At 42.7% G+C, this 72,089-nt stretch overlaps 1 protein-coding gene across 1 annotated transcript; it reads left to right on the forward strand.

Moving 5' to 3' along the window:
* Positions 1-2,253: 2,253 nt before the first annotated feature.
* On the forward strand, positions 2,254-52,361 carry PPP1R14C (protein phosphatase 1 regulatory inhibitor subunit 14C). Its single transcript, XM_080998428.1, has 4 exons — positions 2,254-2,707; positions 48,019-48,102; positions 48,528-48,560; positions 51,097-52,361. The coding sequence occupies exons 1-4, from the start codon at positions 2,444-2,446 to the stop codon at positions 51,169-51,171; spliced, it is 456 nt and encodes a 151-aa protein (XP_080854554.1). The 5' UTR covers positions 2,254-2,443; the 3' UTR covers positions 51,172-52,361.
* The last annotated feature ends 19,728 nt before the right edge of the window (positions 52,362-72,089 follow it).

The following is a 72,089-nucleotide window of genomic DNA, read 5'->3' on the forward strand; positions in this document are numbered from 1 at the left end:
TTGGTGGTGTCACCTTTCATTGAAGGCTCTTTCTCCTTTAATAATGCATTATTCACAGGTGTAGTATCATCGTTTACTGTCACTGGGTGCTAAACTCAGAGCAACTGCTGGACGAAGAAATCACATTTACCCACTCATATTGCAAAGGTTACTACAAATGTATTTGGCAAAAATCTGTCGAGAACACAATAGAGTTCTCAATACTGCATTTACCGGGGTAAGGGAGACGAGAGATATGGATGAAAAGGTAATGCAGAGTTTGGTTTGAGGCCCAATTTTATTCCCCAAGTATGTCTCTGGAATGTGTGATAAGAGCACTTTTGAGCATGTGCAGAGTGCTTTCCCCTGGGACTAGTGGGAACCAAGAATTTCCCAAAAACTTGTTTCCAGGTCCAGCCCTGGGATGTATGGAATGGGATATTAATGTCTTTGCACTGTTGTGCTAAAGGAGTGCAGACTGATCGATATTATTAACACCATTTCCAGACATCACCACCACTATTAAGATTGCTATTTATCATTAGTAAAATATTCCCTGTGGCAATTTTCCTGGTATCATGTAGTCGTTTCGTAATTATATTCTACTAAGACATATTAGATTGATCCCTGACTTGAACAGGTCCTCCATTTAGGTTTTGCTGCTAGCTGTTACTTATTGGTGGCAGTTCCTGGAATCTGCTTCAGAAATGGCCATCAAGCCCTAGAATCAATCTCTGTTCCATATAGATTTATTTATGCATTTAAGGCCCTCCCCTTCAAAAGGCTAAAGCTGTGTGAGAATAAAAAGTGTCATAAAAATCCTCATTAAAACAGGATAAAAATGTACCAAGCTACAATTACATTTAAAATATAACATCCCCCTACCTGTAACCTAACCTTAACCAAAAAATCCAGCTCAAACAGATAGGTCTTACTGGAGATGTTCAGGCTTTGGGCCAGCCAGCATGTTACATTACTGTTGTGTTTTATGGCATGTTAGACATGCCTCTTTCTTAACAAAATCTCCTAGAGTGGGATCCTGGTGCTAGGAAGGCTTCTTAAAATACACTCCTGCCTAATAGAAGCTTTATGGGGTGATTAACTGTAGGGAAAAGGAGGGCATGGAGGGGAGTGCATTTAAATGTCACAATCGAGATTGAGTTCCTGGAGCTGATTTTCGTAAAGGAGATGGCAAACTCATTCTTCAGCACCTTGCACAAAACACACTACAAACATTATTTGTAGCCACTGAGAATTAGTTAGAGGGCCACACACACTGCATATTTTGTCACCACTTTTGTCCAGTGGTGTATATCCTGTGCTCCCAGCAATAGTGGCTGTGTACACACCATACATTTAAAGTACACCCCCTCAACCGCAATCCTGGGAACTGTAGTGAGAGGTCACAGAGCTACAATTTCCAGAAAACTACAATTTTCTGGTTTCTTTTTGGCTTTATTGCGTGTGCAGGACTAGCCAATTGCCCGATGCCATGCGGTAAGGTCCAAGGTCTCACTATTCCAGTACAAGCCCAGTGTAACTTCAGTGGTTCCCTATGGTGACCAGTGGTGGCTATCCACAAAAGAGCCTTCCTAGATTAGCAATGCAGAGCATTCTGGTATCCTTAAGCGCTACATCTGATGGAAGTTCCATCAGATGCAGCTTGTGCCATCACTGCTTTTGTTCTCCCAGTATAATTCTCCCTTCCATGTAATTCGTACAGTCCCATCCTACCCCTGTTCACTTGAAAACCCCTCTGGGTGTCAGTATTTTAAAGGAACAGGGTCTCTTTGAGAAGGACCCACCTGCATGAACAACTAAACAACTATCTGACTTTTAGAAGACATTTGAAGGCAGCCCTGTTCAGGGAAGATTTTAATGTTTGATGTTTTTATCTTGTTTTTAATATACCCAGAGTGGCTGGAGAAACTCAGCCAGATGGGCGGGGTATAAATAATAAATGATGGTGATGATGATGATGATGATGAACAGGTGGGAGGAAATTCAGCAGGTGAACCTTGGGCAAAGCTTCACCTGATGAATTCCAGCCTAGCCACCATGCAGTCACAAAGTGTGTCTCAAAGTGGTAGCCCTAATGAAGCTTGCTTACTTAAAGGCACAAGAGCACTGGCAGTGGGGAACGTTGGTAACCCCAAGAAGCGCTTGAGGGGGGCGGGAATCTGCCTGACGTCAGGCGGGCGGCGAGTTGCGCCTTTAAGGCGCTCTCCCCGCCCCGTTTCCAGGCCGCCGGACGCCCCGCCCCTCCTTCCAAGGCTGAACCGGCGGCGAGAGCAGCGCGATGAGAGGCTGCGAGCTGCAGGTGCAGGCAGGGCTGGCAGCGCGCTCTCGCACGGCGGCGTGGCGGGCATAGAGCACCTCGGCGGGCAGCCGTAGCAGAGCCCCCCGCCAGCCCGAGACCCCCGGAGGATCGGGTCTCCCCGCGCAGCAGGGGCTGAAGCAGACCATGTCGGTGGCGACCGGGGGCAGCGAGCCGGGGCCCGCCGCCACCGGAGGAGGCGGAGGGAACCGCGTTTTCTTCCAGAGCGGCGGCGGCTCGTCCCGGGAAGAGTCGGTGGCCCCGTCGGCGGCGGTGGTGCAAGTTCAGCAGCAGCAGCGGCGCCACCAGCAGGGCAAAGTGACGGTCAAATACGATCGCAAGGAGCTGCGGAAAAGGCTCGTGCTGGAGGAGTGGATCGTGGAGCAGCTCGGGCAACTCTACGGCTGCGAGGTACTCCTGGCTGGGGAACTGATCCCGGGAGGGAGGGAGCCTTCGGGGTGATCGGGGCCCGGATCCGAAAGGCAGGAGGGAAGGGCGCCCCGTCGAGGCCCCCAGACACACCCCACAGCCCTCCGCGGCTCCCGGCTGGCCGGAGAGCGCCCAGCAAGTAGGAGCCACAAGTACTTTAAATCCGCTCTCCCCGCCTCGGGAAGCGGCATCCTGGCGAGCAGGGAGGCTGAGCAACTCGCTGCCTCTCCAGCGCCTTCTACAAAACCGCTTTCCTGATTTGATCGCATTTTTTTTTAATTAACCTGCATGCCATTTTTAATCCTCTCATTTGCATATTGGGGATTCCTTTTCATCACGGTCGTTTTATAAATTGCACCGGAGTGTGAAGATCTCCCTGGCTGAGGAAAACGCCGGGAATGTGTGTGTGTGAATCTGAATGAAGCCACCTCTAAATGACATTCCCGTGTTCTGTCTCCCCTTCAGCTTCGCCCTCTTAAGGGTGTGTGTGTGCGTGTGTGTGTGTGTGTGTGTGAGAGAGAGAGAGAGAGAGAGAGAGAGAGAAGCTATGCAAGATTCCCACTTCCCACAACCAAATAAAAGGGCACGTTGTTGCCCCTTAAAACAAATCCGTGTCTATTTTGCCATAGGTGTGCTGAGTGGGGGGTTCTGGGTGTTCCTGCATGCGGCGCTTCTCCTCGGGATCATGTGATGCTCATTACCCTCCGCGCTTCTGCCTACAGCGGCTTAGCTCAAATCCTCGGCCGGCAACGCGGAGGAGCGCGCTCACTTCTATGAATGGTTTATTTGCCTCTTCCTTGGCTCAAAACCCCACCAGCCTGCTATACCACGTACTGTTGATAATGATATTCATTAGTGTACGCGGAGCTGTCGGTTTGCTAACCTCTCAGTGTGATCTCAGATCGCAGGTTTAAAGTGCAAAGAGATGGAAACTGTTTTAATATCTGAGGCCAGCCTTAATTTGTTAGGCTAAGTGGGCTCTCCGCTTTCGGATAATGCGTAAAATGGGGAGGACATCGCAACCAGTGAGTGCTTCTGTCAGCCTTGCATACTAACTAGAGGTCGTATGTTACTAGATGTTTCTGTAAGGAGAGGAGCATGGGAGGTGGGGTGGAGTGATTAGATATATTTTTAAATCGTGAGTGTTGCCTACCTTAATCTTGTCTGTAGTCAACTTAGTGCCAGAGAGAAAAAAATAGATCAGTGCCTTTGGCGGTTCATTGCAACGGAGTTGGCAGTCCTTTTCTCCTACAGAGACTGTTTCATGTTGGAGTTCAGTGGAATGTGTCCAGGCTTGTGCTTGGACATGTTAAATAAGAACGCTGCTTATTCCTTTACTTACATGTTGGGAATTTTCCTGGTGAAAGAACAGTGAGTGACAGTTCAGTATGTATAATGGGGAAAGCAAGAATCAGCTTTCCTCGGGGATGATGAGTTGTCCCTAAGGACAGGTTAGCAAATAGTGTCTTGCACAATTTATATTTGATTGGAAGAATGAATGCTTGATTTCTAGCAGGATTGAATTGCTTTTGGACTTACGTTCTTTTGACTTTGCTATGATAGTTAGCTTCTGTTCAAATAGCAAATTGGGGAAAGAGTGGTTGTGTTATTTCCGACTATAAATTTCTTAAAGAATTAAATGAGTACTGTAACTATATTACCTTCAGGACATATCTGAAGGCAGCCCTGTATAGGGAAGCTTTTTAAGGTTTAATGTTTTACAATGTCTTTATATATGCTGGAAGCCACCCAGAATGGCTGGGGCAACACAGTCAGATGGGGGGGGAGTACAAATAATAAATTATTAGTATTATTACTATAAATAACAGCTGGGAAGGGGGTTATGATTTAGATCAAAACCTTGGTTGTTTGGGAAATGGAGACTTGCAACTCTGCACTATTTTCCCAATGAAAATTATCCCCCACTCTCAAGCTGCTATTTCCCCAATACCTTGTCAAGGGGGGACACAGGTATCATACCTGTAATATTGTCCTATGAAACAAAGAAGCTTGTGGTTGATTGCAATTGGGATTAATGGTTCCAAGGTGGGGCAAAAAAAGCCAAAACTCCTTTCCTCATCCCACCCTGACCCCCATGGTCCAGATTCAATTCTCTTTTCCTCTCCCAAATTTGTGTGCTGTTCAGTTGTTGTTGCTTTCAGCAATTTCAGAAATTGACTATTTACAGACCTCCCATATCTAGTTCTAGTGATGACCTTGGAAGTCTAGTTGTCATTGAGGTGGCAAACCTGAATCTCTGCTGAAGTATTTCAAACTCAGGGTGAGAGCTCATTGAATGTAACTCCATACAAAAATCCTGTGGAATTAGAAAACTTAAGTTAGGGCAAAGGGTGATAGCCTAGTCAACTCACTGACATGCTAGTGTTTTGTAGCAGCTTATCTCCCTGCTGCAATGCTCCATGTGCACACACTTAAAGACCCCCCCTTTTTTGTCTCACTGAGGGCCAAAGTGGAGGTAGTCGTGATTGTTCACACATTCAGCATATTAATGGATAAAGGTCTACTTTTGTCACAAAAAGAAGTATGCTGGGAAAGAGACTTGAACTCTTTACACTTTGCCTCACAATAGTTTCAGGCACTTCCCTGCCTGTTTCACTCCAGTACATGAGGTGAACTTGGCTGGAGAGAGCAGTCATTGAATGGGAGAAGGGTAAGACATTGGGGGAGGTTCAGAATTGGACACCTCCCCTCCCTGCTTAATATGTGAATGAATTAAGCAGAAGAGCCTGGTTGGATCAGGCTGAAGGCCCATCTAGTCCAGCATCATGCTCTCACAGAAGCCTGCAGGCAGCACCTGAGGGCAATACAGTGGTACCTTGGGTTACAGACGCTTCAGGTTACAGATGCTTCAGGTTACAGACTCCGCTAACCCAGAAATAGTACCTCGGGTTAATGAGAACAGAAATCGTGCAGCAGTGTCAGCAGGAGGCCCCATTAGCTAAAGTGGTGCTTCAGGTTAAGAACAGTTTCAGGTTAAGAACAGACCTCCAGAACGAATTAAGTTCTTAACCCAAGGTACCACTTTATTGCTTTCTCTACTTGTGATCCCCCAGCAACTGGCATTCAGAGGCAAGCTGCCTCTAACAGCAGAGGTGGAACATAGTCATTGTGTCCATTGTAAACAATGATGGTCCTCCATTATGGCACTCCACATGTAGCTACTTCTATAGCATCTAGAAATAGGCCAGAAAAAGCATTTGGGATGAATTCTCCTCTGTTTTATGTTCTAATGGCTTCTTGGGCATCTAGCCTAACTGAAAGCTAGTAAAGAATTAAGAACCTGAGGGCAGGCTTCATTAGTTTCTTGCAGCACACATCAAAGGAAAATGTCTAAATATTAATGCAGTGTAGAATATACATCTTCCATTGTTTTAAGTGAAGTGTACTGTCGTAGCTGGAAGAAGCTTTGTCAGTAAATTGTGCCAATTTAGATCTTGTTCTGATGGTTTTGTCTTATTGGGTGGAGCTGCATAGTGCAACACTTGCACAGCTTGTCAGGGGCGTTATTCTATACAGCTTTAGTTGAGTTAGGTATGGTGTTCAGTGCTTTGGCAAGACTGGTCAAGGAATCACCTGAAGTCTGCAAGATGTGAATGTGAAATGTTGCCGTGTCCTTGCCTTCTAACTTGAGTGCTTCTGTTCAAAGTGCCAGCCAGCCTCAATGATATGGAAGGTTCAAGTGGGAGAATTCATGTCTTCCTGCCCCACCTTCCACTAAAGACTCTGTGGCTCTTGGGGGAGACATTGAGTGTTGCTCATTCCTCCTTTGATCGTTTTTGGAAAGTGTGTTTAGCTCCTTTAGGTGCATCAAGGCAAGTGGTAATTTTACTGACCGTTCGGGTTATAATAAGAAAAGTAAAATATAAATACAGTATATAATTAGTGCATAAGCATAATTAATTTCAGAGACAGGAAATGACTTTGGATTCATACATGTGTTAGGTATAATTATTGTAAAATAAATGGTTAATGAAGCTGCAAGTTCTTATGCCTACAGGAAAGCAAATCCTCAGACAGATTCTGATGATTAAATGTTCAAGCCAGAAACTTGTTCTGATTTCTTCTTCTTGCCATTCTCATGGGGGGGGGGGGAGATTGTAAAAACCTATTCTATTCCAGATAATATTTTCAGCAAGAAAGGTAGCATTAAAGTTGTGCACTTTTAACATGTTGGTGCTTAATAAGCAAGTTCTTTAATCTGAAAAGTTCACGTGTGTTATTGGCAATAACACACATTTGAATATTTGGAGCCTCTGAAAGGATGAGGCTAGAAAAGTATGCTAGAAAAACCTTGTTGATACTTGTAAGATCAGCTTGACTAGTCCTTTCATTATAAAGGCTGCACTTTGATTTCTTGGATCAAAAGTGAATACTATACATTTGCTAGAATCTGATCAGCCTCAGGCTTGCATTGCTGGAATTGGTTTGGCCCAGCTCAGCTCCATGCAGGCACTGGCACCCACAGATCATGAGATGGTACATGGGAGAATGTGTGAACGGGTGAGCATTCCGGTGTAAGAGTTCTTCACTTTGTCCCAGGTTAAAGGTAAAGGGACCCCTGACTGTTAGGTCCAGTTGTGGCTGACTCTGGGGTTGTGGCGCTCATCTCACTTTATGGGCCGAGGGAGCCGGCGTACAGGTCATGTGGCCAGCATGACTAAGCCACTTCTGGCGAACCAGAGCAGCGCATGGAAATGCCATTTACCTTCCCGCCAGAGCGGTACCTATTTATTGACTTGCACTTTGACGCACTTTTGAACTGCTAGGTTGGCAGGAGCAGGGACCGAGCAACGGGAGCTCACCCCGTCGCGGGGATTCGAACCGCCAACCTTCTGATCAGCAAGCCCTAGGCTCTGTGGTTTAACCCACAGCACCACCTGCGTCCCTTTGTCCCAGGTTAGGCAGAACTAAATGTTAAGCTTACAGATCATAGCCATGGTAGCTGCTTCATAACACTGCGAAGGCTTTATCCAGGCATTGGCAAACTCGGCCCTCCAGATGTTTTGGGACTACAACTCCCACCATCCCTAGCTAACAGGACCACAGGTCAGGGATGATGGGAGCTGTAGTCCCAAAACATCTGGAGGGCCGAGTTTGCCTATGCCTGGCTTTATCAGATGGAAAATCCATGATGGCCTGTTGTATGATCTGCCTTATCTACACACATCAAAATACTTGTGGTGTTATTTTGGTACTTGAATATCTTTATTGACCTTAAATGCTTTTGGACTTATTTTAGATATAGCTTCCCTGGTATGCCACTTCTCCTAGCTGACTTCAAGGGCAGATGTGGTGGTGGATGCAGATGACTAAGTTTTCATTAGTAACTAAGTCCAAAAAAGCCTCAATTGAACTACCTTTTTTGTGGAACTGGACACTTCCACAAAAAAGGGAAAGCATTATTCAGTGCTGGGAAATTGTATTCAAATCCCCAGTACCGCTAAGACTTTTTTGGGTACCAAGGATGCTAGGGTGATGTAGTAAACTGGCTGGACATTATGCAATGTCTACATTTGGGGGAAGGCTTGTGTGTGCATGAGAGGAGGATAAGGGCTCTTGTGCAAGGATCTAAGCCCACATGGTAGCGATTGTTGAAGACCCTGTGCTGCGCCTCTGCATATTAAGCTTCACTTGCATATGTTTTTGAGGGATCTCTTCACTTTCTTTCTAGCAACTTCAACAGCATAGAGATGCAGACCAGTGCTCAACAAGAAGCCAATTTCACACTGTTCTATAGCTTGTCATAACCCTTGCCTAAAGCAGTAGCCTTTGCTCTGATGCGGAGTTGCTGGCTGGATCAGTGGCAGATCTGTGGACTCAGAACAGCAACCTAGGCCCCAACACTGATGGCCAGCCCAATCATTAGTCCAGTGGCACTGGAGGACAACCCAGGTCCCAGCATCATGACCAAGCCTGAGCCCCACAGATCAGGAGCAGTGGAACATGAGACTTCCCACCCCCACAGGTCTCGGGAGTTTGTACTCTCTAAGCATGCATCTCCTGAGTAACCCCCCCCCCCCAAGATCCGGAGGGACCCACATCCCCAAATCACTTTGTCAATTCAGGGAGCACACCTGGATGGACTTCTCAGAAGGGCTCTAAACCAGAGGCAAAACATTCCTTCTGGTCTCAAGATGCAGACAACAGCTAGTATCTCATAGAAACCACTTGTGGCCACGTTAAAGCAGTTTCCTAGATCAATTGTTCCTGGTGGCCGCATCTGGCCCTATTTGAGAAACGGTGGCTTAGACAAGATAAATGCACTGCATTGCAAAGCAAGGCTGATGACTAATGTTGCGACTGGCTAACTTTGCCCTCCAGAATCTTAAGTGCAGGTCATTCCTCTTAATAGATTGTAGTGGGTCTGTGGATCACTCACGCAACACGGCTCCTAGAAGCTGCAGTTTTAATAAGGTTTAGTTTACGACAAAGTAGTTTGCAATAAAGCTTGCAAACAAAGTGATGTTTAAAGCTATAAATATTTTCTGACTTGACTCTTCAGAGAATGGATCATATCTGGAAAGTGTTGGGTAAAGACTTTAAAAGCATTCTTTATGGTGCCTGTTACTTTAAAAATCTTGAAACCTGATGTGAGTGAGATGATGATCTATATTTAGAACATAAATAAATCATTATTCAGGGAACCCTTGTCTTTTCTATTTTTAAAGTAATGGATATGGTAAAACAGAAGGAAGTGATTTCAGGATGGCTAGTTACTACAGTAAGAATGCAACTTAATTACTACAGGAAAAGGAAAATGTTCAGTTCAGTGTGTATATGCCCCCGTCTGATCAAAAGAATCTTGAAACTTGATGAGGTTCATTTTTAAGCCAAGTCCCAAACACAATAGTGTGTGTGTGTGTGTGTGTGTGTGTGTGTGTGAGAAACAGGGTCACATCAGAATACATATCAGCCTGTTTGTTCCAGGGACTCTAAATGGATTGGCTTGATAGAAAAAAGCAATCTATACTTCATACATTCATCATTGTCTAGCATATTGAGGTGGGATTAATATACAATAAGAGTGTTCATTTTATAGCTAATAAAAGTGGAATATTGAAGCCGCTACAGGAGAACTGTGTTGTTCAGCCTGCTAGCCAAAGCATCATGGTGAATTATATTTGGGGCACTACTTTGCTGCTCTTGGAACATTTGGCTCCTTGCTCTGGAGATGATGGTGTGGAAGAAGGGCTCATGGGTAAAGTCATTGTTGATAGTATGGAGCTAGAATGGACCAATGGTCTGACAGTTATGGCAGCCCCTGAAGGTGCACTTTTACCGCTGCTTTGGAAAGTGACACTGCTTGTCACATTTTCCCCTCTGGGCAGCCCACCTCTACCACGATGCCATCCTTTGTGGAACTGTCAAAATGCCACATGAAATATTTCAGGAGAAATATGCTTCTCTGTTTGATTACTCAATTGGGTTGAAATTATGCTTTAATTGCTTTATTTTAAGCTGCTTTTAGGGTGCATTCCTGAGGGCCAAAAAGTTGCACATACAATTTATTTGAAAATAAATAAAAACCTCTTATCCCTGAGGAAATGAACTTGCAGTGGCTGAGAAGATGGGCAGGACACCCACACTTCTATCCAAGATACGTATTATTTTTGTACAGAAGCTCCAATAAGAAGACCTCTGCTGGATCAGACCAGCATTCTGCATTCTCATAGACCAACAAATAATATTGCATGCAGACGTGTATGAAAATAGGAGCTGCGCTGCTCCGGAAAGTGTGCTCATCATCCTGTTAAGTACACAGTCTCCTCTTGAGGAGCAAACTCAGAAGGGCGTGTGACAACTTTTGTCAGTCGGAAGCAGAATTATTAATTGCAGTATTTATCTCGCCCTTTCTCCAAGGTAGTGTATATCACACTCGCCTTCATTTTGTCCTTGCCAAACTGTCCTGTGGGTAAGTTAGGCTGACAGAGCATGACTGTCCCAAGGTTACCTAGTGAGCTTCCTGGCTGACTGGGGATTGCTCAGCAGTCTAACCCCGACCCGCCTGTGCAGTGTACTGACCGACTGAGCAGCTAGGATATCACAAAGGATCCTCCTACGGTTGAACAGTCTTGTGGCTTATTCTAGAAAGGGGGGGAGTTGGACACCAGATGATAGTGCAAATAATTCTTTTTGATAAAGGGAAAAAGGCACAGGGGAGAAGGGCAAAACTGACAAGGACATCATCTTTTGGGGTAGAGACAGGTAAGTGTGTCTTTTGAAGCATGAAAGTTTGGAAGGCATATTCACAGGGGTTAAAAAACAAAAACCCACCTGTGTTGACCGCTATTCTTATGTGCAGCTGTGTATGCCCTACATTTCACACCATGATGTGGGATTTTGGTTTGACTGGGTGATCTTTGGGATTCTTTCCAACTCCAGAGCTCGAATTTGTTGGTAGTCTTGGTAAAATTGCCCATTTCTTTCCCTTTGTTCAGGAGATTAGCTGATGGCTGTCAATAGCAGGCTTTAGCAGTGACTAAGAAAATAGCCCCAGACTATTTGGAGAAGAGAACCATGTCTGTCTTCCTCCTTTGCCTGGGGATGTTGTTTTTAACTCTCTATATGAAGGCCTGGCAGTTTGGGAGAAAGGCAAATGGGAGCTGAGTTGGTTTTGGAAGCATTTTGAGGTGCTGGTTGTCCCTGATGCGGCGCTGAACATTGGAACGTGGTAGAGCGTTTTTATCCCATTTATTTGTATATAAGCACAAATATTACAAAACACTGCTGGCCTCATTCCACAGTAGACTCAAACTTGAGTAAGCACTACGCTCCTGAAGCTTCTCACCACCCAGAAATTGGGGAGCTTGTAATAACATGATTAGTTTGTTGGATAATTCATTATTTCACGTAGTGCTCTCGCAAATTGTATATCTGTGTTGATGACAATTAACTTGCAGAAATATTGTAAACCCAGTTTCCAGTCAAAGTTGAGCACATACTTGATGAGCTCCTGGGATATAAAAGTGCTTCACTTTGAATCTAACCTTGTTAGAACACAAGGTTGAAGGATAGTGTCTTGGGGCCCCTCCAGATATCCTGTTTATTGCACATTCATGATGATTGGTGCTTACAGTGCTACTGGAGTCATTACACGCAGTCCTGCTCTCAGTGCTATTTGCACATGCAAAGGTTTTGGGATGGTCACACTTCTTCGTTTCCAATAGGTGCATATTCGGTAACTTCCACTGAAATCCCATCTCTCTTTATCAGGGCTTTTTTAAAGCCGGAACTTGCTGGAACTCAGTTCTGGCACCTCTCGGGTGAGCACCAGTGCCATTATAAGAGAACAAGGGAGGCCTTCATAGTGAGTCTCAGCACCTCTTTTTCCAGGAAAATAGCACACCTCTTTATACCACAAAAACAATTTTTAGGGCTGCTTTTGTTGTACCATAGCCCCTCTGAACAGCAGCAATGTGGTGGAACTGTGGAAGTATTGCTGAGCAAGCTAAAGCAGGATAAATCCAGCACTAATTCTCTATTATTATGTCAAGAAGATGTTGCAGGATACACATGTAATAAAACAGGTGGGGGAGGCCCTTGATTTAAAGACATGATACTGAAGTGGGTAGGGAAATGTTTTGTTCAGGTGTTGGCAGTGGCGTAGTGTGGGGGGTGCAGGGGGGCCCGGGCGCAACATCTGGGGGGGCGCGCTCGCACTCGCAGCTCTCTGCCCCTACCGGGTTAGGGGGCGCAAATTACTTGCCTTGCCCCGGGTGCTGACAACCCACGCTACGCCACTGGGTGTTGGGAATGTTTGGCTCTCCAGGTGTTGCTGAAATACAACTCCCATCAGCTCCAGCAAGCATGACCAATTGCCTGGGATGATGGGAATGGGAGTTCAGCAATATCTGGAGGGTCAAAGGTTTCCCACACCTGGTTTTGTTGGGCATGTGCTTCACCCAGTGGCGGAGCAAACCAATTGGGTGGTGTGTGTCCGTGCCCTGCGCCCAGGGGCGGAGCCAGCTGCCTGTGGGGGTAGGGCCAGCCACTTGCAGGGCGGAGCAAGCCAGGGCAGGACACTCCGCAGGGCCTCCGAGGAGTCTGCCTGCCTCCTCCCACTCAGCTGCCCTACGGCTGAGGGGGAGGCAGTTGGCGGACTGTTTGGGGCAGCACGGAGCCTGTGGGTGCCCAAGCCATCATGTCAATCCCAGGAGAGACACATGGCTTGGGCACGTTGCAGGCCCCAAGGTGAGTGCTGCCCTGCATTTTGTCACTCCCCTCAGTGGTGACACCTGGGGAGGCCCGCCCCCACTGCACCCCCCTTCCACCGCCCCTGGCATCACCCACTACAACGTATTTTCAGAGTCTGTGCCAAAATTGGAGTAATTGGAGGGTCTCCTTGCACCCTCTTGCTAGTAAGAAAAGAATATTTTTTGGTGTACTGTTTCAATACATGAAAAGAGTTTAGTTGCAGAAACTAAAGTGATTCTGAATAGCATATTCTGAGTCAATAGCAGACAAATTGCCATTTGTGCAGATGTGTAGGCTTTTCTTACACCTACATTCAGAATCCAAAAAACTCACAAATTTGACTGGATACTGCAGATTCTGTCATTCAACATTTTGGAGGGCAAAGCTTTTTGTGACCATTCATGTAAGATAAAGAAGGAGGCAGCTGTCCAATTCAAAAGTATATGATAGAAAAGTGATTATTGTAAAAAGCATATGAATATTCTTTATCCATTATTTTTGTGTACTTTATGCAATAAGTATTGTACTGAGCTGTTCTCAGTTGGCAAGGCAGGGAAGGGGTTAACTAAGCCAACAAACTTAAAGCCCCCTCAGGAGTGGATACTCCTCCCAGTTTCAGGAATTATTTCCTGTCAGCTTCCTCAAAAGTAATGTAAGGACAAGGGAAGCAGTATGAAGGAATGACAGTAATTGTTTTATGGGCTAGTAAGGGTAAAAAAAATGTTGTCCATACCTGGTTACCACAGTATCTGAAATGAACAGTTTTTGTTGAGAAATTGTGCCCCAGATTAAATCCTGTTGACTTGTTTGGAACAAGCGACTACTCTGAGGATCAAGCTGGTTTTTGCAGAACTCCAGGGTTGAGGCTCAGTGGCAGGGCGAGTGCTTTGCATGTAGGTCCCCGATTCAATCCCCAGACTCTGAAAGACTAAAACCTGGATAGTCACTGGCAGTCAGTGCAGACAATACTGAGCTAGATGGATCAATCGTCTGCCTCTGTGTAAGGCAGCTTTCTGTCTTCCATCACTTTCTTAGCAGATCATCATGCTGGGTCCTGGGTGTTTTTTTTGGTGTGCTGCTAAACCAGGAATAGGCAAACTCCAGCCCTCCAGATGTTTGGGACTACAATTCCCATCATCCCTCACCACTGGTCCTGTTAGCTAGGGATGATGGGAGTTGTAGTCCCAAAACATCTGGAGGGCCGGAGTTTGCCTATGCCTGTGCTAAACTGATGAAAGTCTTCAAGATGACATCTTAATACATATGCTGTGGCAAGATCACGATTAGACAAGCCTTCATTTCCCTGTTCATACAGCATCTGAGGGTGGCTCCAACAGTAAAGCTATGGATATGTATGTAACATCTGGAATTGGTGTCTGCCATGTTAAAAAGCAAGTCAACAGCTCTTTAAGTGAAAACTGCCGAAATCACCTGCAACCAGTCCTTAAGTGGCACTTCATACTGAACAAATTCCTCAACACTGCTGTTATAGATTGTGGTGAAATCTGCTGAACTAGGTGTAGGTCTACTTCAAGTAGCAAGGTTCTCCAAGTTGACGGCATTCTTCAGACTTGGAAGTGGCTGTCAAAGCTACTTATTCCATGATTAATATTGGATTGAGTTTAAAGCATGTATTTCCTCCTCTGGCATTCGGAGCATGGCATGCAAGAATGAGGCTATGCAAACAGTATAAATGAGTGGCTGCAGTTGTTCCCTAGATCAGAGGAGTATTTCAGGCTTGATCAGTCTCTAATGAAATTATACTATATTGTATATTCTCCATGTTGGGAAAGCTCCTTCATAACACATCATCTTCTTCAGAATACTTTCCCCAGGCTGCAATCCACTCATTCCATTCTTCTCTTCTCTTCTCTTCTCTTCTCTTCTCTTCTCTTCTCTTCATGATGACCCTTCACCTGCCAATTGGGGTTACAGTCCAAGTTTGGGGAAATTAAACCTTGGTGGATTATCTTTATTTAAGCAAGGCCCATCTTGTACCGGGGTAGAAAATAAAAATATACTATGCATAGCTAGTCTCATCAGGCTCCATATATATATATATATATATATATATATATATATATATATAATTTCTGTTTTAAAAAATGTACACACGTAAATAATAAAACATAACATGACTGACAAAAAAATGGGTCACTAGGAGGGTAAAATACTAAACATATTATTTTACAGTGCATAATAATGAGGTGATGACAGTAAAGCAGTTCATTGAATTCTTCCATAAATCAACTTGGAAAACACAGAATGATATGCAACAGGCTACTTTCTGTATGTATAAGAGTAGATTAGAGGAAAACTTGGGGATTACATTCCTGTACTCTCCAGCGATGGGAATCCTCCTCACTGCACAATTGTCATCCTCATGGCATAATTTAGCCAGCAGAAGTCCTAAAGCGATTTATAGAAATTACATCATACTATATCATCAAATAATGATTAAAACAATTTAATGGAGAACAAATATTCTGCAGTTTGTATTGCAGTTTCATCTTCAGTATTTGGTATGTAATGAACCTGAACCACGAAAATATGATAATGCAAACATTAAGAAATCTAAACATGGAAATACACTTTTGGGGAACATGTACACTAAAGTTATTCTCTAACAAGATACAGGATACCAACTCTTATAAGAAAGAGATGAGTTACATATTGTTGCTCACCACCCCAATATTTGAGCAGTACAACATTCAAAAGGGATTCCGGGCAGTTACCCAGGGTTCTTTTTTCCTTCAGAATGCGATACAGCGGAGACCGTAGTGTCTTTAGGATGTATGGTTTATTTTCACATATATACAACCTGAACATACAACATCAACATCAACAGCCCGAGAGGATCTTGTTCTCCCAAAGGCCCAGCATTGGATTCAAGCAGAAATCATACATCCCTCTGACTTTCTTTGACTTCCCAGTCTGCAGCCCCCCCCCCCCCCGCTTCTAGTGCACATTACTCAACTCTCAGCTCTCAACTCTGCCTTTGTTCTTCTAGCTACCCATGAGTTGAATGAGGGGCCCCTTCCCGTTTGTCTTCTCATGCACAGCCCCTTCCTTTGTTCCCTTAATGGCCCATTACCTGGGCTATCACCTCACCAGGCATCTATACCATGAATGAGAAGGGGAGCCAGGCATTCTGCCTACTACTCCCCCGAACTCAAGACAATGTCTTGCTTGCTACTTCTTATAACAAACTAAGGTGTTTTGGCGTTACAAATGTTGTGTTAGCATATCTTGAGAGCAGATTTCATTGAAGCTAAAGAGGCTTTCAAATAAAGGCTTCATGTGATACTGTGAAATGAACATTTTCCTTTCAAGTGTTGTGTCTTCACAGGTTTAATAGTGAATCAACATAGGTTTTATGGCTAGATGTTAATGGCACCCAAGTGTGTGTAAACTCATTTTGTGACCTACTTTAAATCTGGCTTGTAGTGTTTTTCCATCTCCTGGAATTTCATTCATGTTAGCCAATGACTGATGTATTAATATTTATATTTGTCTGCACCTACTTCAGTGAATGCTTCTCACCTGACTTATCTGCTGTGCACTTCAGAATTGAGCTGGTTGCTATGGTTACCTACAGTCCTGGTTCAGAGGCTGCATAAACAGTATGTCGCAGGCCTTTTGCAGCATTTAGGGTGGGTTCTCATGTACTAAAATCCTCCCTGAATTTGCAAAATCTAAGTAATTACTGGCCAATGGCCAATACCTGGACATGGTTCTTGAGCAGGTGGTCACAGACCAGATCCAGGCGCTCTTGGAGGAAACTGATTTTCTAGATCCATTTCAGTTGGGGTTTAGGCCCAGTTTTAGCACAGAAAGTGCTTTGATTGCTCAGTATGATGACCTCTGTTGAGAGAGAGAGAGAGAGACGGGCGAAATGTGTCCCTCTTAATTCTCCTTGACCTCTCAGCAGCTTTCATACCATCAACCATGGTATCCATCTAGAGTTGCTGTCTGACTTAGGGGTGGGTAGAACTGCTTGGCAATGGTTGTGGCCCTACTTTGGATGGTCATTTCCAGAGGGTGATGATTGGGAAGTGCTGTTCAGCTCCATTGAGCCTTCAGTGTGGGGTTTCTCAGGGTTTGATTTTACCCCCCGTGCTGTTTAACATCTACATGAAACCACTGAGTGGGGTAATCCAGAGTTTTGGAGTACATGGTCAGCAATATGGTGATGACACACAGCTCTGCTTCTCCTTTACATTGGCAGGTGTGGCAGTGGATGTGCTAGACCTTTGTCTTGCCTCAATAATGGATGGGATGAGAGCCAACAAACTGAGGCTCAGTCTAGATAAGACTAAGGCACTATTCGTGGATGGTCAGACTGGGTGGATGGGAGGTGGCCTGCTCTTGATGGGGTTAAAACCATTGGAATGCTTTGTTACATATCTTTAGGCACCAGGCAAAACATTTCTCTTCTCCCAGGCTTTTGACTAATTAAACAATCTATGGCCTTTTAAACTGGAGAGGTATTGTTTTTGTTTGTTCCTGGGTTATGTATCTTGGTGTTTTTATCTTGTATAAAAATTAAATAAAAAAATGTACTGAGAAATGCCCAATCTACTTGCTTTTCTTTGTGGTATTTGATAATATACATTGTGTCTGTCATGTAGTGTTGGCAGCAGATCAACGCTGTGTGACAGTATGTAGTGTTTTGCAACGGTTATCCATGCCTAGCATATTTGGTGATACCACTGATAACAGCAAACAACTTTTAGAACTCATTAGCTACTAGATCAATTTCAAGTAAAGCGGTAAATGTTAGTTAGTGTATTGTTTTCAGTTTGTCCTATTGACTTCCATTCTGCTGTAAGAGAACTGCTTGCACTCCCTATTTTTGTTGCAAATATGGGTTTTGATGAAATATTAGTGGTCTAGTAGGAGGCGTTAAGGTCACCTTTGACTTTAAGAAAAAATCTGTTACACTTATACAATGTTCTTGTTTTTGTGTGATTGTATAAGGTGGGGTGTGGTAGCCCTTCCCATTGGCTATTTAGACAAAGGCATTTGTAAACATTGCAGTTATGGTTAGGCATTTGCAATCAGCCTTTGCTTTTGAATAACTGCTCTTAAAAATCCAGCTTTGGTTTTAGTAGGATGAGCGTCTTTGTAGGATCTGGACAAGTATAAACCTAGATCTATGTACTGCAGAAAAGTGAAGTGGGGAGCAAAGATGCTAAATGTCCTAGGTTGGCAACATAACAGCATTTTTACACACACATCCCTGCCACACAAACACACCATCTTCCTAAAACTCTAGCTAAAGTAGCACATACAGGTAGAACTGTATTCCATGTTCTCTTCATGCTTTCTTACCATTAGCATGGTGCTGAGTCTTCTCTGTGCTTGTTCCTCATTTGTGGGAATTCCCTCTCTAGTGAGATGCATTTGTCTCTCTCACTGTTAATTTTCAGAAGGAATTTTAAAAACATTCCTGCCTACCTGGGCATTTGAGACTTGAAAGATGCTGTTCCTGGCAGTCCTGAAAGAATTGGCTGAGAGAATGTGATTGTTTTTAATGATACTAATGTGTTTGCCACCCTGGGCTCCTTTTGGAGAAGGACTGGGAAATAAATTGAATTAAATAGTAATATGACATTTAAGGTATTTTACAATGCTCTCCTAACATGCCAAACGAGTCTCATCTGCAATCTGAAATGAAAATAAAATATGAAAAGGCACAAGCATCTCTGGTGGTGGAACATGGAATAGAACCGCTGTCTTATTTTACCTTACTGTTTTTTAAAAAAAGATTTTCATAGCACTCTTCATCATATCGAATTTCATGCTGGTGTAGAGTGCAAAACAAATTTTGAACAAAGTCCACATACTTTGATACCTCCATAGATCTCTGGGTCATAGTCAGGGAAGGATACATGCCTGGGGAAGGCTGTGCAAGGTAGTAATTTTTAACCTTTTCAGACTTAGGACCTACCTGTAACCCAAAACATGCATTTGGGAACCCACTTCTTCTTCCTTTCTTTTTTTAACCCTATATTTGTATGATGTTGGTCATGTTGCTGCTGTTGCTACCGACCTTAGATCAGTCCATGACTCAATCATGAGTCTCAACCCAATACTTGAAAAGCAGTGGTCCAGGGAATATTCAAGTCCATCAAAGTTCAGCTGTGCTTTTTAAAATTAAAATCAAAAAAATGCATGATTAGCAGTGGCATGCAGTGAATTTTTTCACAGGGGAACAGTGAGGGCCAGAGGCAGCAGCTGGCGAGGATGATTGTGGGGCGGGGGCAATGATGTCATGCACATGAGCAGCACACGTCCCTAAGCCAGGCAGAAGATTTGTGGGCTTTGGGAAAGAGGTGCCATACCTCTGACAGGATCCTGGAGCCCTCCTGCCTCCTTCCCAAAGGCAGGCAGGCTTTGGGAAGGTGGTAGGAGGGCTTTTGGACCCTTCAAGGTATCACACCTTCCTCCCAAAGCTGGGCAGAAGCTTCCTGGACTTTGGGAAGGAGGTGCCAGGGGAACAGTTAGGGGACTAGCTTAGCCCACTGACCGCAGGCCACTGATGACTAGCATTCTTTCAGGCAGAGAAATCAGGCATCCAGAAAAAGTGCTACCCAATTTCTCTTATGTAAACCTGATTCTAGTGATAGTCAACAAGCGTGAAAGCAGTGTGATCCTTGATGAGCACGCTTGTATTCATTAATTCATTCATTTTTATTACATTGTTTTAACATCTTAATTTTGCTTCATATACTTAGATTTTTGTTTTTGTTTCCCAGCCCCCTTCCCAAACTGGCTATAACATGCGCATTCACATGCACATGCACACACTCGATTGCATGTTTGGCAGTTGAGGATTGAAAAAGCGCCATGCTCTGAAACATCTTACAAAAGCATGTTTTAACTATACTTTATGCAAAGTGCTTGTGAACTGTGTCAGATGTTCCTCCTTTGGAGCCCACCCACCAGGCCCATAGCTTTCTAGGTTGCTTGAAACTCCTCTTTCTTTTTGTGCTAACAACACATACCTGAAACAAAAATAACCTGGTTAAAGCAGACATTTTTTGTACGTAACGATTTCCTGTGTTTCAGAAATAGGCACAGTTACTAGGGAAAGCTGCACGACTACTCAGCCAATTGCAGAGTAGGTCAGGCCAGTTTCTCAATACTGTAGAAAGTTACTTAGAAATTGATATAACTTAGTTTACCTCCAAGGACGCATGGACAAAGGCTAACATTTGTTAACAACTGACTTTGTTTTCATGCTTCTCAGTGAGAAAGCAAATATGTACAAAAATGGAAAACGAAAAGACGGGAGGGGGCTCCACATAACTCGAAAGGGTGGGCTGCCTCAAAGATGTTCCAGTGATGGCTCAGTGATGGTCAAAACTCTTGGGACACTTGGACAACCGAATTAATCCATTCAAAGGAAAGCCAAACTTTTCTTCTACAAGAGTAATTGCCAGAAGATCGTTTTGAGTCTAGGAACCTCTCAGAAATTGGATTAGTACTGCAATGTAAGCAGCTTGTCCCTGAAGGTAAATAACCTACCCATTGGTCCATGAGAAAAAGTAATTCATTTGTTTCTCAAACGATTAGCAAGGATCATTTCCTACTGTTGACCAAATGTTACTAGTCTGAGTAGATATTACTGAGCTAAATGGACTAATAATATGACTTGTTATAGAGCATGTTTACATGAAGCTGATGCTGGGTAGACTGCTGAGTTCAGAAACCAGGGCACTGCTATAGAGAAGGCTCTGTCCTGAGTTGCCACCCCATGGGTCATACACATTGGCACTGTTCATGGCTTTAGTACACCAGTATCGAAACCTTGAATGGTGTGGTAGCTTACAGGGAGTGCAGTGCTTTCAGGGCCAGTGATGTATGCTCCCACCTAGCTACCCCACTCAATAATCTGCAGCTACATTCTTCAGTGGCTGCAGCTTCTGGACTATCTTCAAGGGTAGCTCCATGTTGAGTGCATTGCAGTAGTCCAGTCATGAATTAGAACCTGCTTGAGCTACATTCTTTCATTTGCTCAAATTTGCTCCCTTTGTCAGTAGGAACACTGTAATGTTAAATAGGGTGATGTCTTGAGAGACTAATAACAGCAGTTTTCCTTTCTTCTACTGCCTATGTCAGGGGTCAACAAACTTTTTCAGCAGGGGGCTGGTCGACTGTCCCTCAGACCTTGTGGGGGGCCAGACTATATTTTGAAGGGGGGGGGGAGAACGATTCCCTATGCCCCACAAATAACCCAGAGATGCATTTTAAATAAAAGGGCACATTCTATTCATGTAAAAACATGCTGATTCCTGGACTGTCTGCGGGCCGGAATTAGAAGGCGATTGGGCCGGATCCAGCCCCCGGGCCTTAGTTTGCCTACCCAGGGCCTATGCCTACCAAAGGCTAGCCTCCAGAACAGGTGTGAGGAACTGTTGGCCTTCCAGGTGTTGGTGAACTACAACTCCCATCATCTCTGGCCACTGGCCATGCTTGTGGGGACTGATGGGAGTTGTAGCTCAGTAACATTTGGAGGGCCAAATGTTCCCCACATCCACTCTAGAAACTTAGACCTGGCTTTCTCTAACCTCATCTGCATTTCAGGGGGTTGGACTAGATGACCCTTGGGTCCCTTCCAACTCTGATTCTGTGATTCTAATTTAATTCAGCTAGGTTCTCATAGCTTCTGCTTTGCAACATAATGTTGCCAGTCCTTCCAGGGAAACAATACGTCTCTAACAGTCGACTTGTTCATTGAGCAATGTACATTTGGAAGATTTAACATTTAAATTGAATTTCCTACGGCACTGCAATACACCACATAGCTTGGTTAAATGTTGACTGGGCACTTAAATTAGTTGGAGTAGAACAGGCAGAAGGTTCCTTGGAGATCAGTTAGCCTCCCATTCATAAGTCTGATGAACATATTAGGAGCATTATGAAGGCTGAAGGTCATACCATTGATCTTATTATAAGCCTTGTCTGTTTTCCCTTTATCTTTTGCATGCATCACTAGCTGCTAATCACCTTGGGTCTGGAGAATGGGCAAGAGATTCTGAGAATTCAGGGTAAAAGATTCAGGGTATTATTCTTCTCAGCTGCATCCTTGAATTGCTAGTAATCAACACAAGTGGATGCAACCACCTTTCTTCCCCCCCCCCCCACCTTAAGTAAGATGGATCTTTCCATGCTGCAGTTTATGATCAAGTAAACACACAGCCCCCAAAGACCTGAGTGGATTGCTAATGGGAGGATTTTGAATTTTAGCATTGTGCTCAGGACTTTACAGAATGACAGCACAATCAGTGCCTCCTAGTGAAAATCCTCTTATCAGGCTGTCTCAACAGGATTACTCTGCGGTAACTATAAGCTTTGCTTTTGACTTAAATGTTAATAGGGTAATTGTAGTTCTATAATAGAAAAAATGGATTCAATCTCCTTTGTGGTGTAAACCTATTTCTACCTATGCTTCAAATGACAGGCTTAATTACAAGCTGTTAGGCCCTGTCCCTTTCTTCATAGACACATACTAGTAGAAGGCATGGGTCTGTGCATTGCGGCATGTGTGAATCAGGACAGTGTTGTGCTCCACACTTGTTTGTGGTAGGGCCAAATTAGCTTGTCCTGGCTTCTCCCTCTTCTTCACACCGCCCCCAGTGTGTGTGTGTGTGTGTGTGTGTGTGTGTGCGCAAACTACTGAAGAGTTTACACCAATGTTGGAACTGGCATCATTGCTGGCTGTTTTCGACTTTTGCCCTTTTAAAATGGAAGCCAACAATGTAAAAAACAGCTAAAACCTTAAGACAAAACATGATATTAATGTTCTTCTCTGCAATGTGCAAGAGAGAAATGTATAACATGCTTACATTTTGAATTTAGCTCCTAGCAGCATCTGCTGTTTACTTCCCAGGCAAAGTAATTAATAATGATCTGGCAAGATTTCATGCTGTTGAAAAGCTTGATTTCGTTCAAGAGCCAAACATATTATCTTCTGTGGGTCTTGATAAGCAAGAATTCTGAATCATGTCTAGAAACTTCTTTTTGAATAGTTAGTTAGAACTTAGTGCAATTTTAATAATTACACTTAAGGTTTCAATAGAACAGCTTGAAATGTAAAACTAGTCAAGCGGCTATGTAGCCCATGAAGCTGAATCAGCTTCCTGTTGCCTCTGAGCAGGTGATTTCCTAAATTACATAGAAGTGTTGACTTCTACAGAGCTCAGTTGGTTAGAGTGTGTTGCTGATAACGCCAAGGTTGCAGGTTGGATCCTTGTATGGGACAGCTGCATATCTGGGTTGGACTGGATGAGCCTCAAAGTACCAATGATTTTAATCCTTTGCAAAAAAAGAGAGTTGTCTCAAAGGTACATCCTCTCTGCTTGCAATGTGCTGACTAGCAGCTGAACCTTGCTTGAGCATCTGTTTGCTGCGAGGGGTTACTCAGCAGAAGCAATTACTGGAGGCAAGCTGTGAGTTCCTTATTTGAGGAAGTTCAGCCTACTCCTATACCAACTATCTGCTATTACCACATTTACATCTTTACAGTCAGCCACATGGTTTTAATTAAGGTCAGGGCACGGAGACCTGTCACTGTGAGTGATTTGGTTTTGCTAGTAGAGAGATGGAGCCCTGGATCTCTAGATAGTTTGCTAGTGAGAGTGGGTGGAGTCACTTAATAACTACTCTGCCAGGATTCTAGATGGTCCATGTGGTGCCTACTTAGAACATTAGCTGGGGCAGATTCTTAGCTCTGTTTTCATTTGGAAATATGCAGCCAAATTCAGTATAAAGCAAGTCAGCACCTGCATTTCTTCCAGCATTCCAGCCAGAGACTATAAGCTCCTGTTTTGATTGTTGCCTCTTCATTGGTACATGATTGACTGCACTTTGTAAACTGATTAGAATGGGATCTCTAAATGAGATAACACCCTGAGTTTAAAGGAATGTTTCCTCATAGGTGAAAATTGGTTCTCAGAAACTACGTTGTTTCTCTATAAGCACATAGCTGTTATGCATTTAGTATCTATGGTATGCTACAGCCATTTCTATATATTCAGGTCTACTCCTTTGCGTGTTGAAATGACTGCAGCTCCACAGATACCAGCAAGGAGTGTACAGGAAGAGGAGTCTGTCCCTAACACATTTTCAGACTGTGCAGAGTAGCCCTGAATGTGTGAAAATGGCTTGCGGATCTGGGTTACGAGACTTAAGAGGCAGGTTAAGGATAAGGTAGACAAGTTAGGCTTTTAGACTTCAGAAATTTAAAGATGCTATTTGTTGTTAACTTGAAGCGCCAGGTTAATTTCAGTTTAGTCTCGGATTTCGTAACTGGTAATATGCAGGCAGAAATATCCATGTATCAAGGTCACCAGGTTAATGCGCTAGATCAATGGGATAAAAAGGACTGACAAAACCTGGGACCAGGAGGAAGGGACGCTGGATGAAGATTGGATTGTTTTTATTTCTTTTTTTATCATTAGGATTGTTTTATAAAATTTATGAATGTTAGAAAAATGTTGAAATGAAATTACTTGGCTCTAGTAAAAATGTTTAAAGAATTAGGTAAGAATGTTATGGTTATGAGAAGTTGGTAAAAATAAGATTTAAGTTTTAAGCTTTAAGGTTTTCTATAAGATAAGATGAAAATAGATGAAGGTAATGTAATGACAGAATACTATGAATTATGGAAAGGATTTGCTGCGATAATTATTAATTAGGATATAAGAAAAGGGAGGAGGAGGAGGTCAAAGAAAGAAGGTAATGAAAGTGGAGAATTTGAGAATGATGGATTTATTTTTTCTTTTTCTTTTTCTGTTTTGTCTTTTTTTGTAATTTTAAATTTTTTTCCAATAAATATCATTTTTTTTTAAAAAAAAAGAAATATCCATGTATCCTTTGCCGCTCAAAGCCTTAAATTAGAGGAGGGGCTTTCTGTGCCATACAGGTGGGATCCTTTGTGAATGAGAAGAGGTTGTTGACTTGTGTTCACAAAAGTCTGGTCCCTGGGGCTTGGTGCCTTTGTGCCATTGTGAACGGGGACATTTTCTCTCCGCTGTGAATTATTGTATCCTGTGCCTCAGCCTGTTTGCATTGGCCCCAAAATGGTGGTGGGCTGCTCGAGGTGACCTGAGGTGAGATGGTAGGCAGCTAGTTGGCTGAGAGGAAGAGGCTCACTTTCCACTTGGGGCTTGCTTAATAAGGCCAGGTCAGCCTATTTGCTAATTGATTCCCGGGGGAGGGGGCATTCCTGACATCAGAACTGCAAGTGCAGCTTATTCTTTTGCCAACCCTTCTGTCATACGGTAACTACTTGCTGAAGCATAAGAAAATGAGACATGCTTAGCTCATTCTTCCATCTTGGATGGAGGCCAGCCAGCTCAGAGTCAACAGGTGCTGTCTGTAATCTGGACAGGCCCCACGCCTCTTTAAAATTGGAGCCTAACTGAGCTCCCCACAGCAGCACTGGGGCTTCTGGGTCATGCTCTCACTTGAGGTGGTAGGCTGGGCAGCCATATTGGTCTGCATAGTAGCCTGGCTCCTTGTCTCATTCTTCCTCCACAGAAAAAGCTAGATTGCCCTCCCTTCCGTCCTGAGGGCCCCCTCATTTGCTAGTTTGTTAACGCCACAGAAACTGGTCCCTCTATAGAAGGTGAGGCTCATGGCCTCTCGTTGCTCAATCATGAAGTACCGTATTTTTCGCTCTATAGGACGCACTTTTTCCCCTCCAAAAATGAAGGGGAAATGTGTGTGCATCCTATGGAGCAAATACAGGCTTTCGCTGAAGCTCCTGCCGGGTTCCCAAGGCTTGCGGATAGATGCCCGAAACCCAGGGAGCGCAGCGCCGCACACCCTGGGCTTCGGGCATCTATCCGCAAGCCTTGGGAGCCCAGCGGGAGCTCCCACCAGGCTCCCAAGGCTTGCAGACAGCAGCCTGCAGCCTGAAACCCAGGGAGCGCAACGCCACGCACCCCGGGCTTCGGGCATCTATCCACAAGCCTTGGGAGCCTGGTGGGAGCTCCCGCCGGGCTCCCAAGGCTTGCGGACAGCAGCCTGCAGCCTGAAACCCGGGGAGCGCAGCGCCATGCACCCCGGGCTTCTGGTATCTATGCGCAAGCCTTGGGAACCCGGCGCAAGCCTTGGGAACCCGGTGTATTGTGTTTCCAATGACTGATCTGATTTTTCAGATTCCAGATCAAGGGATGACCTGTGGCCCTCCAGTTGTTGTTGGACTTCAACTTCAGCCAGCATGGCCAATAGTTAGGGACGATGGAAGTCATAGTTTATCAACATCTGGAGGGCTACTGGTTCCCCACCGCTGCATTAGAGTGCTCTCTGCTTTTCAGGGCCAAGTTCATGGTCTCCCATGCCTTCAAGACATTGGAAAATCCTTTTCGCATATTCTGAGTATTTGCTACATGTTCTAGTGCACACCACTCATTAGCTTGTCTGATTCACTTTGATAGGCAACTGTTAGAGGCACAGGAGACTTAATACACAAATTTAAGCAAGTGAAGTTTTCCTTATAGCCTCACTGTGGAGAATTACTGTAAGACAATTGTTCAAGGCACAGGAGCCATGCCATAAAGAGAGAGGGCAACTCAAGGTCTCTTGTTATGTCTTTCTGTCTGAGAACAATACTACAAATTTGAAAGAAAGGGGCTTTCACTCAGGAAATGAACTGAGGCGATAGGAACTTAAGACTCAGAACTTGATATTTTTTAGATAATGATGTGGATTACTTTAAAATGTTATAAGCTAGCCCTGCTGTGCTTATGGGGTGGGGTCTTGCTGACTTTTTGCCCCAAAGTCCTGTCCTGAAGGCACCACTGTCATCAGTAAGACTCAGTGAACTCAAGCACTCAAGAGCCATTATTTCCTAGGGAATCACTCTGGTAGTAAGTGTTGGCTATTTGCAGTATGGTAGCGCTGCAGAGAGCTTGCTGGGGAGACCATGCATTAAAAAGGGACTCAAAAATAACTTAAACAAGGTTTTAATAAGAAAAACAAAAACTCCTTTTACACTAAATACATTAACAAACAAACATGGCCCAACCACCAACCCATCCCCCAGGGTAATGGGAGAGCTAGGTGCTGCTCCTTATATACTACACCCAATTGCCAACACAGCTTAATCAGTACAACTCGGCAGCACCTGCTATGTTTCACAGCTGTAAAGCTGGGTCTCGTTATCTTGCTTTGGCCCCTTAAAGACATACACATCGGGTGGAACAGTGATGAACCTTTACATTTAAAGAAACCATTCAACATTTCCCCTGCGGTTCATCATTGTGGAACAAAAACATAAAGCATACTTTTTACATGTTTTTCATGTGTAACCTTTGGAAGTGCTTTTGTAAAAATGTCCGCAATTTGATTGTCACCTGGAACATATTCAAATACAACCATTTCATCAGCAATTAGTTTCTTTACAAACTGCAAATGTAACCTTAAGACTCTAGTGCGCTGCGTATTGGTTTCTGAACATAGGATAGCGAGTCCACTCTGGGAATCAAGGTAAACTTTTACTGGTAGTGTTACTTGCATCTGTAGGTCTGCAAATACTTGCAGATACCATTCCACATCACGAGTGGCCTGAACGCATGCACATAATTCACTCTCTGTTGTGGAGAGACAAATAATGTTTTGTGTCTGGGACTTCCATTCAAATGGACAACCGTTATAACAAACCACCATACCAGACACACCCCTGCAATTATTTTGTTCCACTGCATGAGATGCATCACAGAAAATTTCAAAACCTTTGTCAATACATGTTGTAAACTGCAACCTATAATGTTTGGTATGTTTAAGGTACATTACCACTCTCTTAAGAGCAGAGAAACATTGTGTAGTGGGCTTTTCCACAAATTTTGCCAGAAAGTGAAAGGCATAAGTTATATCTGGTCTTGAGATTCTTTGAATGAAATTTAGCTTGCCTATAGCAGAACGATACAAAGTTTTGTTAGGAAATGGCTTATCTTCACCTGTAAAAGTGAAACCACACACCATGGGCGTTTCCTTCCCATTTGCATTTTCTAAACGTAGCATTCCAACAAGATCATCAATTTTTGCAGTTTGATGAACCAGAAAAGATCCATTTTTGCCTTTCTCAATTTGCATGGATAAGTAATTTTTAGCTATGCCTAATTCCACCACATCAAATTTCTTCTGTAACTGTGTTACTACCTGTTCATATTCCTGTTTAGTTTTTGTAGAAATTAACACGTCATCTACATACACACATATTTTTGCTACAGAGTTTGCCCTTTCCTTTATAAACACACAATTGTCTGCCTTTCCCTGTGAAAAACCAATATCCAGCAATTCTTTTGCTAAAGTTTGGTGCCAGTTCCTTCCACTTTGGTGCAGACCATAAAGGGATTTATTTAATTTGCATACCAAACCTTCAGCGGCGTCTATGCCTTCAGGGACACGCATAAAAATTTGTTCTTTTAAATCTGCAAACAAATATGCAGTTTTTATATCTAGGTGATAAACAGAATGTCCACGTTGTGATGCATCTTTTAACAAAAGCTTAACTGTTTCATATTTTACACTTGGTGAATAACACAAATCATAATCTTCGCCTGGAATTTGTTGAAAACCCCTAGCAACTAATCTAGCCTTGTACCTTACAACTTCATTTTTGTCATTCATTTTAACTCTATAAACCCATTTTGAATCAATAAGTCTCATATCTGGGGTTTGTGGTACAAGAGACCAAGTGTTATGCTCTTTTAAAGAAGCTATTTCAGAGTTCATAGCTTTATACCAATTTACAGCTTGGTGCTTAGGTAAATTCTGAACATCATTGTAGCTTTTTGGCTCAAAAACTGCCTTATTGGCATACACAGTATTAAAATGTTCATCTGCAAAACGTTGTGGCTTCTGTCTCTTCCTATCTGAACGTCTTAGTCCGGAAGGAGAGTCAGACTCCTCAGACTTAATGGGACTATGTAAACTACTAGTTTCAGGTTGTAAATCATCATTGTCAGACTGAAGAGATGCCTGTTGGCTAAGCTCACGGTCAGAAAACTCAAGAGAATCTAACCTCCCCTCGGGTGCCTGTGACTTTAAATCATCAAACAAATTATCAGATTCAACAGGCTTTTCGTCTTTTCCCATTAATTCAGAAGCACCATTTCCTGCTGCTGCGGCTTCTTCTTCTACCTCTTCTTCCTCAGTATTATCTATACCATTACTATCTTGGAAAACAGCAACACCATTCCAATTTACAGTTTGTATCATGCTTCTGGTAATATGAAATTTGCCAGTTGCTGGTATGTAAATTCTGTACGCCCCCTGCTGGTAGCCCATTAATTTTCCCTGGACACTACGTTCACCCAATTTCTTAGCGGGATTATGCATAATTACATCTGAACCCCAAATGCGTAGGTATTTCAAATTAGGGCGTTTTTTAAACAACTTCTCATAGGGGGTGACATCTAAACCAGAATGATAACTGCGATTTCTAACATAACAAAAGGCATTGAGCGCTTCAGCCCAAAAGTCTTTGGGCAGATTAGCATCGTGCAGATAAGTTTTAACCCCTGCCTGCAGGTCACGCTGCACAACTTCAACAAGCCCATTTTGCCAGGGACTTCGGGGGCAAGATAACTCATGAGTAGTCCCCTGCGCTTCCAGGAATTTCTCAAAATCCTCAGAAACAAATTCCCCGCCCCGGTCAGAAAAAAGGTTCTTAAATAGGTTTGTTAAAATGTGTTTTTACCCAGTTGCAAAAAACTTTGTACTTCTCAAATGCTTGGGACTTCTCAGCTATTGCATAAGTCCAACAATATCTACTATACTGGTCTATCAGGGTAAGCCAGTACTTAGAACCTCCTAAGGATGGTGGGAATGGCCCAACTAAATCACAATGTACACGCTCAAATGGCTCAGTTACTTTCCTATCTGAGCACCTACCCTTGCGTGCAACCTTAATCTTATTCTTGCAACAGGATAGACATTGCATAAAGAATTTACATGGTTTTAAGTTGAGGCCATTAACAATATTCTTGGTCTTAATTACATCAGCAAAATTCAGATGTCCCAGAATTCTGTGCGCCTCGTGGACACACCCAGAATGTGGCCTTACATTCCTCAACCCCTGGCTTGACTGTGCTGCTCTGCAATTTATAGGCGATTGGGAGTAGGTGCGAAAATACAGTCTATATAAACCATCAGATTCCCGGGCATACAATAGATGTTTGTTCCCCTCGAAAAACTCACACATTGACTTTAAGAAACGCACAGTTATGCCTTGACGAGCAAAACACCTTACTGACAATAAATTGTCCACTGATGGGCAGTAAATGCAGTTCGCTATAGTAATGTTTAAAGAGTCATGTTTAACAGTACCCCTGCCAAGCGACTGCAAGACTTGTGAATTGGCTAAATGTACATTACCAATTTCCTCTTCGAAAGAAATAAACAAGCTTCGATCGTTGCAAACGTGCTGAGATGCTCCTGAGTCCACAATAAAAGAATTCCACTTGGCACCTTTAATTCTTTTACGATCTCTTGTGCTAGCGTGAAAAGCTCGCGGCTCGTTTCTGTCTTTACGGTACGATGCCGGCTGCTGAGCTGACGACCGTGACTGACGAACAGAAACAGACTTGGGAGTACTTTGCTTTCTTTTGGATCTGCAGTCCTTTGCAAAATGTCCTTGCTTATTGCAGAACCAACAACACTTTGCAGCTTTAAATGCAGTTGTATCACCACAAGTTTGCATATGGCGTTCCTCATTCTTTCTGGAAATAGGAGTGCTTATGGCACAAGCCTCCCTTCTGTCCAACTCGCCCATTAATCTTGCCGTTACCCCTTCCACAGTTAATTGTGCTGGTGGAACGGCAGATATCTGGCTAGCTATACCATCAAAGTCCTCATTAAGGGAACAAAGGATGATGAAAACATACTGAATATCAGGTATCTCCATGTCCCTTCGAATTAATTCGCCGCGTATTGCCTCCAGACGTCTCAAGTGTGCTGCCAAATCACCACCAGGCTGCAGCTTCGTCTGGTACAACTGCTTGAAAAACGTCAATGCAGACGCTGACTCTTTTCTAACATGCACTGCTGCAAGACTGTCCCACATTTCTTTGGCAGTTTTCTTATTTCTTATATAGACTACTTGCTGGTAGCTGACTGCCAAATTAATTATCGCCCTGGCTTTCGCATCTCCTTTCGACCAAGCATTAGTCACAGGGTCAGGAGGGTCATCAGTTACATAGGTCCATACTTCTCTAGAGGTCAAAAGCGCCTCCACCCGAAAAGACCATAAACTATAGTTCTCATCTGTCAGCTGTGGGAAGACCAGAGCCTTCTCAGCTTCAGGAACCCGGTCAACCATTCTGGAACTCTTCCAGACCCACAGAACTACGCTAACAGGAGAAGGAGTTTTCAAACCTTTCTCAGAGTCCAAAAATATGCAGTCATCCACTCAGCAGCTGGGCCCATAACCAAAGATGTTGGCTTTTTGCAGTATGGTAGCGCTGCAGAGAGCTTGCTGGGGAGACCATGCATTAAAAAGGGACTCAAAAATAACTTAAACAAGGTTTTAATAAGAAAAACAAAAACTCCTTTTACACTAAATACATTAACAAACAAACATGGCCCAACCACCAACCCATCCCCCAGGGTAATGGGAGAGCTAGGTGCTGCTCCTTATATACTACACCCAATTGCCAACACAGCTTAATCAGTACAACTCGGCAGCACCTGCTATGTTTCACAGCTGTAAAGCTGGGTCTCGTTATGTTGCTCTGGCCCTTGCTTTGGCCCCTTAAAGACATACACATCGGGTGGAACAGTGATGAACCTTTACATTTAAAGAAACCATTCAACAGTAAGACTTCTTTCTGCCCCTTCTCACTTCACTTCCAATGTTTCATATGCATATTCTGGTTCCCATTGGCATGGGCAAATTCCTTAAGTGCATAGTCCACAGAAAAGAATTTGACCAGGGGGCTGAATCTGAAAAGCCTTTGTAATATGGTGGGCAACCTGCATTTGGGGAGCCGGAGCACAGCAACCCTAGAGGTGGGCATAACAACGTCATTCTGAATCCTGTTGAGAACTAACAATAGGCATCTTTGTATTGTTGTATATCTTCAGAAGCAGGTTAAATAGGCTTTCATAAAATAGGAAAGGAAATGACAGTCTTTAGACCCACACCTTAGAAATTCATGGCACTTGGCTTAAGGTTTCGTGACACTGGGTTTTCATTTAATACATGCAAGATCTAATTTAGATAAAAATGGTGTATGTTTGAGTCTTGTGTCTCAGCAATAGGATGGAATGTAATCATATTCTGCTGTGTGTTTTTCACTTAGGAGAAAATACCGTGTTTTGTAATCAAATGATGGTACTCCAACTAGTGTCCTTTGGCTCAATACTGAGATTAGTGCCAGTGATATCTGACACTATTAAATGTGCAGTTTTTCTGTGCATTTTGTTGTAATTAAAGGTAAAGTTGAAGATAAAGCTATATTGATTCATTTTCCATTCAAAGGTTGTTGTTTTTTTAACATTTGAGTTTTCGTTTTAAAACAAAAACAATTCCTCAACACAAAATTTATTCTTTGTAGCTTAGGCAGAAACCTAGCATTATGTTATGACAAACTATGTGTTTTGCACACCTAATGATCTGGGTGGTATTTTGCACAGAAGTGTTTTCCATGTACAAATTTTGTAACCAGCCACTTCAGTATCCAGAAGTGGTGACCTGGGACTACTACAAAGTTGTTTTCCGCCATGCTGCACCCAATTTCAAAACTGTTTGCTTATGCCATTTGTAAGATCATGCTGAGAATGTTTTGGCAGTGGGCTTATTAGAATAAAAGAGAGGTTTAAGGCAAGATGCAGCTGGGGAAAGCTTTTTTAAAAATCTCTTAATACTTTATTAAAATGAGTTGTGAAGAAGCAGGACTTTCAATCACTTTGGGTTGGATTGTTGTTTGTAAAACTTGGGTTGTAAAATGGTTGCTTTTTGCTTTAAAGGCACTTGAGCATAGGAAAGTCAAAAGTTCTTAGGAAGGTTAAAAGCACAATAGGTTGTTTTGCTTATAAAGGTTTTCACAGGAAGGTCTAGCGTTCATCCCAAGAACCTAGGGTGGAATCCATCATAGCACTTACGCAGTTGTGCTGTGAGAGCAAGGATTTCTGCTTGTGAAACAGAACGTTCTCCCCCTGCACATCCCCCAAATCTATTCTAGAAGTTCCCCCAACCTTCTGAAGCAGATTTGTGGAGGGTGTGGTACAAGCAGAAGAGGGGGAAGTCCCACTATGCAAGCGGAAATATTTGCACTTATAGGGCCCATTAGCCGAATGTTGCCCCTTTCAATTAAGGGGAAATGGAAACTTACCGTATTTTTCGCTTCATAAGACACACTTTTTTCCTCTTAAAATCTAAGGGGAAGTGTCTGTGTGTCTTATGGAGCGAATGTGTGGTCCCTGGGGCTGGGGGGGGGGAGGATCCGGGCTTCCCCTGCCAGCCCTGACCTGCTCTTTGGGGCTGGGGCTGGGGGAAACCCGGGCTTCCCCCCCCCCAGCCCCAACAAGCTCCTGAGCAGCTCTGGGGTAGCCTGTGAAGCCTCCGCTGGGCAGCGGGGAGCCTTCATCCCGCTGTCCTGGGGAGGCTTCGTGCGGCTATCCCTGGCTTTTGCGGGAGGTGGGGGAAGGGACAGAGTGAAGCCTTATGGTCAGGTGCGCCTTATGGAGCGAAAAATACGGTAACTAAGACTCCTCTCACCTCATGATTGACTAATGGGATGGGAGAGGAATTTATTTTTTAAATCTGCCCTTATGTGTAGCTACTCAAACTATTCAACTAAATTGTCCTGTTGGTTCCTTGTGCAACTATACTAGTACAGATACAAAAAGTGACTAGATATATTGCTTGGTTGTGATAGAAAAGCTCCAAACATCCCTCAACTTCTTGTGAAGCTTAACTAGTTCAGAGCAGAAAGGTCACTCTTCTGTCAATCGCATTCAAAAGCTCTTCATTTCAGTGGCTTTTCTCAGTATTCTGATCCATCTCCCTAGCTTTGTTGGGCACCATAGCGTAAATCCAGCCCTGCACCCCATGCTGCTTTTATTTACTCTCAAGTTGCCATTGATCTGTACAAAAGTCTGGTAGGCTCTACAAACAGCCTTCTTTTACACACGCAGGTTGTCATGTTGAATAATCTACCCTGTCACAACTTTATTAGAGCCCTTGTAGCTGTTGGCTCCGCAGGTGAGCAAGCTCTTCAGTGCGTTTCAGCTGTCCTTTGTTATGACTTTGATAGAAGTGGAGGACTGATATTGGTTTGACACTGTCAGGCAGAGAGGTTGAACGAATCATGGAAAAGAGTCAGAGCTCAATGTTAAGTTTAAAGAAATGGGAAGGAAAATGGAAGAGAGATAATACGGAAGCAAAAGGGGAATGGAAAGGGCCATACTTTCCCCTGCTCCTGACAACCTACCTATCTCATGGCACACATCTCCAAGAGCCATTATGGGCTGAAGCAGGCCAGTTCTTTGCCATTTCCCTAAAACAACAACAACCCTACTCTGTCAGTGGCACTGTTTTGCTTCCAAACTGGGGCCATCAAATTGAGCCATCAAAAGGAAAAATTGCTAAGAATGCTGAGCCCTATGTGGTACTTGAGCTTTTCATAATTTGTGTTCTATGTGTGTATTTGTGAACAAAACAACTATTATAAAGTTGTCATGAATCTGCAGAGGTAGCCAACATGGTGTTCTCCAAATAATCTTGAAGTCACAACTCCCGTTGCTTCCAGCCAGCATAGCCAATGGTCAGAGATGATGGGGGCTGCAGTTCAGAATATCTAGAGGGCATTGCGTTGGTGACCTCTATGTGGCTTAATATTTAAAGCAAGCCAAATCAGGTAGTGCTGTCCTTGAATGTCTCACTATTTGAGGAAATGAAGAATGAACCACAGAACAGAACCACAAAAGACCATATCTTCTCCAGATGTAAATTATTATTATTTTTGAAGTCTATTTTTAACTTGATAGTTTTAGCTTCAGGTTGAAAGTGTAAATGCTCCATTAGGCTTAGGGGAAATAGGCAGATTGAAAGATAGCTATTTCTTCTTCTACTTCTTCTTCTTCTTCTTAGTCTCAGACATTCAGAACTTAGTGTTAGTTGATAGACTTTAACATTAGAACCTTAAAAAACATTGCTACTGTCTTTTTGTGATTGATTCTGGACAACTATTTATGGAGCAGTAAAAGATTTGCTTCCTTTCATATTTCTGAGCTCAAATTTCAGATCTGGGTATGTGTCGTCTTAAGTGGCTGGTCTTGGCAGTTTAGTAGAGCTTACTGGCCATCTGTTCTGTCTAGTTCACCACATGGTGAACTTGAACTGAGCCAAAACATGACAGAACAGAATGTAGCAAAGCAACTTGCTCAGGTAATGTGTTTTATTCTGAATTAGATACTCATTTTTTATATATATATAACCCTCCCCTTCACACCAGTACTTCAGAAGTACTTGAGTGTTGCTGGAAACTTTGCAAGATGTAAAGGACAGTGCAGCGCACTGGGGGAACCAAAATTTCTATATATAGTCAGTGTGGACACCTCTAGTCTGCTTGCCGGCACTAACCCTCTTCTCAATGGGTGGGCACCAGAGCCAATTACAGCCTCTTGACTAGACTTCTCACTGCTGCTGCACCCTGCTGACTTATTAGGGTACTAAGAGCATTACCAGCTGTCCTTTAATTTGTACATTTTCTGTGTGCAAGAAACAACAAATACAAAACTGATGTCACCCATCCCTAAAGGAAGAGACCATATTTTCCCTCCAGGGTTCAGAATTCCTGAAACCCGGTACCTCCAGTCAGAAGGTATTGCCCCCTGAAGTTCCAGAATTGTTTTTGCTCAGTAAAAATTGAAGTGTATCTGTACAGTAAAATGCAGAATGCTTCAGGCTATTTAGAAATCTCAAATACTAGAAGCAGGCAGCAGTTAAGTGGGCAGTTCATGAGATTGGGGTCACTGAAGACTTCCTAACATATCTGTAGGAGGCAGGCTAAGGAGAAACCGCCCACCCACAGCTTCCTAGCAGCTCTGGGCCCTTGCTGGAGCTTGTGATTTTTAACTTCTCTCTGGTCCATCTTGTTCTGTGCATGTTTCAAAGTCTCTGTTGCAAAGTCTGACAATTCCAGGGGCTTTTGAGGTTGAGAACACTTTTTGATGTACTCAGATTGATTGATAAAAACTTAATCAAAGAACTTTCTCAGGGTGGTGCACATAATAAAACACAACTAAAATCCATGAAACTGTTAAACAAGTGTGCATAAAATAATTATCATTAAAACACAGATAAAAGCAGCAAAGCTTTCTAAAGGAATATAAGTAACTGAATGATGTCTGGGTAGTCTTGCTGAAATAAAGTCTCAGCAGGAGTCTAAAACAATGTAGTGATCTCTTGATATTTATAGTGGTGTAGGCAAGCTAGCCTTGGAGCTTCCCAGCCAAAGGCTGCTGCTCTCCCTGGAAACTAACATACAAAATGTTAATAAAGCTTACAGGCTCTGAATCCAGCCTGCCAGCCCACTCCAAGGGAAGCAGCATTCAGAATCACAAGGAGCAGTAGCTAGATGAATTCTGTAAGCTCATAGGCAGGTTAGAATAGGGACTGGTAGGGAAGTAAAAATGAATGATGGTAGCAACAGGGTGGCTTTGAAATCTGTTTAGATTTAGATTCTGGGCTTTATATAGCAGTAGCTAGGAAATTGGGTCACATGAACTGCAAACTCTGAGAAGCTGGAATAACAGAAGCTCGGGAGTCCCAAGTATAGGCAGCTTGGAGAAGTGGGCAACCATTGCATGGTGAGCAGGTGGACTTATTGTTTTGACTCTGCAGACTTGAAGATGATCAGTTAAGAAGCAAGCGAAGCATGGCTGTTAAGGCATGATTAGCACACACTGTGACGCACAGACAGCTATTGTGGCTTGGAGTAGATTTACATGTCCACATGTGTACAGTGGATACTCGGGTTGTGAACGTGATCCATGCAGGAAGCACGTTTGCAACCCGCAGTGCTGTGTCTGTGCACACGCGGGTTGTGATGTGGTGCTTCTGCGCATGCGCAAGGTGCAATTTAGCACTTCTGTGCATGTGCAAGCGCCGAAACCTGGAAGTTCCAGTACTTCCAGGTTTGGCGTGGTGTGCAACCCGAAATTACGCAACCTGAAGTGTCTGTAACCCAAGGTATGACTGTATTCATACCAGGGAGGCACTTCTGCAGGGGGAGGTTAATATGTAGTCAGAATTCAATGAGAGCAGCAAGTGTCATGAGCTCCCATTGGCCTCTGGAGTTGATACAGGTTTGTAATTAGTCCTTGCCTGCCTGTAGTTTTCATTACCATAGTTGGCTGTGCAGGTCCATTGGACTGATTTCCCTCTGTAGCCCAAACAAGCCCTTAAAAGTGGTTTGTATAATTAGGGCTGCTTATATAAATAGGAAATGCGCCAATGGGACAAATGGCAGTCACTCCATGTACTTTCTTATTCTCTCCACCCGCCCCCCCATGGTGCTGAAGCAGAACACTGGCAGTAGAATATCTGATTTCTGATGGAGATGTAGCTTCCCCCTGTGAAATGCTTGTTGATTGCATTGTGATGCAAGGAATTTGAAGTTGTGCCCCCCCCCATTCATTTTGAGATGGTGACACTGCTGCTATGATACAGCTGGTGTAATTCAATATGAAGCTGTCACCTTTGTGCCAGAGGCAGAACATCATGGCATGGGGCATGGCAGGCTTTCTGGTGTATGCAGTGCTGTAAGCAAATGAGTGACTTGAGACCTTCTTGTGTGTGTATATGTGTGCACATTTTCCTCTATCTGGACCTATTAGATGTTATCTGGAACTTTGCGTATTTGTCTCCATTTACAAGGGTTGCAAATGTATCCTGTTCCATGGAGTCTCCACCAAGCCACAGCATTCAATTATTTCCCCCAAACATACCCAAACAATCCAGAACTCAAGTTTTATCCTGCATAATACGTGCAATTGTGGAAGGGGATGTCCTCACTGATAGCTGACTACTGTAAAGGTGCAGGTTCTTTAATCTCAAGATTTTTAAGAGAAGGGAAAAAGTATGCCCTGAATTGCACACTCAACAAATGTATGGAAAACTACTTGGAAGACTTAGAAGATCAGAGTAATAGGATCTGGAAACAAGATTAAATGAGCAAACAAGCAGACAGTGGGACAATAGTCACCTTTTCAGCTAATTTTTCTTGAGATGGAGAGGGCAGGAGATGGAGTAGGCCCAGTGGTTTTCAGCTAGTGTGCTGTGGCACCCTGGGGTGCCTTGAATGATGCTCAGGGGTCCTCCAGGCAGTACTGGCCTCTGTCCCTCTTTCCCTCTCTCCCTCCTCTGATGCTCTCTCGCATCTCTGCCTCCCAAAGACTTGCACAGCTGTTTGTTTCAGCATCACTGGCTACACGCTCCCCAGGTGAATGATTCCTCTGGGACTGGTCAGGGGGAGCTGGTTGGCAGAAGCTGAGGTGGCCTTGGAATAAGCAAGCAAGCGGGCAAGGGAGCCCAGCTAACCAGTCCGCCAGCCCTTGCTGTTGGGAATGGACAGACTAGTGGGAGGCCGGGCAGGCAGGCAGGTACCGCAATAGCTTTTCTTGTGCTAGCTGTGTACAAGGCCTGCCTGGGAGCTGAGTGCCCAGTGTTGCCACACAGGCCCGGCAGTGCCTGCTGCTGCCACTGCTGCCTCCCAATGTAACGTGCTGGTCTCACATTCACCTTTGGCCAGTCTCCATTGGGCCACTAAGGCTGGGGGTATCCTCATCCCAGGCCCCTATGGGGCAATGTGAGGAGGCACCTCTTTTGGGGCCAGGAGGGGCAGCTCAGACACCAGGGGCAGCAGCACCGGCTGCCCAGAGGACTCCCAAGGAGAAGGGAAAGGAGAGGAGGCTGAGGGAACACTCCACAAGGGTGTTCAGAAAAGGGTGACAAGCTGCCAGCTCTGCAGGCAAGGGGTGACATAACTGGGCTCCTGAGTCCCACAGGGGAGCTGCAGAAAGAATGTAGTTGGTCAAGGGAGTCATGAACTCAAAAAGTTCAAAAACCTCTAGAGTAGGCAGTGAATGGCGGGAGCAGGAGGGAGAAGCTGCAGTGGCTGATCGGTCACCTGCCTGTCTTGATACACGTTTGCTCTCCCTTTATAGCATTTTAAGAGAATCCACTGTAGAAGTCTTGCCCAAGGGCTCCTGGACCTGGAACAAGCACAAATAGCACCAATGGTACACTTTGGGTTACCTACCTCTGTAATTTATGTTGAAGTGTGTACTTGACATCAGTTACTAACACATTTAACTACCATGTCCTACTCTATGTGAAATGGAGGGCTTCTGCCACAGGATATGGAATTTGACAAGTGTATAGTTAAAACACATTGGTTTATATCCAATACAGTGGTGCCTCGCAAGACGAAAAGAATCCGTTCTGTGAGTCTCTTCGTCTAGCGGTTTTTTCGTCTTGCGAAGCAAGCCCATTGACGGATTAGCGGATTAGCGCTATTAGCGCTATTAGCGGCTTTTAGTGGCTTTTAGCGGCTTTTAGCGGCTTATCAGTTTATCGGATAAGCAGATAAGCGGCTTAGCGGCTTAGAAAAAGGGGGGGAAAGGAAAAAAAACCCGCAGGAACTCGCAAGACATTTTCGTCTTGCGAAGCAAGCCCATAGGAGCTTCGTTTTGCGAAGCACCTCCAAAACGGAAAACTCTTTCGTCTAGCGAGTTTTCCGTCTTGCGAGGCATTCGTCTTGCGGGGCACCACTGTACTTTTAATGAGTAAATTCATTAAAATTAATAGACATGACTGATTTAGGCTTATATATGTCCATGGTGTAAACCACTGAGCCTAGGGCTTTCCAATCGGAAGGTCAGCGGTTCGAATCCCTGCAGTGGGGTGAGCTCCCGTTGCTCAGTTCCAGCTCCTGCTAACCTAGCAGTTCGAAAGCACATCACGTGCAAGTAGATAAATAGGTACCACTCCGGTGGGAAGGTAAACGGCGTTTCCGTGCACTGCTCTGGTTTCGCCAGAAGCGGCTTAGTCATTCTGGCCACATGACCTGGAAAAACTGTCTGCCGACAAACATCGGCTCCCTTGGCCAGTAAAGCGAGATGAGCGCCACAACCCCAGAGTCATTCGTGACTGGACTTAACTGTCAGGGGGCCTTTACCTTTACCTTTAAGCCTATTCTAAGTAGGACTAGCATTGGATGGAAGGGACTGTGTCACTCTGGCTTTAAATGATGATAATGATGATCTTTATCTTCCAAGACGATTTCCCACTATTTAGAGAATTGTGTGTTTTACGTGCTATGTATAAAGAAGTCTTTAAGCTTGAAAGAAAGACAGACTAGACTTGTACTGCATGAAGTACAATTTGCCAGCCTTCGCAATCCATGGATAAAAGCATTTCCACATAGGGAAACAGATCTTGCTTTAATGGGTTTGTAATGCAAATGTAAAACCTACAGTGGCCAGAATGTTCACCTGTTTGTGAAATCCAAGTTTGTTGGTTAGCAAAGATTAAATGTTCACACAGCAGTGGGCAAAGGTGACTGTTTGAAAATGCTCAAAGACTTCAATAATCTACTTGTGTTTTGGTATAAAGCTGCATTGATTGGGGGCAGGTGTTTTTTTTTGCATCGTTTTTCTTTTATCCTTCAACAGAAGGGGGAAATGCAAAGGTGCAGTGATATCAAAAGGCAACTGTTGCATGTTGGGTGAGGCAAGCACCCTTAATTTGCCTTCAGTGATGCAGAAAGGGATATAAATCTTTGTTTCACTTTGAGGAAATCCTTTGTGCAGGAGGGAGGCTTCCGTAAAAATTGCCCACAGCTGTTCTAGCTCCCTCCTTTCAGCAAATGCATGGGGTCATGGTTTTGCTAGTGTTCCATGGATACAGCTTTTCCCTTCCCTTCTGACTTGCCCTCAGTTGCCCCTTGATGGGGAGATGCCCTAACGCACCAAGGGTTTCTGAGGATAAAATGGGGGGGGGGGCTGTTGTATGCTTCCTCAAGATCCTCAAAGGAAAGATGAGATAGAAATACAATAAATAAACATCGGAGAGTAGCCATTAAGGGTTATTTCGGCAGAAATAGGGCCTTGTTGGTTGACAATACCTCTCCTTGGTTCCCCCTTCTAAAAATGGTCCATTTTAGAGCCAGTTACCTATCAATCTCCAGCCAGCCTCACTTAGATTCACTTTTACTGAGCTGTGTTTTCAAGCTATGTCCTCCACCATCCTAGATGGGTACCATATGAAGACAGACTCTCTATATGTGGGCAACCACAGGTGGAAGACATTTTGCACTATTTACTATATTTACTATATACTATGTATATACTACTATATATACATTGGACCCAAGAGGCAATTTCTCACCTTACTGTCCGTACAGGAAATATGTCGCTCCCTGGCAGAGAAGGTTCTGTGACTTCTTGGCGATGTAAACGCTTCAGTGATTCATAATGTCGCCTTTTTTGCTTTGGCGGCCAAAAAGAAACCAGAAAGAAGACCCTGGACAATATAGCAGTGAACTGTAAGGGAGACGCAGAGATCTAAATAGAGACCATTATTTGTGGCACGACTCCCCTTTTGCTTGTATTTATTTTTGATTCAGATTTGTCATGGCCAATGGCTAGTACAATCAAGTTATTTGGATTGGATTGGCTGACAATACAAGTTACTTAAAAGGGGACAAGGTTTTTACCCTTTGAAGGGTCCACCATTTCTTGCGCTATATGTAAGTCAGTAGCACCTACATGCCTGAAAGAAACTAGATCCCTTCCAGATCTATTGAGTTATAGCCCAGCATTGCTTCTTGTTGCTTTTGTGCCCCATTTGGAAATGTTGTCCAAGATCATGCTAGCCAAATCTCTCTCTCTCTCTCTCTCTCTCTCTCTCTCTCTCTCTCTCGGGGCGTGTCTAATACCAGCCTGTTTGGGGTTTTTTGAGCTTTTAACAAGCCATTAAAACAGCAGTCTAGCTGCTTGGGCAGATGGGATGCCCAGCTTGCATCATGTTGTTGGATGTTCACTGGTATGATTTACACCAATAAATCATCAAAGAACACACCTTAGCCTAGTTGAAGCTTGCATGTCAGATTTTGTCGGAGATAGAAAGCAGTTGATCAGAGTCACGCCCTGTTGATGAGGGGTTATTTCTGGGAAAGAAAAATATTTTTACAGGCACCGTTTCCCCAACTTATTAGGGGCACAAAGAACCCTGTGCTTCTAAAAATTAAAGCTACTGCAGAAGTCGTGGTGGTCTTTACTAAAGAAATAATTTAAATGAACATTTTCTAAATATTCCATACTTTCCCACTTACCAGATTTGAATGTCACAGTTCATGGGAAAGGATTAAACTTTGATCAAGAGAACAAAAGCTCTTAATAATTTCACCCCATCCTAAATGGTAATCTTTCACCAACTAATTTTTCATTCTTCAAAATCTTTATAAAGCACCCTTTTAAGTTTGGTACTAGAAAATGGTCTAAAAATAACCCTGGTTGTTAACAGTAAAATACTTAATAGTAAATCCAGACATTCATTCACACAGCGACCTAGCTGTGCTTGCTGGTGCCAGCTTGCCTGTGACAAAGTCTTTGAATGGAGCACACTAATTTGCAACTCCTGTCATAATTGCAGTCATTCGCTGCAGCAAAGTGAAGTAATTCACTTTTCAGCTGTGCTGATCCTCTGCAGTAGTGGTTCTTGTAGCAGGAAAATGTGCATCGTAGCTGAGGTGAAAGCTCTGATCTTTTTCTTCTAGCAGCCACAGGAGTAGCTTGGGACTGGCTGGGATGAGACAAAAGCCTGGATAGCTCAGTTGGTTAGAGTGTGGTCCTGATAGCGCCAAGGTTGCAGGTTTGAGCCCTGTATGGGATAGCGGCATTGCAGGGGGTTGGACTAGATGATCCTCAGGGTCCCTTCCAACTCCACAATTCTAGGATCCTGAGATCTTGTTAAGGGTAGCCAAATTCTGTGTGATTGCTATAAAACTTAAGGAACAAGCTGTGCTATCATAATGATTAAGGCCTTAAATGATAATTTTAGGTTATATGTTAGTGTCTAAGTTTTAATTTATATATTTTTAAACTGTTGCTATATCTGTATTGTCCCTGTTATACCTATTTGCAAATTCAAATGTATCCCTGTCGTGTTTTATGACTTCCTTGACATTGTATGTGGGCTGGAACTGGTCTGTGATTGAAATAATAAAATTCATTCTATGATTCTATGAAAAGCCATCTTTGGACAAAGGAAAACACTTAAGCTCCATCTCTGAGCAGACAGGCATATGTGCTCCTTAACAATCAATCCATTTTTCTGTCTACACAGAAAAATCAAGGTGTTTTTTTTCCATATCAAGTGGCCAAAAGCAAGGTGTGTTTTATATATTCAAAATGTGTGTGGAGAGTGCAAGTTCTCATCCATAAAGTGGGTGGGACGGTGGGGAGTACAGAAACAAGAGGTAATGTAAATTAGAAAAATAAGTTTTATTTAGGCATGAGCAGAGAATCTGTGGTCCTCCATAGGTTGTTTTACTACAGCTGTCCTTCATCCCCCAGATAGCATTGCTAGTGATAACCTGGAGGGCCACAGGCTGACCACCCTTAAGGCTTGGGTCCAAAGTCTTGGATGAAAAGAAGGCCACTTCTGCTGGACAACAGGGAAGTTACTAATTTCAGATTCACCATTGCTCACTGCATCCCCGTCTGTTGTGTCACTTTTAGTTCTGGAGTGTCACCTGACTCTTGAGGAATAGCTTTTTGAGGAGCAGCAATGGAAAGGAGTCCAGGAAAGCCCAGTTGTGTGAATGGAACTCTATCCAGATCCAGATCAGAATAATCTCATGTGGGCAGTGATCAGTGGAAAGGTCAACACTTCCTTTGAAGTAGAGGGAAGTGGTAGTTCTCAAATACTGTGGTTTTGCTTTTGCTGGTATGAGTAGGCTCTCTAAGACAATGATTGGTGTCAGTTGTGCACACTTTTGGTTTTTTATTTCATGTTTTTAAAAATAGGCTTATGCCAAACATCATATGTTAAACTTTGCCATTAAAAGCCTAATTAAAATTCTATAAATGAATCTCTTTCCCCAAAGTGGTATGGGGAGAGCTAATTGGCTATTGTGAAGAAAGGGTATTTCCTTTCAGTTGGATGAATAATCAAAGTAGAGTGGTAAACAGAAGAGACATTTCTTTGCTAAACAAATGTCTATATTTGTGTCTGGATACCATCAGACTTCTAAAAAAAGATGCATGTAATTTAGAAACTGTGTTTTTATGGGAGACTTGTCAGCATGCTGTAGCAGTTGTGGTATAAGCTGTCATTCTGTAGAACAGTTTACAATTGTAAATGGGCCACAGGCAAGCTACTTTTGTTTCCTTATGAGAAGAAGGAATTGCTTCCTATAGCACAGGTTGAGACGATGAAGAAACTAGATATTAATAGTGCTCGGTGCAAAATAATATTTTGATCAACAATTCCTATTTCAATAAGAATATTACATGACAATTTTAGTATATAATAGATAGCTGGCACTGCATGTGGGTCTCCAAATATCCAACATGCAAATAAATTATTATCTACTGTGTCCCAGATGATGCTCGTCAACAGCTCTCAACATTCCTGACCATTGACCATGCTGGCTGGGCTGGTGGGAGTTGGAGCCAAACAACACCTGGCTCTGGTTTACTCCATAAAATATAAAGTGCCACACTCCTAAGAGGGACCTTTCCCTTGGCTTGGTGAATTGCCTGGTGGCAACTTGAGCTTCTAAGTAACCAGCTCCTGATTAGATTTAAGTAGCTAGCAACTTGGAATAACTACTTTTTCAACTGGATGCAACTGACTTTTATTGGGAGATGTTCATAAAACTTGTACATTTTATAAAAGTGCAAATGCATGAGCAAAGGTGATCCAAAAAACATGGCAACATACAACTCAGATGCATGATTGAAATCTGTTAGGCACCTTTGGGGAAGACCCCTGATTAGAGCTGAAGCCTTGATCAAAGGGTCAAGATGCAGCATTATTTTCTGCTTTCTTAAATAGTATGGGGACACGGGTGGCTCTGTGGTCTAAACCAGTGTTCCCCAACCTTGGGCCTCCAGCTGTTTTTGGACTACAACTCCCATCATCCCTCGCTAGCAAGACCAGTGGTCAAGGATGATGGGAATTGTAGTCCAAAAACAGCTGGAGGTCCAAGGTTGGGGAACACTGGTCTAAACCACTGAGCCTCTTGGGCTTGTCAATCAGAAGGTCAGCGGTTCGAATCCCTGCGACGGGGTGAACTCCCATTGCTTGGGCCCAGCTCCTGCCCACCTAGCAGTTCGAAAGCACGTCAAAGTGCAAGTAGAGAAATAGGTACCGCTTCGGCAGGAAGATAAACAGTGTTTCTATGCGCTGCTCTGGTTTGCCAGAAGCGGCTTAGTCATACTGTCCACATGACCCAGAAGCTGTCTGTGGACAAATGCCAGCTCCCTCGGCCTATAGAGCAAGATGAGCTCCTTTGACATAGTTGCTTACTGAGGATACTTTACAAAACTGAAAAAGTACTGTCTCAACAAATCCTCAGAATTACGTATCCTCTTAACACAATCTGTCAAGAAGTATGGTTTATGTTCCCTCTCCCTGCTTCTAAACAACTTCTACAAACCCCACCACGTGTTTTTCATGCTTTCCTTATGCCTTTAATTTAAGAGAGTTGTGTTTGAAGTGAACTGCCGAGCACTTCAGAGGGAGCAAATTGTAAATATTTCTGGTGGGCCTCAAAGCCCTTGGTCTCAGAATAATTGCAGCCACCTCTTCAATTGCAGGAGCATTCAAAGTAGCCCAAGTGGGACTGAAGTAAAGGAGCTGATTGCAAAAGGGATGGGTGAGCTTATACTAGTCTTGGAAAACAGAGTAGTGCCAAAAAGTCTTTTTTTTTTTTTTTTAAAAAAGTCATTACCTCCCCTTCAGTGATGCTGAGAGGACTAAAACAAGAATTACAGTTAATGTCATCTTCTTACCAAACATTTAAGCAAACTAGACAAACCACCAAACCATCATCAAACTATTTTTGTTGTTGTAAGTGTACTGACTCCTTTTTATAACCCATTTTTAATGACAGGGCAGATGTCTTGATAGACTAGCATGCTGTCATCTCTCAGATGTAGTCTTGACATTTTAATTTTTTTAACTTATGAAAACAGAGCTATTGGGGGGAGGCGTACAGATGACAGTTTGTAAACTAAGGGTCTGGTCCAGCTTCTGTTAATGCCTGTTGGGCATATGTGAAGTTTGTCTCAAGGTTGAGTGAAGTGAAATGGAGTTTGTGCCTTGGTAGCAGCTGGGTTGCACCCAAGAGTGACTTTTAGGCAAATAATGTTATGACTTGTTTTGAATCGGTTTAATGACTTCAAAGTCTTTATATCCTCTTTAAATAATAAAAAGCTGCCCATCTGTTGGTGTAGATGAGCTCACACCGACATAAAGGCTGTTTTAAACCGTCTCTTCTTGTACTAAGGGGCAGACCCTGGGGCACACACAGATGTGAAGAAACAGGAAGATTCCTCCAGATGCAACTGTTTGAAGGCTTGTGGGAAATCTTCAGTCACAAAGACTAGAATTGTAGCCTTTTTCTCCACAGTTTACCTTGACTCAGATGTGTGTGTGTGCATTTATTTGGCTTTCTTGGCTGGTTTTCTTGTAGTTAGCCCTACAGAACAAATATTTACTAATGATTTCTTTTCTGCCTTGAAGTATTCCACAGATTGTCAGTTGTGAAAAGAATTTGGCCACACAAGAGCTCTATCCTTTTGGTGGCTTCCTGGTGTCTAATGAATTACCACCAGGATGCTTTTTCCTGTTTATAATGGTAGGTAGGAAAGGGGAAAGAAAGGAATTGAGTTTGTACCTCCACCCAGCAAACTAATGGTCACACAGCTGAACAAATCTCTCTTTTAGCCCATGTCCCAATTCTTCAGTGAAACCCAACTCTCCTAAATGCCATGTTTATGGCAACTTCCTTCCCACCATGGTCTCTCTTCATAGGGCTGGTATATGCCATCTTCATAACCACAATGTACTCTGATAGCAACACACTTAGATTAGCATTAACAGGCAACACTAATCCTTTAGCTTCAAAGGTGTAAAATTTAATGTCCTAACCAGCTGTTATGACCTCTAATTAGGCTTAAATGCATCCTTTTAGGATCTGAATTCTTGTTCCCAACATTTGATTTAGAAATTATTGCTGATTTTTATTGCTGATTTGAATGTTTTACATAGCTTAATGTTTTTATTGATAATGTTATTGTTTTATTCTCTTTGTAAATCACTTTGAGGATTTATTTTACAATCAAGTGGTATATAAATTTTATGAAGTTTACTATATATTTTGTAAAGTGGTTTCAAAAAATTCATGGGCAGCCCTGAACACTTCCAGCTAGTATTAAATAAAATAATAAAAATTACGCCGTAGGAATTATCAGAATGGAAAGAAATACATTTTCTCTAAGTTAAGCTGCTCCCATAATGTAGGTGTGAAAAGTGAGATCTTTTGATGAAGGGTGGTATGCAAATCTAATAAATAAAATACGGTAAGTAAAATAAAAAGTCATCTTTTTTCTGGAGCTGAAATGAAGCGGGAAAAGGGACGTAACCCTCTTTGAATACTTTGCAGGTCTCTCCTTTAGTCTGCTTCTCTTTACACCTGCAAAACTGCATTATTTTTACCAGGTAATGGTTACATCTAGCTGTGCTGCTCTTGGTTTCTTAAATGGATAAGCAAGATATTTCAGCCTCTACACATTTCAGTGTCTTTCTCAAAAAGCCCACCAAGCAGGTGCTTTCACCTCTTGGTCTGTTTCATGCTCCAGTTCACATGGTGGTGTATTAGGGAAGAATTGGGTCTCTGCATGCCACAAGTCTTATTAGGACCAAACCAGCAGGTGGTAGAATGAGGTGTGAATGTATGTGTGCGAGATTGCCATTCAGCTTTTTAACCTGGTTAAAATGAAATTGAATGATATAGTTCTGAACTTCCTCTTTTTCCCAGGAGGAAGAGATGCCCGATGTAGAAATCGACATTGATGACCTTCTTGATGCTGCTAATGAAGAGGAGAGAGCACTCAAATTACAAGTTAGTTTGATTTTACCAACTTGGGACAGCAATTAAGATACATGGGCAACCTATGGTAATTAGTTCTTCACTGTCTGAATCGCAAACCTAGAATAATTTTCTGTGCAGAGTTATTGGGGTAGGTGTGGAGGTTACTGCTGCAATGTAGAATAGTCTTTTACCTCAATCCCATTCTAGGTATAACTTGGGAGAAATGAAAGATAAACCCTTAATTGTGGAGTAAAGTAATATGAATCCAGGCATTGATTGCAGTAGGCAGAACTTGTTTACCTATTTCCCCTAGACCATGAAATACTGACATAGAAAAGATGTCTATTCCCCAGCAAATGTGGTGGTTACTCTGAAAGTGTCCAATCCTTAGATGCAAGAAGGATGAAGGAAGACTGCCCTTATTAAAACAACTGATGCTCTTATTTTGTTTCTAGGAAGCGCTTGTAGATTGCTACAAACCCACAGAGGTAAACCAATCTTATACTGTTTTAAATTTAAGAACATGATGATAGTTTAGTGTGTACAAATCAGCTTGTCTTACCCAAATGAATAAACTTGCACAAATAGCCATAATCTAGATCCATGTTAATGGAGTTATTTGAATACTTTGCCATTATACTTTTGACAAGATAGTTGGATCTCAAATTGTGTTAAGCCACACTGCCCAGTGATCTGCCTCTCTGAAGAAGAAGAAGAAGAAGAAGAAGAAGAGGAGGAGTTTGGATTTGATATCCCGCCTTTCACTCCCTTTAAGGAGTCTCAAAGCGGCTAACATTCTCCTTTCCCTTCCTCCCCCACAACAAACACTCTGTGAGGTGAGTGGGCCTGAGAGACTTCAAAGAAGTGTGACTGGCCCAGGGTCACCCAGCAGCTGCATGTGGAGGAGCGGAGACTCGAACCCGGTTCCCCAGATTACAAGACTACCGCTCTTAACCACTACACCATACTGGCTCTCTGGTACTCCTCTGCCATGTTTCAAATCCTTATTAACTCAGGTAGCTTCCCATGTGGCTGTGAGGAGCACTGGTGGTCTTCTTGCAACAAACACATGCTGGGCAGACATTGCACACATATTTAAAATGTGTGTGTATGCTCATCACTGTAGTTGCATGGGGAAGCTGAATAGATATTCCATAAATGTGTGCAGTGTTGGTCTATGTCGACATGTGTTTAAGATCTACACGTTATTTGTTTGTTAAAAGCAACAGTAGTGGACTACTGATGGTCTTCCTGCAACAATCCTCTGTTGCAGTTTCTAAGTACAAATATTTGCATCCATATCACCTGTCCTTTAATCGATCCCTTGTAAGATTAAAGGGTAAGGGGATAAAGGTATATATCACATAGAATTTTCCTAGTTGTTCCTTGTTAAAGGCAACTGTAAATTGAGCATGAGCCTTTTGTTGAGTGTTATGAAATCTACCACCTGAAAAATTATGACAAACAGAAGAATCAATGTGGAATGAAAAATTAACTGTTGTGGAAGGGCCATAGCTCAGTCATGAAGCTTGTGTTGTGCATCCTTCAGTTTCAGTCCCTGGCATCTCCAGGTAAGGCTGGAAAAATCTCCTGCCTGAATTCCTGGTGAACTAATCAGCGTAGTCAATATTGAGTTAGATGGGTCAGTGGTCCAAATTATTATCTAGCAGCTTCCTGTGTTTAGTAACTTGAAAGTGTGTTGTGCAGCTGCACATAGCATCACGGTGATGTGTTTGGGTGTCTTCTGTGTATTGTAAAATAAGGGCATTTGAGATACCAGCTTTTATACTGTGCTAAACAAGCATACTATATATACTTGTCAGGTTGTTCACTGCTTCCATGATTCCTTTGTTGCTTTCTACAACAGAGGGAGAAAGAGAGTCTCTCTCTCTCTCTCTCTCTCTCTCTCTCTCTCTCTCTCTCTCTCTCTCCTGTAGTTAGTCATCTGTAAGAAATGAATGACACAATGTTTTGATGTGGCTGTCTTATCTTAAAAGTAAGCTTGTTTAGTGGATGCCAGCAGCTAAAAATACTTTTCTGGGCATGTGGCATCAGCCTGGGAAAACACATACTTTGCAAGCAGCAGGGAAAATCTCTGACCTTCTGTGTGTATGTGAGCAGATTCAGTCAGACTGAAACAGCCAATCTTTCAAACTATTGGAGTGTTGCACTAAACTTTATGAACAACTGTACCAGGCACTTGAGAACTCCTAATGTGAACCCCAGTCACAGCTTGCCAGTGGAAATTCTGGAGATGTGCAGAAGCCACATAAATCTGTTGCCTAGAAAGAGGCACTCTGGCTTTACAAGCCTCTAGGAAATGTTTGGGTATTGTAAATGACTAATGCCTCTGTACTATTAATACACGCACTGTCCTTTTCCCAGTAAGCAGGCTAGAAATAGAACTCTCTTGAAATTTCACAGCAAAGCAGAGAGTGTTTAGTGATGCAGGTGCTATTCGTGCTTGAGCAGGAGATGTATATAGTAGTTTTTTTATTTATTCAGATGGAACTCCAAATGGGGGACATAAGTTGGCTCCTTTAGAAGTCAGTGCTCATGTTTCAAAATGCATCTCCACAGCAGGAATATATGGAGATAGCTAGAAACTTAGCGAATGTTCTTTGCTGGCAGGTGGGAGGGAAGCGTGTGTGTGTGTGAACGGGATCAATTTCCCTCTGCCACCATTGTGATTGAGAGAAAGGGAGTGGGGAGGAGGCATTAGGTCTGGGCAAAGTATGCCCTTTGGTTGCACATAGGGCCAATGGGGTCACTAGGGGAGACGTTCCCCTCTTCTGCCGCTGATAGTCTTTTTCTGGGTTCCCGCTTGTATAAACTCTTACCGGCAACTGTGCTCAATCTGGATCACTGGGATTTTGAAGGCAGCCTTTTGTTAAAACATGCATTCAGGAGTCCATGGCCTAGTCTTGCTTTGAATGTTGTGTTAGAATGAATGCGTGGGTAGGGGTTGCACTTTCTTGGTGATTTTTCTAATGACACGTTTCCCCCAATTCTTTGTTTTTGTAGGATTTTATCAAAGAACTGCTAACTCGGATAAGAGGGATGAGAAAATTGAGCCCTCCTCAGAAGAAGAGTATATAACTGGAAGCAGAGCCCTCTTGAGAGATGTGGCTGCTAAACTGGGACTTTCAATAGATCAACTTCTAGTTCGGTCTTTATGAGCAATTTATTATTACTTTTTGGTTGGGTTCTGACATTTTAATGAATTTGACGACTTCTGTTTTTAAGGCTTTTTTTAAAGTGTCAGTTGTTTTTTTATCATGGATATCAACATTATGGATGCTGCTTTTACTACCTGAGGATGCTCAAAGTAGTTGGGGAAACGCCAAATTTAGAGAGACTTCCGCTGTCCCAGACAGTAATCCTACCTGACGAATTCTGTATAGAACTACTAGGGGGTGCTCTTCCTTTGCGACCAGTTGGGTTGTTTCATTAAGTTGTGCACCAGACTCATGGATGTTAAGGTTCTTGTGCTTATGTACATAAATTATCGAGTGAGTGTTACGTTTTGCTTCACATGGTTGGAAGGGAAATGTGGTCTAGTTAACAATTTAAACGAAAGTTGTAGCAGATGTGATGTTGGGGGTGGGGGAGGGAGGCAATTTGTTAAAAGTCAATGCTGCCACTGTTTCTAAATGCATTTAAAGCATTGGGGTGAATAGACTCATTCACAAAGCAACATATGAGCAAGCTAGGGGGTTTCAAGGGCTTAATTTTGTAGACTTTGAACTTATTTTATTGACTTTTGATGCTTAGCCAGATCATCTCCTCTTCACCTCATGGTCTGTTAGGATTGTGTTAACCTACTGCCTAAGGGTCTGATGCAACAGCCAGGGAAGGGTTGATGCCATTTGAAGGTTTCCAGATGAGGAAATGCAAGTGAAACCAAACAAAACCATGTAATATTGGCCCAGTGCAGTTTCTTCCTGCCCTCCCTTCTTGTGACAAGAATATTAGACTGATTCTCCAACTTTGGCATCAGACTTGGTAGGTTGTGTGGGTGGTACTGGTTCTTAGTTGTGAAAGCCGGAATCCCTAACACTTCAGGAAAACATTCTAAATGTTTCACAAGCTACCATCTGCTGGTAGATGCTAGTCTGGCATTTTATATCAAGGGTGCTCTGAACATAATATTATTTTTTAAAAGAAGAAATACATGTTTGTGGACTTTATGTATACTGGCAAGCTTTTTAAAATGTATTTAATTTTGTAATGTTTTATCAATGACTTTATTTACCAGATATTTACTCAAATAAATGCAACAAATTGGGGCTTTGTTTTACGTGTATTTTAACCATTAGCAGAAGTGAAAGGTGTTCTTACTTTGCCAACCTGTTTTGAGTACAGAAACAACCTGATAAAGTTGTGTTAACTCAAGTCTCCTTACAGCATTCCATTGAAAGAAACTATTGACCAACTTATTTTAAGGCGAAAGACTCCACTGTGCCCAGGAAAGGTGTGAAGAATGGATCTTAATTGCTTTTTAATGTATAGCGTTGCATTTTGCTTCAGATTTAATTTTGAAGATTTAAAAAAATGGCATATGCCTATCACAAAGGAAATATGCTGGTGCGTTTAGTACATTATAAATAGCTTACATGGTCATAATTGACCCACAGGGCAACAAGATGTCATACTTTTAAAAGGAATGATTGCTACCTTATGCCACATGTATTACTCTATAGTAGTCCTCTTAAAGTGTGCATTGAGGGCCTGGGGTATATGTGCAGCTCCTTATCTTCCATGTTGAGACACATAGAATCATAGAATCATAGAGTTGGAAGAGACCACCAGGGCCATCGAGTCCAACCCCCTGCCAAGCAGGAAACACCATCAGAGCACTCCTGACATATGGTTGTCAAGCCTCTGCTTAAAGACCTCCAAAGAAGGAGACTCCACCACACTCCTTGGCAGCAAATTCCACTGTCGAACAGCTCTTACTGTCAGGAAGTACTTCCTAATGTTTAGGTGGAATCTTCTTTCTTGTAGTTTGGGTCCATTGCTCCGTGTCCGCTTCTCTGGAGCAGCAGAAAACAACCTTTCTCCCTCCTCTGTGTGACATCCTTTTATATATTTGAACATGGCTATCATATCACCCCTTAACCTTCTCTTCTCCAGGCTAAACATGCCTAGCTCCCTTAGCCGTTCCTACATGACACCTACATGGTTATGACTCCCCCACACATCATTTTATTGTGCCTTCATGATGAGTTGTGCTCATGGTGGTGTTGGGCCTGTTCTACACGATCCTAATTTCAATACTGTTTATGCCTGCTGAAGATTGAGAGCAGTGACGCTGCTTTCTTTGCAGTCAGTGGATGTTCCATTGCTTCCTGCTGAAATCCTGCAACTCTTTATACCACAAATATTCTGGTTTTTGTCCCACTTCTGTTGTGCTACAGTCAAATAAAATATTTATTGTTGCTGTCAATGACAAGCAAGGAAACAAAATAAAAAGCACGTAGAACACAGTCTTAAAATGTGGAATAATAGAGTAAAAGACGATAAAATAAAATAAAATAAAAGAATGAGGTAAATAAGAAGAATAGCATAGAGTGGAATAAATAGGCATCAACAACTTAAAAGATGTAATCATGTCATGAACTCCAAAGAGGAAGATTACAAAGTGGGATCAGTTCCCACTTCGAGTGATAGATGCATTTTGAACCAAAAGGAGTAGAAGGACATGGAATGCATCTGCTCATCCTGCTAGATTTGATAAGAAAGGTCCAATAAAGATTTAAGGTGGATTGTGACAAAAGGAAGAGGACATGGGTCACTGACTTGACCTGTGTCAAGTCTCGGGGGCACTTGCCTTCATGATAGGGTTTTTTTATATATCTTCCTTCCAGGACTGCTGGGGAGAATGCATTTAAATGTGCCAGCATGAAGCCTTGGCAATGCTTTTGGACTGAGTACAGAAAGATAGTTAGTTGATTTGCTGGACTTGGAGTGCTCTGGCAGAGGAATGAGAGAGCCTAAAGAGAATCTATATAGCTGTAGTTTTTTGAGGAAGGCATGTTTCCATACAGACTGAAAGCCATTCTGAATAGTCAACCCTAACCCCTTCATACAGCAATAATGTAATGACACTGGGGAAGTATCACAGAACTAATAAAATGGAAAGATGGTCTAGTATAAATCTACCACAAATGTGCTATTATTGCAGCAATGACATGTTGCTGAATACATCTACAAAACAAGGCACCACAGTCTGGAGAGGCCCTTAGATAGTTTATAAAACCTGCAGAGTAAAATGAACCTTTCTTTTTCAGCACATATTCATTATCTGAACTTGATAATTTCACTAAATGTTAGAATTGGACCCTGAACTGAATGGGATGGGGTGGGGAATTAAATATGGCATTCTCACGGTCTAAAGGGGTTCTTAAAAGTTAAACATATATGCACACACACTTTCCCATATTGGTTGCTTGCAAGCTGAAATTAAAGGGGTGCTAAACACTAAGTGGGACATGGGTGGCACTTTCCTCACAGCAAAATATCCACCGGGGGGGGGGGGGAGGGTTGGCTAGTTGTGCAAGAGCACCAAGCCAGCTTTCATTGCGTTTGCATTCAGTCTGAAAATAGCACCCAAAAATAGAAGCCCAAAAAGATTCTTACGACTGAACAATGGATGGAAAGAGGGAAATCTAGTCTCCCCCAGCCCATAGTGATGGCAGCTAAACAAAGTGTCTTAAGTAGCTTTCCGGTTCATGAAGTAATTTGGGTCTTTTAAAAATGGAAGCCAGACAGTAAGGCAACCCACTGTAAGTCATGTTCATCATATGAAAATATGACAAATTTTATTACATCTGAATAATTTGTTGATAAAGGTAAAGGGTCCAGTCGTGACCGACTCTGGAGTTGCGGTGCTCATCTTGCTTTATTGGCTGAGGGAGCCAACGTTTGTCCGCAGAGAGTTTTTCCGGGTCATGTGGCCAGCATGACTAAGCCGCTTCTGGCAAACCAGGGCAGCACACGGAAACGCCATTCACCCCATTGCAGAGATTCAAACCGCCAACCTTCTGATCGGCAAGTCCTAGGCTCTGTAGTTTAACCCACAGCGCCACCCAAACCCCTACTTAATACTTAATACTTGGCAGTAAAACAAAAGAAACATTGACAATTAGATAGGGATCTTCACTTGTTCTTCAACTCTGAAATCGTCACATAGCACAACATAAAGATTTACCTAAAATGAATTTTTTAAAAAACACCCCGCAATTTCCTGGAAGTTAACCAAGTTGGTGCTGTATGCTCTGAATTGCACAGCAGAGTGGTTGCTGAAAATGGCATCCTTTAAGAAACTCATTTCAGAAAAGATTCCCACCACCCACCCACTAGAAACATGAGAAGCTCTGAGCTAAAAAGCAGTATCTGTTTGCCTTCAGTCTCATGCGTGAGCATAAAACAGTTAGTGTTGTGGCTTGCACTCCTACAGATTACACATGCTGAAAATTCCTTTGTCCCTTTACAATGTATCTGAGAGCGGAACTGAATTTTAAATCATTTCTTGGCTGGTTTTGCTTCTGGGACTGAAGCGGCTGGATTCTTCCCCCCTGAGTAGCAGTGTAACGTCAGTGATCTAACAGAATTACTTCTGATGTTGTTGTAAGATGAGAATTGGACCCATTGAGTTGAGATCTCATTGTGATTCACCTCTTTTATGCTGTGTGGGTGTTCCTCTAGCAATGGAGTGACATTTCAATAGCACACCGTGAACTAAAACAGCAAGAAACCAGATCTCCAGCCTAGGCTCTTTAGGTGGGGAAAGTAGCATGAACAGAGTCGTGTTTGGCCACAGTATAATTTCATTTACCTTCAGAAATTGGGAGTGCCATTAAGCCTAATCTTGTCTAGGAATGAACGTGCATGCTCTCAAGCCCATTTCTGGCATTTTCTTTTAAAATAGGACTGAGGGAGAAGAGCCAGCAGGAGGGTTTTGAGTACACATTATTGATCTCCACTTGTTGAGATTTTGGCTTGGATGGGTGGGTTTCAGAGTGAGGCGAAAGTGATTCTAGCTTTCATACTTCTTCCTCTTCAGTCATTGTTTGTATTACACTCTCAGACCCAGGGGAATTAATCAGTGCACAATAAGATCAAAATACGGGTTAACTGAGTGTGGATGAGCCCTTGATTCCAGTGTCCTCCCTGCTGAAGAGGTGGGGACTTGTAAAAGCCAATAGGCCATTTTTATTTTATGCTCTGTCCTTCTTCTAATGTCTTGTGTTGCGATTACTGTCCCAGTTGAGATTATTACATGCCCAGCAGGGAGCTGTGCAAGGATGAGAAGAGGCAGAGGGTTGGGAGGTTTAGAAATGAAGGTTGAGGGTTAGACTGAAGGTTAAATTTAGAAAGGGACTTGAGTTGACATTCAAGACAGTGGCTTGAGTCATCTGTGTCCTGGAGATGGGGATCCCACGTTGATTCTGGCATGCTGTTTTCTGGCCCCACCATTGTGAGACCAATTTTAGACCGGCAAATGGCATCAGGTGAAGTGTGCAGCTGCTTGCTTGTTCCAGTCTCAACATGCCAGCCTTTTTCTCCTGTTTGCACACAAAGTTAAAATGGTAGGAAATACTGTTTAGCCTTTTACCATAAATACTGCTATCTGAATTGCCAGTCTTCAAATTGAGGTCTGATATGTAGTGGCTACAAACGAAATGAAACACAATGCTGCCCGTAGGAGCAGGCTAAATCTGTAGCAGTGTCTAATTTGTTACTGTTAGAGGGCCTGGCTTGAGTTAAGTGTAGGATTCCATTAGTCTATGTCTGATTAGGGAGAAAATGGCATTCTTAAACCTTCCACTTTGTGCACTGGCTGTGGAAACAGGGCTGAGCACACTGTTCTTTAAGCAAGTCAAGCTCCTGTGTTGAAATCGTTCTAATTCTTTGCCAGCAATAGCTGGGTTTTGCTACTGTCTATATTTGTATTAAGCACCAAAGAGTGATAAGTCATGGCATGTTTAATATGAATTTCAACAAGAACCCATGAAGCACTTTTTCACTTAATTAAATAGAAGTTAAATCATGTTCAGGGACTGTAAACAGCCTTGCCATTCTCTGACTTGTGGACAGAAGAATCAATGGAACTTTTCCTCGCTTGGAACTCCTTAAGAATTGGATGCAGGCCTTGTTGAAAGGCATCTTCCAGTTCCTGGTGCTTGCAAACTCTTTAAGAGCTGTTCAAGGCAAGATTTATGCTGTTGCTGATGACTTCCTGTTTGTAACTATGCTGTAGAGGACTGGCTTGAAAGCCCATGGAAAGTTCTGTAAGCTTGCAAGATTCATGTCTTAAAATGACAAAAGACCTTCTCCTGGTTGCCATAACAACCGTTTACTGGACCAGTGAATGTGTATAATGCTGCAGTCCTTAAGATGTCATTTTTTTTAAATCAAGTGCTCTCTCTTTGTCCTCAGCTGTGCTCCTGGCATGGGCTTGAATCAGTTGTATTGACTTGCTTTTTGGCCTTAGTATGTGCATAGAGCTTAATCCCAACTCTCTCCTCTTTCAGGCTAGGTCTTCTGTTGTTGGGACAAAGAAAAGTGTATGTTGAGAGCAAGCTGATTTGTCTCTTAGATGCATGGAATCCTAGATCTTAGTAGAGGTAGAAGATCAATCTAATGGCTTTAACAGAATGGAGCAACACAGGGCAGTTGCTTTTCAAAAGTTGCAAGAGGAAGATATGAGCAGTGCTTTTTTCTGGGGGGACGCAGGGGTTCACATACCCCTAAACATTTTCTGAATCTAAGTTTGGCCTCATTGAGGGGCAGTATTTCAATATGAGTAGGAAAATGAGAGTACTCCTAAACATTTTTTTCCTGAAAAAAAGCACTGGATACAAGCATGCAGGTTTTGGATCATCCTAACCACTTTGCTGTGGGACGTGGGTGGCGCTGTGGTGTAAACCATTGAGCCTAGGACTTGCCGATCGGAAAGTTGGAGGTTCGAATTCCCGCGACGGGGTGAGCTCCCGTTGCTCGGTCCCTGCTCCTGCCAACCTAGCAGTTCGAAAGCATGTCAAAGTGTAAGTAGATAAATAGGTACTGCTCTGGCGGGAAGGTAAATGGCGTTTCCGTGTGCTGCTCTGGTTCGCCATGTGGTCATGCTGGCCACATGACCCGGAAAAACTGTCTCTGGACAAACGTTGGCTCCCTTGGCCAGTAAAGCAAGATGAGCGCCACAACCCCAGAGTTGTTCGCAACTGGATTTAACTGTCAGGGGTCCTTTACCTTTTTAACCACTTTGCTGAATTACTCCTTTGTTCCTGTGTCAAGGCTGCAACTAGCAGCCAATTAAGTCAAAGGAATGATTTCACTCTCCTGTGTGAAGTTTTTACCAGGATGTTAGACAATAAGCTCATTTCAGAGTGCAGATTTTCAGATCCTTTGAGCAGTTGGGGAGAAAAAAGAAGTTTACAGCCTTTAACAGCTTTTAGGGTTTTTTGCAACAGAGTTTCAAATGGTTAACCTTTTCCCCCCTTGAGCCACAAAATAAGTGGTTCTATAATTATCAGGGTTACAGAACACACCCTAATCTACATATGAGCGGAGTGTTTTTTCTGTCCCCCCCTCCTTTGTTTCCTAACTTTTTATAGTTCTTTCATGTACCAAAAGCTAACCAACCATGTTCGCATTTAACAATATAAAATCTAGTTAGGTTTGTTTTTTAAAAAATAAAGTGACCAACTGAGGATTGCTGAGGACTTTTTACTGTACAGACATTGGGAATAAATAAATTATGTCTGGGTTTAGTTTTCTTCATTGCGTTTGTGTGCTTGAAGTGATGTGGTTTTTATGCTGAAAATGCTGAATTTCTCACTGGGCTGTTTTGCAAGAAAAACAAAAACAAAGATTGAGTTACCACACTGTCCCCTGAGTTCAGTTTCTACACTAAAATATATGATCCCTGCGAGTGCCAGAACTTATTGGTGGACTGACAGAATCACCTGTTTGCAAAGTTTCAAAGGAAATGCCATCAAGGAATACCTTTCAGTTGGATGCAATTGGATGTCAGAGCTGAAGAAAGAAGGCTCTTTTTGCATTCCCCAGCTGATTTCTCTCAATCCAGTATTATACACCTAATTTCATATTATGTTATTGATTTGGGTGATAGGTAGAGTCTAGAAGGAGCAGTGACCCCCAGGTCGCTTGAGTAGGATTTCTTTCCTGGTCCCTGTTCTGCTACTGGACTTGAGGAGAATTTTAAGAGTGCATTCCTTGAGGATAAAAAAAAAAAAAGGCTTCACCTAGCACTAACAGAAACATACTTGCAATGGGTTCAAACAGGTGTATATCACATTCACATTTTGCTCAGGTGGGTACAAGTAATGGTTGTAAATATGAAAATTGGTACCATTTAATTACATTTAAATTAATTACATTAATTACATTTAAAAATGCAGTATGAATTGTAGACTAAAATTACTACCACTGTTTATTTAGTATATCCTTGCTCTTGCAATAATATGTACCTGTCCAATATTTATCAATACTTGCATGCTCTGTTCTTTTTTCCATGTGAATTAAGTCAATACAATGCATAGCAATATTGTACAACCTAACAGCTCTGATAAATTCTACTGTTGGCAATATATGTGTGTGTGTGTGAGAGAGAGAGAGAGAGAGAGAGGGAGGGAGGGAGGGAGGGAGGGAGAATAGTGTAGTGTAATGCATTTCTGAGTGATAAGTGTAGCAAAGGTCTAGAACTATGTAACATTCAGCTGAATGTTGCTTGAACAAAGGACATATGTGAGAGAGATGTACTTGCTGCTGAGGCACCATGTATGCAGCAGATGGAAGCAGAAATGCAGCTTTCTGTATGAAGTCTAAAGGCCTCAAAGGAACTCTTCATCTTCATGAGGCAGTGTTTGTTTTGTGAAGACAAAAACTGATGTGAATCTAGATGTGGGGGGACCCATTTCATCAAAATGTACTATGTGAAAAGGCAACTCTGGAGAGAAGAGAGTGAATAAAGATATGTTGGGGAAGAACATTGTAAGTGGGTGCAATAAATTGTTTGTTCCATTGGTGGTGTGCTTTGTTTCCATTGCAGCAGAAGAAAACTGTAATTGTGAAGTGCCGCATAAGATTCAGAACTGGTAAAACAGACCTGGCTTAATCCTATTTCCAGCTGGCTGCTTGCTGGATCCTGTCAGATGATTTTTGTCCAGCTGACTGACTTTATTGAAAGCCACACGGTTGTCAAACTAAACCATTCTCTCCACCCTCCTTCCCCCAAGATAATTCTTTTTAGTGTAAAAGTCAAAACATAAACCGTAAGAATGCAATGGTCATTATGTGATTATCACAAACATAGCATGCAAGAGACACATTGTGTGTTTTTGTGTATGTTGCAAGTAGCAAAATCCTTCCTGATATGCTGCAAAGAGAGAGGCATTTGTGCTTTTGCAGAAAGACTCCCCCACCCCATGATAAAGTTGCTGTACTCAGTGACCAACCCACATGCCAAACAAAATGCCAGAGCAGCCTCAGGGGAGTCCTGTGTTTTACTATGCATGTTTCACATACTGGTGGCTGCTTTAGATGAATCTACAAGCTATGCATATCAAAAGGCAATTACTCCTCCATGACTCTTGCATTTGACCTTAATGCAGGAGCTCTGATCTGGGTCTCACATTTGGTGCCAACTTTGTTGTTGTTGTTGTTTAGTCGTTTAGTCGTGTCCGACTCTTTGTGACCCCATGGACCAGAGCACGCCAGGCACTCCTGTCTTCCACTGCCTCCTGCAGTTTGGTCAAACTCATGCTGGTAGCTTCAAGAACACTGTCCAACCATCTCGTCCTCTGTCATCCCCCTCTCCTTGTGCCCTCCATCTTTCCCAACATCAGGGTCTATTCCAGGGAGTCAACAACAACGACTTGGATGATGGACTCAAGGGCATCCTGATCAAATTTGCAGATGACACCAAACTGGGAGGGGTGGCTAACACCCCAGAGGACAGGATCACACTTCAAAACGACCTTGACAGATTAGAGAACTGGGCAAAAACAAACAAGATGAATTTTAACAGGGAGAAATGTAAAGTATTGCACTTGGTTCCTGAGCTTCCCAGTTAATTTTGCCATTTTGGCATAGTGCATCAACTTGATCTGCCAAACTTCTTTGGTTGGGGCTGTCTCTTCCTTTCATCTCTTGGCTAGCAGCATCTGGGTGGCTGTTGTAGCATACATAAACAGTTTCTTCTTATCTTTTGGAATCTTGGTACCTATAATTCCTAATAAAAAAGCTTTTTTTAAAACAAAAGTTAGTTTGAACATTTTTTTCATTTCATTACATATCATTTCCCAGAATTTTTTTATTACATTACAGTTCCACCACATGTGATAAAAGGTACCCAGGCTATTCACATTCTTTGGCTTAAAAATCCAAGTTGTCTACATAAAAATACGAGTGTCATAGAGTAAATATAACTGGAAGTTATACTTTATATACTTTAAATTATACTTTAACTTGTACAACTTTCTATATACTTTATCCTTCCCTGGTCCTGCTGCTCCTGCACTACCCAGGACTAAGCTATTGTTTGGCTTAGCGCTACATCTGACCCTGGGCTTGTGACTTGTCGCCCCCCAGACAAACCATAAGCAGCAGAATGAAACTAGCTCATGGTGTTTCTGGAAGAAAAGGAGGCATGCTCCTGGATTTGTAGGTAACCCTAAGCCAAACCATGCCTTAGCCCTGGATAGCAGAGCAGCAGCAGGACCAGGCGAGGAGTACAATGGCCATGATCTTCATTCTGAGAACCCACACATTTGCTTGGTTGCGCTCAACCATTGTTTGGCTTAGCATTACATGCATGAATGACATTAACAAAACGCATATACTCAACTTCAAAATTGCTATTTGCTACATGTGGATTTTTTTTGCGGGGGGGGGAATGAATGCTTAGGGGAGAAGTAAGGATAGTGGAGAGGCTATAATGGGTAGGGGATACATGGACAGTGGAGTAATAGCTGAAGGAACAAGGGACCTCCCAGAAAGTTCAGCACCGATGGCTCTGAGCACTTTCTATGCTAATCCATATTCAAGCATCTCTGCAGGCACGATAGACATTTCTCTCTTAATCTATCGGATTACTTAATAGTCTATTATGCCTCCATCTTGCAATATTTTTAGACCTGCTGTTGGCCCTTTGCCACCCCTTACTTGCATGCTACTCAGGCCCCTTCCATGACAGCTGCCAGGTTTGTCTACATATGTGAGTGGTACAAAGAGTGTACTTGGCACCGAGAGCTGCAAATAAACACAGAAGCTGGGCAGGTTCTGGAAAGCTGAACCAGAGAGGCCTATGATCTAAATATAATGCAAAGACAACAGGAAGAGACTGGGCTTGAAAATCTGTAGTTGTCCCTCACTTAGAATGGGAGAGCTGAAGTGGCATTATGTTTGGGAACTGAACTATGAAGTATTGTTAGGAAAAGGCAGGTGGTTTGGCTCCAGCCTTGCCATGTTCATAATGCAGATTCTTTTGTAGCCAAATGGAGCTGCAGGTAGGGTGGTTGTTTATATATAACCCCAAAAATAGAACAAAGGCTAATAGATTTGCATAAAATAGGTTTATGCTAATTTATATATATGGACGCAAATGGGGGGGGGGGGGAGATTGTGACCAGGTACTCTATGACAGCATCTTAAAAAGCAGAGACATCACCTTGCCGACAAAGATCCGTATAGTTAAAGCTATGGTTTTCCCAGTAGTGATGTATGGAAGTGAGAGTTGGACCATAAAGAAGGCTGATCGCCAAAGAATTGATGCTTTTGAATTATCGTGCTGAAGGAGACTCTTGAGAGTCCCATGGACTGCAAGAAGATCAAACCTATCCATACTTAAGGAAATCAGCCCTGAGTGCTCACTGGAAGGGCAGATTGTGAAGCTGAGGCTCCAATACTTTGGCCACCTTATGAGAAGAGAAGACTCCCTGGAAAAGACCCTGATGTTGGGAAAGATGGAGGGCACAAGGAGAAGGGGACGAGATGGTTGGACAGTGTTCTCGAAGCTACCATGAGTTTGACCAAACTGCGGGAGGCAGTGGAAGACAGGAGTGCCTGGCGTGCTCTGGTCCATGGGGTCACAAAGAGTCAGACACGACCAAACGACTAAACAACAACAACAACAACCTATGTTTGCTCGGTTTGCTTCCTAGATGTCAATGGGGAATTTCAAGGCTCCAAAGGCAGCTTTGTTTGGTTTCTTAATTCTTCAGCCACATGGGAAGTGGATGTTTGCACAGGGCTTGTACTAGTCAGTGTTGGAGGTGGGTAGGCTCCTCACAAGAGATGTAGCAGCACCGCATGCATGATTCTATAATATTTGAAGCTACTGGAAATGCATTTTCTTTTTACTTTCTGTATTCATAGCAGGTGTTATTTAAGGTCCAATGTCAGCTATTGAGGATCAATAAAATGATCAAGGGGAACAAATGGAGGAAAAAGCAAACTTTGCTAACTGAAAAAGTGATACTATTCTAGAACAAAGTTTCTCAGTTCTTAATGACATTCTTTGGACCTTTTAGAATCATGCATCCTTTTCCAGTCTAAAAATATGCTGACTCTATTTCATTGCAAGGGTGCTAAAAAAACTTATTTTGGGGGGTGGGGAAGCTTATGTGCTGGATGAGTGAAATCCAACTAGTGAATAATTATCAGCAGCTGCATTGTGACATGAGCTGAAGCTAAGCAGGTTTGGATTTGTTCAGTTCATGGACATGATGAAAGAAAAATGCCATATAAATATATATTAAAAAGTGTTTTATTATTGGGTTTTAAATCATTCATTGCCTATATTATGGTACACAACCCTGGAATCTTATTTGATTGAAGGTGGCATAGAAATGTTAAATTAATAATCAATGTGTTATGAAATGCAATGCAATGTGTGACTTAATGGCACAATCCTATATGTGTCTACTCCTAAGGAATTCAGTGGGACTTCCTCCCTATAAAGAAGGTAAAGGATTTCAACCTAATTCTCCATATAGACAACAGCTACTCTCAGTAGAGGCTCCTTCCAGCTCACTCACTCCCAGTGCTGGGTCCCTGAAACATTTGTCCAGCTGGGACCACTTCTAACCTATGTCCCAGGGACGCCATCTCGCCCTCAGGATTGTGGGTGCCTGCTGCCGCATGCGAACATGCAATGTCACATGCTCATGCCTGAACATAGTGCATGTGATGTCACCAGGGCCAGATTTAGGTTTGATGAGGCCCTAAGCTACTGAAAGTAATGGGGCCCTTTATATGTCCAGCTGTCCTTTGTCAACAACAATTTGTTGCTGTTTTTTGTGTTGCATATATGCCCATTACTTACATCAGGGGTGGCCAACTCCCAAGAGACTGTGAACTACTCACAGAATTAAAAGCTGGCAGTGATCTACCTCCTTTTTTGGGGTTCAGCTACAAGTTGTTGAGCTTTTTTTTAGTTTTTGTGAATTCAAGCCTAAGCTCAAGGGAGAAAGAGTTTACTCACTGAGTAAACTCCGTCTTCCATTCTGCAGATCATGCAACGATGGAGGGCGGGGCTGGATTCTATTTTACCAATGTTAAGGAAAGGGACCCAGCAATCGACCGCAATCTACCAAGACCTCCCGGGGATCTACCAGTAGATCACAATCAACCTGGTGGACATCCCTGACTTACATCATAGGAGCCTACACAACACAAAACACTATTGCCTATGTAGGTTTTATTTTATTTTATTTGTTTTTATCTTACATTTTGGAAATGTACATCCAGTTTTTTTCCTTTAAATTTTTCGGGGCCCCCCCAAGAAAGTGGGACCCTAAGCCATAGCTTGTTTAGCTTATACGTAAATCTGGCACTGGATGTCATACAGCCAATGAGGCACCCTTTTTCGCAGGGAGGAACGTGGACTCAGAGGCAGAGAGACTCTGCCTCCACGCCCAAGCCCTACCCTCTAGAAAAGGACGCCTTGCTTGCTGGCTGTGGAGGACAGAGCTGGACTGCTTCTCTCCTGCTGACTTTTTTCCATTGACTTTGTGGGTGCCCAAGCACCCACGGCCCCCTGGAGTTGACTCCTACACTATGTCCTATTCCCATTTTAAAAAACAAATGGCAGTGGGTTCTCAGTCACAAGCCTCATGACCCTGAAAAGCACTATATTTGCAAAGGAATGTTCTAAAAATCTAGCCAGCGGCATAGAAGAGCCTGAATGGAATGCCATTCCCACAACTGCGCACCACCTAATGAAAGACACAATAACATTCTGCCTTTTTTTGCCATGTCCCATTTTGGTTGGAGAGATACTACCACTGAACTGCCCTATGCTATGAACTGGCCTGAGTGAAAGCTGCTTAGCCATTTGGTTTAGACATAGAACAAAAATGAATGAAACCTCTCCTCCCCCCCATATCACAATGGTCTGGGTTATTTTTAACTCTTGCAGGAGTGCTGGGCATATAAGGCTAATGCTAACGACAGGAGATGCTTTACATTTCATCCGCCAGCAAGAGAGTTCGGGTTACTGAGCTAAACCGGAATAACAAGCTACTGTGCTAATCCCGCTGTTTCTATTTTAAGATACTAAATGTATTTGACGATCACTATTATCCTGACCCTGCCTACTAACACCTACATACAACAGCCAACACTGACCTAAGGGCTTCTTCCCATCTCCAGGCACCAGCCAATTTAAATACGATCACCCAATTTATTTATTTATTTATTTGTTCCACACTAGTTAATGTCACTTTTAAAAATCCTTTGTCATTCTTAACAACTTGTATCCCATGTGTATTTTTCACTGGCCTGGCATCTTCCCTTCCATACTCCAAATATTATCTAAATTCTACCATTTATTAATTTATAACATTCACCAACTTTAGCAGTTATGGGTGGCCTTACACACCCAAACTCTGTTACCCCAAATCTGTAACTAAATATCTTCTTTATGCATTTTCTGAATGTACGATGGTCTCCTGCATTCATGGAACATGCTTTGCACAAGTGAACAGGGCTAACATTTTCCTTCGGATTTGAAAAAATGTTCCTATCTTCAACATAATGAACTCTCACTACCATAATTCTGCTTGTGGTTATCTTACCTGGCACATTTTTCTGCCTTCCAGACTACAACTCCCATCAGCCCCAGCCAGTACAAACCTGTCCAAAAACTCAAGTCCAAAAGGACCTAGAGAGCACCATGTTGGAGGAAGCTTCCCTAGTGGAAAATTTATGAGATAATATGGCTGCTGCAAAATGTTATCAAATATATTGATGAAAAGTCCCAGTTTGAAACTATGGCATGCAGCCTAGGAATTTTCTGTGCTTTCTGTGTCAGCAAGAAAGGCTCTGTGGTGATGGCTATATTTGCACATCTGTCCTGGTGAAAGCCTAAAGAACTGCCAGTGTCTTGATTTCTAATAAACTCTAAGGTAACTACAATATGTGGTGCAATTAAAATCTGCTTTAATATGGAAGCCTCTTGAATAAATGTTCTGTAAAATGTGTCATCCTTTGGTTTTAATGTGAGTTGCTTTTAATGGCCAATGAGTGACTCTCCAACGTTACGAGGTTATTATAGAAATTAGCTGCATATGTTTATGGGGACTCAAGCACATCAGCAGGAGACAGGTAGTTATGAGCAACTGTTACAAACATTTTTATTGCCCCAGATGTCTCTCTAAGTATCTGTAGCAATAACCAGCCATTTATTAACACAGCTATTAATACCTTTAATGAGTTTTTTTAAAGAAAATATTTATTAATACTAATAAAATGTGGCCCATAAAAATAAACCTGAAGAGACATTTATAGAAAATGCAAGCAGTATCTGCCTTTGTCTGCCTTTTTACTGGCAATAAAAAAATGAGTACTCCTAAATTCAGCCTGCAGTTTTTACTTTTATTTCTTCTTTGATACATAATTAAATTACAAAAGGAGCAAAAAGCCTGGTTTCAAAAATAGTCCTGGATCATTGCTGATAAAGTCTCTGCCCTGTATGAGATCAAGGCCCCTCCTTTGAGCTTTACACTACTGGAGACACTCTGCCTCTGTGTGCCAGGTGCTGTATGCAAGAACAGAATGCTGCCCTAGCTGGGCCTTTGGTCTGATTCACAATGCTCTTCTAGTGCCTATGTGGCTATTTAAACCTCATAAGTTCCTTGAGGTGTCAGTGCAAGGGGTTTTGGCCTCAGCTACAAGCCTGGCAGAACCTGGAGGAGATGACTGGAGACATCTGCGGCTTGTCGAAGACACTCCCACCCTGGGAACTTATAAGCAAGTGCTGCCACAGATCACAGCTGATGTAGCAGGCGTGCATACCCTCCAACATTTCTCCGATGAAAATAAGGATGTCCCATTCCATAATGATAATTTTACTACAGTCATACCTCAGTTTACAGACGCTTCAGGTTGCGAGTTTTCAGGTTATGGATGCGCCAAAATCTGGAAGTAGCGGAACGGGTTACTTCCGGGTTTTGGCGCTCGCGCATATGCATAAGCACTAAATTGCGCTTTGCGCATGTGCAGAAGTGCCAAATCGCAACCCGTGTGTGCGCAGACACGGTGCTGTGGCTTGCGGATGTTGCAGGTTGCAAACGTGGCTCCCGCACGGATCACGTTTGCAACCCGAGCGTCCACTGTATTTATACCCCACAAATCTTACTGGGTTGCCCCAGCTACTCTGGGCAGCTTCCAACATATCTAAAAACATAATAAAACATTGAACATTAAACAGGCTTCCCTCTACAAGATTGCCTTCAGACAGCTCGGGGGTCGGATACTCCATACCCTCCAACATTTCTCCAATGAAAACAGGGACATCCTAAGGAAAACAGGAACATTCCAGGATCAAATCAGAAACCGGGACAATTTCTCTAAATCAGGGACGTCCCTGGAAAATAGGGACACTTGGAGGGTCTGGGCATGATCTTAGTACAAGTTAACATACAACTCCATCATTATATGTCTAGACAACAATCTAAGCAGGGTTTTTTTCTGAGAAGAAACTCAGGGGAACTGAGGCCCTTACCTTTTAAAAATTAAATAATATTTTATTTTGGTCAGGGTGGGGGGGTGGGGAGGCTGGAACAGATATACCCTCAATGCCTGAGCCAAAAATCCATCTATATCTGTAATCAATATAGTTGTGGCCATTTTTAATCCAGATCATTGCCCGCTTGACTTTATTAATCACATCTTACCTTTAGCCACACCCTCATGGGGGTCAGGGGCGGCATGGCGGCACTGTGACTAGGCCCACAACAAACAAACATTCATGGTGAGTTCCCTCACCCTTTTTCCAGAAAAAAAGTGGTGAATTTAAACAGAAATTGATTTGATGCATAGCCTTTACAGGATTTTGTATATTTATTAACTAGGTCCTTCTTGCTCAGCTGACAAAAGTTAAGCAGATACCCTCAAACTAAAAATCTTGGGGGGGGGGGAATTCATGCTGCTTTCACGATCTTTTGGGGTAGGTTTTCTTTTTGCCACCATGCAATTTGTCAGATAAATAAATGAATACATGTTTAAGATTTCCAACTCAGCTATAGAATTCCACTGCTGTTTCATTCCTACTCCCTGCAGCAACATTCATTCTTTGATGTGACTTAGCTGAGAATTTACTGGCTAGTACACACAGTAGCCTGCTCTCTGCCATACAATTTCAAATTGAAAAATTAAAGATGACTAAATTATACAGTACTTTAATTTCTGAAGAAAATATTGATAAGAATCCTTTTAAAGCCTTCTTAATACCCTTTCCCCAAGCGGCTGCATGAATTCCAAATATAACTCTTATGCTTTTCCTTCCTTCCGTCATTATTTTCTAATTCTGAAAAGGCTTCCATTTATACTCTTCCCCACCCATACATCATCTTCTTGTCTTATTCTACCCACCCACCCATAATCTTTCTGGTAACATGACAGCAACTTCTATAGCAAGATCACTTCAAATGCTAGAAATATCTTTATCTAAATTGTGCTTTTCTGCTCTAAAATGAAGTATTGGTGTATCTCATTTTTAGGCAGAAACACATTGTATGGAATACGCCAAATTTTAATAATGGATTCTACAAAATATGCTTAAAATAAAAAGAAAGTGGGGTTCCCTCTCCTCCTAATGAAGTAGTGTGTCTGGTCCAAGGACTGTTCATGACCAAGCAGATGTGGCATTAAATGCATCTTTGCATTTGATATGCAGCTTTTAAAAATATGCAAATAGCACCAGTACTTGTTCATACAGCACATAGTTAAACAATGGAGTTTGCTCATTTAAGATGTTGTGGTGGCTGCCAACTTGGATGGCTTTAGAAGAGGATTAGACACATTTGTTGAGGATTTTATGTTTTTAATTGTTACTTGTAAACTATATTGCCTTTTTTGAAGGGGGGGGGGGAGTATGTCCTTCCCTTAGTTATAACTTTCCCACCTTTTCAGCTTCTCCAAACACCTCCTGATTTGGGGTAGTTCTGTTTATGGTTGTGCTGTCAGTGTGGCCCTTTTAAACGACTCCTTGTTCCAATTTTTCAAGCGTTGCTGTCTTTGCAGTGGCCCTTCAACTAATGTGTAAATTAATGAACTGACTTGTTGACCAAGTAGCCTTACAGTTTCCAAACAAGATAATAGTTCTTTTGTTTGGCCATCTTCAACAGGGCCTTGTCTCTATACAATTCATTCCATGAATGGAGCCAGCTGTTTTTGTGTTTGTTTGGTTTTTGCTCATGTGGGAGTTATGTCGGCCGTGCCTCCACAGCTTTTCATTTCAGTTTTTTTGTTCTATGAACTATGTGAGCATGCAGAAATATGGGGAAAGCCACCCAAGGCTGCCGATTATGAGCTTAATGGAAAAACACACAGCTACTGACAGTGGAATAAGGAAGGGAATGCCCTTTATCCCAGAATGCATAGCAAACCAACTTGCTTATTGGCTGAAATTTGATACTTTACTTTGCCTCCAGTATCAGAATTCGGGTGGACCTGCATGTGACAAGTCAGGGTTGCCAATGTGCAGCCCCTTGTGGGCCACAGAATCTCCTGCCTCTCCTCTCACAGAAATTAGAAAGAAGGCTTGACATAGACGTTATACTGCAGCCAATAGAAAAGGTTATGGTGTATCCTTATTAGGGTGTGTGTAACCCATGATCATTTTGTTGGTTTGTAAATGTGCCCACCAGTCCAAAAATGTTGGTTGCCTTTGTTGTAAGTAGCTCTGACTGAAAATGGAAGCCCAGTTCCATTCTTCTCCTTGGTCATATAAAGAACAATTTAACCATATCCTGGTGTCCTGTGTTTATCCCCTTCCTTTCCTTAACATTGACATCTCTGGTTCCAATTTGTAGAAAGTTTCACAAGTTAAAACCAGCACCTTGAATTGTACCTTGGAACAGATTGTTTTGGAACAAGAAGAGCCTGTTGCATCTGGATAACGGCCCATCCAAGTCAACATCCTGTTCTCACAGTGGCCAACCAGATGCATGTGAGTAGTCTGCAAACAGTACATGTGCACAACAGCTAACTGATGCCTTATAAATTGCTACTCCTCTCTGGGGTGTGGCTTCATACACACACTCTGGCCTGAATGTGAATTCTTTTAGGCCTCTGTGGCTTCTTGGATGGTATGCTCCCTCCTTTATTTGGCAGCTGTTGTGGAGCTTGATGCTTCAGAGGAACTGGGCAAACCATTTGTGAGAGTCTGAGTTCAGGCTCTGCAAGTTCACAGTGGTCAACCACACATTCAGTAACTGGCTGTGTTCTTCACACAGTGATATGGTGGACAAAGCATCGGCCAACTCCTCCTCCATCTCCCAGCTTCAGCGATGCTCAAGAATGGAGCCATGACACAAGGCTAAGCCTCCTGATCAGGGTGAATGGTGAAGCTGCTAGTAGATAAGGAGAGTAAATGAAGAGATGGGAAGGAAGATGGGAAGTTCAGATGACATACTGTATGTTAAATGAATAGGAACCATCTCAGGGGTGTCCAAACTTTTTTCAAAGAGGGCCACATTTGATGAAGTGAACATGTGTGATTTAACCCCAAAACATATACTGCCACAGGGGCCGGATTATGTAGAATTGGATGCCATCAGCATTTAGGTGGTACTGAAAACCATGGCCACACTGAGGTCTCTCAGGGACATCTTATAGAGAAAGCACAGCAGGCAGCCAAGAACTGAACCCTGAGGCATCCCATCGGTAAGAGTTAAGTAAAAGCTTCCCACGTGGAACTGAGTGATTAAACAGGTAGGAATAAAATAACAGGACGGATTCACAAGAAGCCTAAGGCAAAAGTAAAAATAAAAATAAAAAATCCAGCAAAACAATGTGATCAACTAAGCAGAGGCTTATGGATTTGGCAGTGAGGCAATTGTTGGTGACTTTGGCAAGGTTAGTTTTATTAGAGTGCTGAAAGATAGGATGCCAGATTAGAAGGGTTCAAGAATAAAGAAGAAAATAAAGATGGTGGGAATAAGCAGCACACACTCCAGGAGTTTGGAGATAAAGAGGAGAAGGGAATGTTTTGCATTTGTTCATGACCCATCACACATCAGAAAGAACTCTCAAATGCTGTGTTGTTGTTTTTAATGAAGGCAGTCACACCTATTCAGCTATGAATCAAGTGTTATGTAGTCCAAATGGTGTACATGCATTGTCTATATAAGCCCTTGTCTATGGATTATATTTCTTCAGGGCTTGCAAGTTCCATTATTCTTCCCACCTTCTGCAGATGATCATTGATAGTCTGGGTCACTGCTAAAAGTTTTCTTCTGCCCAGGGTCAGTCCCTAATTAGAAAATCACTTAAACCCAGTAGCTGCACAGGAAGCTAATTTGTATTGTACTATAAATATAATAATAATAATAATAATAATAATAATAATAATAATAATAAATTTATTACCTGTACCTTCCCATCTGACTGTGTTGCCCCAGCCACTAAGGGCAGCTGTAGAAATGGCTAGAAATGTTTGTTGATAATATGAAAAGTCTTTAAGATATTTTTATGGTGGTGGG

Source organism: Podarcis pityusensis (assembly GCF_964106645.2).
Source record: "Podarcis pityusensis genome assembly, chromosome: 3".
Classification (NCBI taxonomy): Eukaryota; Metazoa; Chordata; class Lepidosauria; order Squamata; family Lacertidae; genus Podarcis; species Podarcis pityusensis.

Bases quoted from the DNA above. Each gene is read 5' to 3' on its own strand.
- PPP1R14C (XM_080998428.1), top strand. From the start codon at position 2,444: ATGTCGGTGGCGACCGGGGGCAGCGAGCCGGGGCCCGCCGCCACCGGA. The intron at 2,708-48,018 runs GTACTCCTGGCT...TCTTTTTCCCAG, and splicing joins GGCAACTCTACGGCTGCGAG to GAGGAAGAGATGCCCGATGT. The intron at 48,103-48,527 runs GTTAGTTTGATT...TTTTGTTTCTAG, and splicing joins AGAGAGCACTCAAATTACAA to GAAGCGCTTGTAGATTGCTA.